The following is a 72,089-nucleotide window of genomic DNA, read 5'->3' as shown; positions in this document are numbered from 1 at the left end:
TTGTCCAGGCAGAGATTTTGCCCAAGACTCATTTCCTGGAGGTATTTTCCCCTCCAATGACTCAAGATAAGAGGAAGGAGATATTTCAATTTTCATTTTATATTTATTGTCAATGAGAGCCCTTCCTGGCTTCTTTGAATCAAACCTTTATTCAGAACTTAGAGATTCAGAGAGCTAGGATCCATGTCTCAGAGGGAGTGACTCCTCTGACTGAAGAAGACTGTGATTCAGTCATGATGCTATGCCAATTTTTTTTTCCTTTGGTCTCCCAGCCAGAATTTTTTCTAGAAATTCATTAAGTCATCTTTGGTATTTAAGAAAAAGCAAAGGGGCCTTTACCCTCATGGAAAGATACAACCTAGGAAGGCAAATATCACAGGACAAACTTTACTTAATGCAAAGGAAAGCAAATACAACCCAGAGGACAGAAGTGATTTGTATTATAATCCATAAGTGTTCCTGCCCTCCTCAATGGCCTTCCCCTTCTCCAGGGCCCCATAGACTCTTCACTGTGCTTTCAAACTCAAATGGAAATTGATTCTTGAGAGTCATATGTAGATTTAGAAAAACAAAAAAGTAGCATTTTATACATTAGGCATTTAGAATGTGAGATATGCCTTCTTGAGTCTTGTCATTGCCACCCAGGAGGGTGAAAAGGGAGGTAAAGAGCATTGGGGTTTGGTATATCAGGAGTATTGGAAGAACCTGTCTGCTCAGATTTCATGCTCATCTTCTTGCCTCCAGGTCTGACACTCTATAGAGTGGCACCTGGATGCCTCTATTATTCCGATACTATCCCAAGGTAGGAACTTTGAAGAGCTCAGACCAGGAGGTAAGGGATAGAATTTGGCCTGGATGAGATCACTTCTGAAGCTCTGGTCATTTGTAGTTTTCCATTCTGAGCTGTTCCTGGCTAACACCACACTCAATGACACCCCCCACAGAAAAGCAGCAACTAGATCAACCCAGAACTTCTCCTTATGGGTGGACTTTGGGTGACGCTAATACAAAGTGCGTATTCAGGAAATCACCAGAAAAATGATCAACCAAAACCTGAATCCCACTATAAAGAACTCTTCTGTTTTCAGAATATCTCAAAGCCCAAATGCAGAAGAGAATGACTTTAAAGCATCCAGATAACATGCCTCAGGAGACATAAGCCAGGTTTGGGAACAAGTTCATGTAGAATTCCTGGAAGATATCAGTGAAGGTATTTTTTAATGTTATAATATTTTGTAATAGAAAGGGGAAAACTGGAGAAAAAAGAAAAAGAAGAGCTAAGGAAGACACTATTGGGAATAGAATTATTAGTTTGATATGCAATGGTAGCAGAGGGTAGGAATGGTCACAGTAGTAACCTCAGCAGCAGCAGCAGCAGCAGCAGCAGCAGCAGCAGCAGTAGTAGTAGTAGTAGTAGTAGTAGTAGTAGTAGTAGTAGTAGTAGTAGTAATCATAGTGATAATAGCCATTCTTGCTTTACTTCTGATCTTATATGTAAATGAACATTGTTATCAAACTAGGAAAAGAATCATTTCTCCCTATATTTTCTATGTGAGTGTGCTTTTGAGAAATCAATGTTATATCTTATAAAAAGTTTTTTAGCATCTTTTAGTATAATCATATCATGTTTATGTTCCTGCTATTAACAGAATTCATTATGTCTACAATTTTCCTCATATTGAATCAACCTTGAATGATAGAATAAATCCAGTCCAATCACAGAGTTCAATATTTGGGATATTTTACTGTAGTCTCCTTAATAATTGCTAATTTTTAATTTTCCATACATTAATATTTCAGTTGTACTATATAGTCATCCTTTTATAGGTTGATTAGTATATCACTCAATAACTCAATCACTTCAGGAAGGATCATCATAATATTTGTCATATTGGTTAATATACTGGTAATCAGAAAAAATAACAAAAATCGATATTTGTATTTCACCTATTGCGCCTCAGGCACTATATCCTTAGCACCTGTATATATCTACATTTCTAATATTTATGTGTCTTCTTTGATGCTCACAATAACCTGATATATTTCTTATCTCCATTTAAGAGATGAGAAAACTGAAGGACACAGAGGCCAAGTGACTGCCCAAGGTCTCATTGCTAGTAAACATCAGAGTGCAGATTTGAACTCAAGTCTTCCTGACTCCAGATCTGCCTTCTATATATTGCATCATAATCTTTCTCTTTTTAATATTCTTATTTCCTGACCAATTTGAATTATAGAAGAAAGCCAGCAGATGTTCTCTTTTTCTATATATTTTCTAAATAGTATATTTAATAATAAATTATTTTGATTTTTTATAACAGTGACTTTTCATCAGATTTAATTTCCTTTTAAAGAAATCTCCCATACACAAATACATGTACACATATCCATATCCATCTATGTATATATTTATATGCCTACTCCCAGGATCAATAGAAAGACATTTCAGGGTAAAATTCCTAGCTGGGTGGGTGTCTAAGGGAGGGGTCTTGAAGAAAGAAGGATTGAACAAGCAGAGGGAGCCGGGAGGTTTAGATTAGGAAAGAGTATTCCAGAACTTGGGGGAGTGCAGTGAAGCTATGCTAGCCTCAAGACACCACCTAACAGCTTAATAGTAATAAAGGAGAGGTCTGCAAAGAGATTGAGGACCATCATTATATTTGATTTGGGGAGACTGGAGGGAAAGTTCTGATTAGGTACGGCAAAGAACATTCTTTGGGTTTTTTTAGGTTTTTGCAAGGCAATGGGGTTAAGTGGCTTGCCCAAGGGCACAGTCAAGTAATTATTAAATGTCTGAGATTAGATTTGAACTCAGGTCCTCCTGACTCCAGAGCCATTGCTTTATCCACTGCGCCACCTAGCTGCCCCCTCAATTTTTTTTATAAAGGTTTTATTTGAGTTTTACAATTTCCCCCCAATCTCACTTCCCTCCTCTCACCCCCTCAGTCTTTACGGTGTTTCCAAGAACATTCAATTGTGATCAATGTACAGTGCGGAAACAACATAAAGACTAACAGACTGCCTTCTGTGGGGGGTGAAGGGAGAGAACTGAGGTTGGGGGAAAAATTTGTAAAATTAAAAAAAATGTTTTTAAAATCTTTAAAAGGTGAAGAAATTGAACAAAGAAGCAGTCCCTTGCCCAAGTCTATGCACACCCATATCTGAGTTAGCCTTTGACCTCAAGTTGAGCTTCCTTGACTTTGCAAGCAAAATTCAATTCAAGATCTTTTGGGAGATGATCTGAACATATTTCCTTGTGGTTCAGACTAATTCTCTTTAATGTTAAAAGTTCTGTCTTCTAAGGAACTCTTAATTATGGGACACTGAGGTGGCATAGTAAATTGAGTACTGGATTCAGAGCTTTAAATATTCAGAAGGCAAATGTGTGTCCCTCCGAAAGTCATTTAACTTTTTCTCAGACTATTTCCTCATGTATAAAATAACTACAACAACAGCATCTACTTCCAGAAGTTTCTGAGAAGATCAAATGAGATAATGTGTAATATTTCCAAGATCTTAAAGCATTTTATAAATTTTATATTATTATTTTTTGAGGAAGTGTGGAAAAGAGCAGAATCAGAAGTTGCTGAGATAGGTGTGCTAGAAATGATGGGAGTAGGCATTGTGTCCTTTTTTATGCCAGTTGGTGATGATTCTCTTTCCCTCTTTAGTGATGGTTTTACAAAAAAAAGTTGAAGCAAAAAACATTTACAATCAATCTACGAAGGTATTAAGAAAAATCATATTGTGACATCCAGGACTGACATGTCATATTCTTGTTTAACTAAAATTGAGGAGGTCCCTGAACTAAACCCATTTTATCTCTTCAACCAAATGGTTGTATTTGATCATTTTTTGCCTTAAATCTTTGCATGCAGACTTGTCAGAATGTCTGAATGAGACCTTTCAGTGTTTTGTAAGAGTGGGGAGTGGGGAGGCCAGAATCCCATGCCCAACTCATTTGGGCAGGAAAATGGAGTAGAGGAGCCAAACATATAAAGGATTTCTAGATACTGGCGTCTCGATGTCAATTAGACAGAGATCCGAACTCACTTCAGAAAGGTATCCTTTTTATAGCAGGGAATTGTGGTGAAAGTAAATTACCAAGGGAAAGAGAAGTCTTGTTAAAGTGAAGGTATGTGGAAGGCACCTTGTTTTGGCATCAGCCATGGGAGACAAAGCAGGAGATGTTATTTTGGTCAAGACTATGGTGAGTGTTTGATAGTCTTAAAGATGCCAACATTCTTCAAGTGATGACACAGTCTCGAGGTTGTTACAGGCAGCCCTAGTCAAAGAGGACCGAGCGATTTCTCTGTGTCATTGTATCTGAGCGCATCTCCTCTCTGCAGGGTAGGAAAGAACAGGTTGGAAGAAAAGGGAAAAAGCTGACTGGTCACTCCAGTCCGCACTGCTACCCTTAGCAATCTCCATGAGCTCTTGTAGGGAATTCCTATTAACTTGAGAGACTGTGATAGAGTGGGGCAAGTATGGGACTTGGAGCCTGTGGTCCTGAATTTGAAGCCATTCTCTTCTGCCAAAGAGTTGCATGACTTCGGTCAAGTCATTTAACAAGAATGTGCATTCCTCAAGAGCAGAATGAGAATCAGCGACTTCAAAAGGTTCTTATGGGGGGGGGGGGGGCGCAGCCCTGCCCGGTCCCGCGAGGGACAGCGCAGAGAGGGGCCGGGGGAGGGTGGGGGCGACTCGGGACAGGACGAGACCGAACCCACCCGAGGAGCCAAAAAGCAGCGGAAAGCAGCGCGCCCGGGCGGCCCGGCCACGCGAGACCCCGAGCCGCGGGCGGGGGCCAGGGCCGGGGGGCCGCCGCCGCGCCTCCCACGTCCGAGGAGGGAAGAAGCATGCCCCGACTCTCTCACACGGCCCCCAGTGTCTCCCCTGGCAGCTCGGGGGATGCCGCCGCCAGCGCAGCTGACCAAGTCCAAGGCCCCCTGTGCATACGGACGTGGGGGGACACGCGCGCCGCAGCGGTCCGGCTGCCCTCACCAAGCATGCGGACTCCGGGATGAGTCGCCTATTCAGAGGCGCAGGGCCCATCGCTACGGGCTGCAAGACCTTTGTTTCGTTGATCGGGCTGGGGAGATGTTCGGATGTGGCCTCGGCTTCCTTCCACGTCAAGACTCCGGCTGCCGGATGACTTCGAGGAGCTCGGCCTCCTGCTGCAGAGGCGCGTTACCACCGACTGCGGCCGATGCTAAGGGAGCCGGGGCGCTGGAAGCGGGAACAAGAGCAGCGGCGCCGTGGCCAGGCCTGTGGACGCCTTGCGGCTCGGGGCACGCCTGACCCCGGCGAGCCCATCGCCCTCCGTGGGGACGAGGCACTTATCGGGGGGCCTTCCCGGGGAGCCGCGGCGTCAGGAGCCACTCTGGCAATGCTGCCTGGAACCGGGGCCCACACTCGGCGTCCGCTTCCCGCCGCGCGGCTATTGCCGCCTCCGTTCCGTCCAGGTCCTCCCAAGACTGTTTCAGAAGGGCTTTGGCGTGGCTGCCAGCTGCGGGGAGGGGTGCGTTCCTCTCAGTTCAGTGACTGTATGCTGTGTCGGCAGGACGGACGGCTTCAGCAGGCTCCCACCACGATTCGGACAAAGCAGGCGCCCCTGGACTAGGCCCTCCGTGGCCACCTTGGTGCTGAGTCCCCCCATGGGATGCACCGAAAGGTCGGAGAACAGTGTTAGCAACTTGGCCGTGGAGCCCTTGGCCAGCGAAATGGTGGTCATCCCCTCAGTCCTCACTGTAAGGCCCCGGAGCATGCCTGGCACATGGACAAGAGGTTCTGCAGGAATGCGATCCAATGCCGTTTCTTCAGAGCATGGGCGACGTTGGACGTGACCAGCACTGAGCCAGTGCTCTGCGGTGTTCGATTGGGCTTTGGTGACAAGGTCAGTGTGGAAGGAGCCCAGCTGACAGCCTTTCCGAATCCCCATCCCCCTCCTGACCCATGCGGAAAGGTCTGGGAGGGGCTGAGGCCAGTGTGACACTCATCCGAGGCATCTGTCTCTCCGCACATGCTTTGCATCTCCATGCGTGTGTCTGATGGCTGTGATTGTTCATGCTAGTAAATGGCTTATTTTTCCACAATATTTCAAATGAAAGTGGCTTCTCTGCCGAGGGTGGAGAAACAGACAATGACCAATGCATATTCAGCTGGTGCTCAATACTTTAAAAAAAAGGAAACTATCCGTGTGACTAATTGTGGCCCGTTTTCAAAAGTCAGATCCACCTTGGGAGTGGCCCCAAAAGCAAGGCCAAAATATGGAAGCTTTCATATTAGCAAAGCAAACCAAGGAAGATGCCAATCCTGTCTTCTCCCCATTATACTTGTTGAATGTGTGGGCATCTCAGGTCCTGGTGCCCCTGCAGGGGCGAGAAGGGGGTGGGTGTATATGTATGTAGGGGGGGCTGGAGTCAGCACACACTCTGTCTTGAGCTTTAGTCAAAAGAACCACCCTTTATGCTCTAGCACTGTGGGGCAGGACATATCTTTGTTTCTTTTTTTCTCTTAATTTAAATGTATTTTTGAAATACTGATGGCATCCGTGCCCTGCTGCTATGTATCTGTCTCTTTAGGGAAGGTCTCTCCCCACCCCTTTCACTTGGCCCCTACAATGTTTCTTTAATGAAAACAGTTATCATCTCTTATGACTTGAGCAGCCGCTGCTTCTGTAACTCAGGAGACAGCACTCTGTTTGCCGGTGCCAGCCTATAAACAGCGTTCTGCCAAATCCTGCTCATTGCCGTGTGGCATGATTGGGGGCCTCAGTCACTAATGCGTGTGCTAATCACAATTTAGTTTCTCCCACATTAATTTCTAGAATCCCGTTGTCGACACTGAATTTTAATAAAACTCTTCTTAGACGAGCGTGGTCATTAAGGAGAGGGACTGAGCTCTTCTGGTGGTCCCGGACCCCTCAGGCCAGACGATGAACTTGACAGAAACAACGCAGACCTAGAATGGAAACAAACGAGCCCCTCGAGGGCCTGTTCCTTCCCTTGTGCAAACAGGTGCTGAGCCAGCCGTGGCTGCTGCTTTGGGGGCTGTAAAGCCAAGCTGCTCCTTCTTTGATTTTACATAGTGTGCTACTTTATACTCTCACAGATGGAAACAAGCTTCCCCATCCTTCCATAGCTGAACCGATGGCGCACCACTCACCTTCCTCTGTAAGATACCTGTAGAGTTGTATATTATGCATTTAATATTGCAAAGATCCTAATGTATATTGTCGTGGATTCCTTACACAATACTTCATGCCATAAACATTTCTCTAACAGACTGAAATGCAGTCCTGAGCATTAACCCTTGTCTCCCATGTTCCGTCCCAGACATCAGTGTAGGTTGAATTTTCTTGAGATTTCTTTGGTTTAACCAGAGAAATAATTGGCTTCGTCCATCGGCTGGGTGGGGGTGGTGGGTATTGTGTTCTTGGTGTTATTTCATAGACCTGAGTATTGAGGTACACTTCAGTCTACTCCCTTCATTCCAGTCACCCCCTCCCATCTTGTGGTAACTGAGGTGCTGCATTCTAGTCTTGCTCCAAAAAGGAAATTCTGGGAAGCTGTAAAGGTTCACTATATCTCAACAGTACTTCATTTGGAAAAGGCAAATGGAAACCCAGGCTGAAAACAATAGGCAGAAAACTTTTTCCACAGTGTTTAATTTTTTTAAAGTAAGTTTAAAATATTTGGGATTTGCTTTTTCTCTACTTCTTTCAGTTGGTGTTGACAGTATTCTTTTGGCCCTACAGAGCAGCTATTTAGAGCTCTGTGTGTGAAGGCTCATCACAAAGCCTCGAGGGCTCAGTTAGGTTAGTCAGAGCACACACATTGTGCATATGGTTTGGCCCATATCACCCCAACATTAGCTGCAAACAGCCCTAACACAGAGGAAGATGTAGGGAAGCAATTACTCCATTAGAAGTGCATTTTTTTCTAAGGAAAAATGTTTAAACTAGGATATGGTCATTTAAGCTAGCAGTTCTGGTCACTGATGTGAATGCTTTTGTAGTTTTTTTATTTTTAAGAGGGTTTTTTTTTTTTGTTTTTTAAATCTCCATTTTCCCCTATCCCTCCTATCTCTTTCCTGTTCTAACAGCCACGCCCACCAGAGCTAATTTCCATGTTTATAATAGTTGTGCTCAGTGATAGCAACATAGATTGAATGAGGAGCCTTGCTCCCTGCCTATTAACACAAAACAGTCAACACCTCCGGGAAAGGACAGTGTAGACCAGAGTGCTATTCTAAAGAGCCCACAATAATTCAAATTCTTCAGAAAAAAAAAAATTTTCTTAACAAAATTGTTTGGCTTTTCTTTTTACTCAACAACAAAAAAACTCTGGTTTGCCTATCTCCCATTTCTTGACTCCAGTGTCTGAAGGAGAAGGAGGGAATAGAGAACATTAGGCCCATGTTTACTGGATGGAGTGCTGTAGATAAGGCGGCACTGTGTGTCTTCCTTGACTTTTCAGGCACCCAACTTTGTTGGTGGTTTTGTGAGACCATATCTGGCTTAGAGAAAGACTGAAGCCCAGCAGAACTTCAACTGCTAAAGATTTAAGGGTTGTTATTATGCTGTGGTTATTGTCTTAATATTTTTGATCTGAAAATATATTTCTGACCAGTGGGTAAAATAAGAAAATGTGACACAAAATCATAATTGAGAACAGATAACTGTATGTCACTGAATGTGTTTTATTTCTTTATAAAAGTAAGTACAAACATGGAAATACATTTTCACATAAATTGGGGAACTTCTGAATAATGTACAGAAATTGTCAAAAAACAATTCTAATAAACATAAGGTCTTTGTAAACAATAAAAAAAAGTTCTTATAGTTCTAAATTGAAGTGTACTGGGATCAAAGAGATATTTTATCACCTACTCAAACCCAGACTCTGATCAGCCCAGAAAACTGTAGAACCCCAACCTGCATGAACATTTCCTAGCACAGAAAAAAGACACTGGAAATTATTTAAAGGTACCTCTTATTAGGGAAAGATGGAGAGTAGTTGAAGGAGTCTCTGAATTGAGGGCATTTATCTATCCAGAGCAGAATTTTAGTGAGATAGCACATCATAGAGACTCCAGAACTTCTGCCAGTAGGTCATGGGCAAGCATCGCCACAGGATCTATGAGTTTTGACTCACTTGCAACATCTAGTTCTGCCTCAATCCCAAAATGCTCTTTGGAAAAAACACCCTGAGGGAGTCCATTCATATACTCTGCCTGAGGCTGCCCACAAAAAAATAAATGATAAGGTGGGCACTGCTGTTCATCCATGGCAATAGGATGAAGATCTCTGAGTGATAATAGGAAGAGAGATTCTGTAAAATTTTCTGGTTCAAAACAAATGGTTTTATGCTATGGGACAAGCCACAAAGGAAAACCACAAAAAACAGAAACCAGTATGATGATCTGAAGCTTCAGTGACTGACCTCTCTGAGAACACCACAGAGTAACAAAGTCTAACTGTACCCCAACACCACAAACAGGAAAACCAAAGTGACAGAAATATCTAAGTTTGCAAAGGAAACTCCATTTGATGGAAAACAGCTATTAAATATTTTTTATAAATAAGTTTCAGAAACCCAACTTAAGAACTCTCTGCTTTAGATGAGTAGTGTGGAAACTGTTTTTTTCCCTCATACTCTTCAGGGACTTGAGATCCTGGGGACCAAACACTCCTGGGAAAAAAGTCAGATGAGGAAGAGGCTCAGAGAGAGCAAGAGGGAAAAACTGAACACGGAAAAATGAAGGGTCCTACTACCCTTCTCAGGTGCCCATAGAATTTCCCTGAAGAACTATCTGCTGATTGGGGAGAGTCAAGGAAAGAGCCTGCAAAGAAAATGGGGGACGTGGGGTTAGTGTGAGGCCAGAGATTCTTTGAGAAGCCAGATATGGATCCCCAGAGTTTATGATCTGAGAAGCAGCTCCTGTTCTCTCATCCCTGGGACTATCTACATCTCTGAGCAGTGTTGAAGTGTAGGCAAGTTAGATTCAAAGGACATGATCTCCTACATGGGAGTCTGGGAAAATTAGATCCAGAAGGCATGGTCTCCTATGTGGGAATCACAGGTCAATCCTATCACACTTTCTCCAGTGAAATGCTGCCTCCAATTGGGGGGCCATCTCTGTATCTAACCCTGGCTACTCATATCCCTCTCCCTGTCATGTCAAAGGACTTCTCAGGCCAGTGGTCTTTCTTGACCTGCATTTTCTGATCCTTCTTTCTTTCCCCCCAACACTGATGATAATTTCTTCTCAAGCATCTACTCCCATCTTATCCCCATTCTACAGGGAACCAGGTGCCAAGTCAGGGAAGTCTTCCCTTAATTGACATCTTTCCTTCTGTCATCTTCCCTGACTCCCACATGCCCTATTTCCTCCTTTGCAACCTACATACTCATTTTCCATTAACTCCTCAGCAGCTCCATTGTTTTTCTCTTCTCTATACAGACTATGAGGTCTAAAACCTTTAGATCAAAGAACCAAGGAAATGTTTTAATAAACCAAAAAAAGAGAGTTAACTGACAAACATGATTAGTGAGTGAAGCAGTAGACCAGGGGGACAACATAACCTGCAAGAAGTGAATCCTCCATCCCCCTTGTCCACAATGAAGGGGAGGTGTATCAATTTTAAGAAATGGAGAGTTACCTCACTACTTCTGTATCCTTTGATGGAGAAACTCTATTTCATGGACTGCTAGGGATAGAAGATGATGGGGGGAAATGGGGGGAAGGGGATTAGATTAGGAGAATGAGAACAGCCATTCCCTATTTGAGGGACTTCCCCTCAAATTCTAATTCTTGGCTACTATGAAAAGAGTTCCTCATAATATTTTTGTACATGTGGAGGCTTAACCATTTTTTTGTGATTTCTTTGGAATACCTACCTAGCAGTGGTATTACTGGATCAACAGGTACGAACAGTTTTACTGTACTTTGGATACAGTTCCAAATTTCTCTCCAGGTGGGTTGGACCAATTCACAGCTCCATCAATAATGGATTGGTGTTCTAGTTTTCCCATATTCCCTTCACCATTGATCATTTTCCTTTTCTGCCATATTAACCGATCTGATAGGCGTGAAGAAGTACTTCATATATGTTTTAATTTTCATCTCTTTAGTCAGGAATGATTTAGAACATTTTTTCTTATGACTATCAGTGGATTTAATTTCTTCATCTGAGAATTCCTTTGATGTTTATCGGTTGGGGAATTCATGTATTTTTATAAATTTGAATCAGATCTCTGTATATTTTAGAAATGAGAAAGACTAGGTATGAAAAGTAGTTCCCAACTTAGTGCATCCCTTTTAATCTTGGTTGCATTGGTTGTATTTGTGTAAAAACTTTTGAAGTTTTCAATTTGATCCCTTTTGAAGTGATCAAATTATTCACTTTGCATTATATAATTTTCTCAATTTCTTCAATGATCACAAACCTCTCCTCTTCATAGATCTTACAAATATATTATTGCTTGTTCTTCTAACTGGCTTATGGTATCACCTTTTATGGCTAAATCTTTTGCTCATTTTGACCTTATCTTGGCATAGTTTGTGATATGTTGGTCTATGCCTAATTTCTGCCATACTATCTTTCAGTTTTGCCAGTAGTTTTTTTTTATCAAATAAGCTAGTCTTAGGGTTCATTAAATTAGAGATTACTACAATAAATTCTTACAGTTTCTTTTGTACCTGAGTTATTCCCCTGATGCACCACAGTTTTGATGACTGCTACTTTATAATAATAGTTAAAAATAAAAATTCTTCAAGTTTCTTTTTTTCTTAATTCCCATGATATTCTTGAACTTTTGTTTCTCTATATGAATTTCTTACTAGTTTTTTTAGTTCAAAGAAATATTTTTTAGTAGTTTGATGGGTATGCCACTGACATAAATATGTAATTTAATTTGTTTTTATTATAATAGCATGATCTAGATATGAGCAATTAACATTTGTCTAATTACTTAAATCTCATTTTATTTGTGTGAAAAGTGTTTTATAACTATTTTTGTATAGTTCCTGAGTTTGTCTTCACAAGTGGACTCCCAAAGACTTAATGTTGCCTATAGTTGCTTTAAATGGAATTTCTCTTTCTCTCTCTTGCTGCTGGACTTTGATAGAGAATTTAAAATAGCGACTTTAAAATAGAGAATTAATGATGATTATGTGGGCTTATTGTATGGCTTGCAACTTTGCTAGTTACTCATTGTTTAAAATAGTTTTTAGGTGAATTTACTGGGATTCTCTAAGTATACCATCATATCATCTGCAAAGAGTGAGAGTTTTGTTTCTTCATTGCCTATTCAGATACTTTTGATTTATTTTTCTTCTTTTATTACTAAAGCTAATATTTTAATGCAATATTGAATAATAGGGTGCAAACAGACTTTTAGGAAATGCTTCTAGACCCATTATATATAATAATTGATGATAGTTTTAGATATAAACTGCTAATTGTTTTAATTTTGAATTTGGAATGGGTTTTGAATTGGAATGAATTCTATATATTGTCAAAAACTTTTTTCACCGTTGAGATAATCACATTATTTGTATTCATTTTGCTATTGACATGGTCTATTATTTTGATTGCTTTACTAATATTGAAGCGACCCTGCACTCTTTGTAAACATCCTACTTGATCATGGTATCTACCTAGTGATACAACCTAGTGATAGGTTGCAATTGCTTTCCTAGTATGTTATTTAAAATTTATGTACCCATACTAATTAGGGAAATTTTTCTACAATTTTCTTTCTCTTTTTTGACTCTTCCATATTGAGGTATCAATAACATATTGGTGTCACAGAAAGAATTTAGGAGAATTTCTTCACCTGTTACTTCAAACTACTTATACGGAATTTTATATATATATATATATATATAATTATACATATGTATATGTATATATATATACATATACATATGCATAAAATTGTTCTTTTGATGTTTGGTAGATTTCATTTGTAAATTCAACTGAACCTGGAGATTTTTTCTTAGGGAGTCCACTGATGGCTCACTCAATTTTTTTTCCCAAAATGAAGTTATTTACATTTTATTTCCTCTTCTGTTCATATGGGCAATTTTTATTTTTGTAAATATTCCTTCATTTCACATAAATTGCCAAATTTATTGACATACTGTTAGACAAAATGCTTCTTAATTATAACTTTAATTTGCTTCTTCTTGGTTGTGAATTCACCCTTTTCATTTTTTAAAGCTTTTTAATTAATTTATTTTTTAATTTTACAATTTTTCCCCTAATCTTGCTTCCCTCCCCCCACCCCCCACCGAAGGCAGTCTGGTAATCTTTACATTGTTTCCATGCTATACCTTGATCTAAGTTGAATGTGGTGAGAGAGAAATCACATCCTTAAGGGGAAAAAAAAGATAAAATATGAGATAGTAAAATTACATAATCAGATAATTTTTTTTTGAATTAAAGGTAATAGTCTTTGGTCTTTATTCAGACTCCACAGTTCTTTCTCTGGATACATATGGTATTCTCCAATTGCAGAGAGTCCCATATTGTCCCTGATTGTTGCCCTGATGGAATGAGGGAGTCCATCAAGGTTGATCATCAACCTCATGTTGCTGTTATGATGTAAAATGTACTTCTGGTTCTGCTCCTCTCATTCAGCATCAGTTCATACAAATCCTTCCAGGCTTCTCTGAATTCACATCCCGCCTGCTTTCTAATAGAACAATAGTGCTCCATAATGTACATATTCCGCAATTTATTCAGCCACATTCCTCAATTGACAGACATTCATTCAATTTCTAATTCTTTGCCACCAGGAAGAGAGTTGCTATGAATATTTTTGTACAAGTGATATTTTTACCCTTTTTCATGATCTCTTCCAGGCATAGACACAGTAGTGATATTGCTGGGTCAAAGGATATGCAGATTTTATTGCCCTTTGGGCATAATTCAAAATTGCTCTCCAGAAAGGTTGGATGAGTTCACAGCTCCACCAACAATGTATTAGTGTCCCAGATTTCTTACATCCCTTCCAAAATTGATCATTGTCCTTTCTGCTTATATTCACCCAGTCTGAGAGGTATGAGGTGGTTCCTCAGAGATGCTTTATTTGCATTTCTCTAATAAGTAGTGATTTAGAGCAATTTTTCATATGACTATGGATCACTTTGATTTCCTCATCTGTAAATTGCCTTTGCATATCTTTTGACCATTTGTCAATTGGGTAATGGCCTGGTTTTTTTTTTTTTTTTTATAAATTTGACTCATTTCTCTATATATTTTAAAAATGAGTCCTTTGTCACAAGTACTAGTTGTAAAACTTGTTTCCCAATTTACTATTTCTTTTGATCTTAGTTACAGTGGTTTTGTCTGTGCAAAAGCTTTTTAATTTACTGTAATCAAAATTATCTAGTTTGTGTTTAATGATGTTTTCCATCTCTTCCTTTGTCACAAACTGCTTCCTTTTCCATAGATCTGACAGGTAAACTATTTCTTTATCTCCTAATTTGCTTATAATATTGTCTTTTATGTCAGTCTTTTCATTTTTGATACTTATGAATTGATTTCCTCATTTATTAGATCAGATTAATCAAAAGTTTGTATATTTTATTTTACTTTTCAAAAAACTAATTCATAGGTTGATTAAAAAGTTCAACAGGGCTGGCTCCTGGCCACAGAAGCAGTTTCCTGACCTGCCAACCCAGGGGATACCAAGAACAACTTGGAAGATCAGCAGCAATACCTCTGCCAGAGCAAGCATGGAGCCCAGACCAGCTTGGCCCTCAATACAGCTGTGTTCCTCAGCACAGCCCAGATCCCAGGAAATGGAAGCAAGCCCACAGAGCTGCCCAACAAGGAATTGCCCAGCAACTGCTCCCAGAGCATCCAGCCCAAATGTAAAGGTGTGGGGGAAACTATCAAGTAATCTCCTCTGTCCCTGAGATAGGACTCTGGTGCTTTGTCCATATTCAGACCTTGGTCACAGTCTGGGCCCCTATACTGCCACAGCAGAGCAGGGTCCCTCCTCACAGCTCCAGGATAGAGGGGTGTGCTTGTGGTCATACACAGACCAGAGCACAGGCCAGGAGAGCAGTCAGAGCTCATAAGACCTTGTAGGAACTGAGATCCTTGTGGGGGTGTCCCAATAACACTCAAAAGCTTGGGAAACATCCCCAAACCAAGGCATATGTTGGGGAAATGAGTAAATAGAAAAAAAAGGAACCTAGAAAAAGGCCATAGACAATTACTATGGTCCTGTGGAAGATCAAAACACGCACTCAGAAGATAACAAAGTCCAAGCTTCTGCATCTAAAGCCTCTGTGAAAAATAGGAATTGGGCTCAGACTATGGCAGAGCTTAAAATTTTTTTGAAAATCAACTAAGGGAGGTAAAGGAAAAATGAGGAAGAGAAATGAGATGCAGGAAATACATGAAAACCAAGTCAGCAACTTAGTCAAGGAGATCAAAAAAATTGCTGAAGAAAGCAACATGTTAAAAATTGGTTTAAGTCAAATGGAAAAAGCAATCCAAAGAGTTAATGAGAATACCTTAAAAAGTAGAATTGGTTGGTAGGAAAAGGAGATAAGAAAGATCTCTGAAGAAAACAACTGCTTCAAATGTAGAATGGAGCTAAAGGAAGCTGGTGACTTTGCAAGAATTCAAGAAACGATAAACCAATACCAAAAACCGTAAAACTAGAAGAAAATGTGGAATAATTCATTGAAAAAAATCACTAACCAGGAAAACAGATCCAGAAGAGACAATTTAAAAATTATTGGGCTCCCTGAAAATCATGATCAGAAAAAGAGATTTGACTTCATTTAAAAAAAAATTTCTATAGGAAAATTGCCCTGATATCCTAGAAGCATAGGGAAAAACAGAAATTCAGAGAGTCCACTGATCTCCTCTGGAAAGAGATCTGAAATATAAATACCCCCCAGGAATATTATCACCAAATTCCAGAACTCCCAAGTCAAAGAGAAAATATTACAAGCAGCCAGAATGAAACAGTTAAAATATCATGGAGCTACAGTCAGGATTACACAGGATTTAGCAGCATCCACATTAAGGGCTCATAAGGCTTGGGATATAATATTCCAGAAGGCAAAAGCTTAAAATGCAACCGAGAATCAACTACCCAGCAACACTGAGCATCCTCTTCTAGGGGAAAAGATGGACATTTAATAAAATGGAGGAATTTCATATGTTCCTGTTGAAATAGCCAGAGTTGAACAGAAAGTTTGATCTTCAAGTACAGGACTCAGGTGAAGCATAGAGAGAGTGGATGAGAAGGGTAAAAAATGAGGCATTTAATGATGATAAACTGTGTGTATTCCTGCATGGGAAGATGATTGATAATACTCATATGAACCTTAGACTTATCAGCTTTAGCAATGAAGAACTGAAGGATCTGGAATACCATATTTCAGAAATAATAGACAATAAAACTCTAATAATGAGGAACCTCAGCCTTCCTCTCTAAGAACTAGATAAATCTAAAGACAAATTAAACAAGAAGAAAGTTAAGAAGGTGAATAAAAATCTTAGAAAACCTAGATATGATAAACCTCTGGAGAAAACTTGATAGGGATAGAAAAGAATATACATTTTTCTCTGCAGTACATGGCATCTATACCAAAATTGACCTTGTCATATGGCATAAAACCTAATAATTAAATGCAGAAAGGCAGAAACAATAACTCCATTCATTTCAGAGCATGATGTCATAAAAATTATATTTAATAAAGGGTCATGGAAAGATAAAGCTAAAGTTATTTGGAAACATATGGGGCAACTAGATGGTATAGTGGATAAAGCACTGGTCTTAGAATCAGAAGGATGGGAGTTCAAATCCAGCCTAAGACACTTGCCCTTTAACTAGTTGTGTGACCTTGGGCAAGTGATCTAACCCTGATTGCCTCACACCCAAGACCATCTCCAGTCCTGCTGATTCAAATTGAGCCACTGGACCCAGAAGACTCTGAAAAGAGAAAAGCTCCCCCTCACTCAAATAAAATTCATGTGCTTGTCAAGCTTTACTTCCCTGATGTCATGGTTTTCTTCCAGAATGAAAAACATAGTATCATCATTTGGAATCTAAATAACTTTATTTTAAAGAATGAATGTTTCAAACAACAAATAGTAGAAATGATCATTTCATCCAAGAAAACGATAGCATTGAGATATCATATCAAATGTATGGAATGCAGTCAAAACAATTTTTAGGGGAAATTTTCTATCTCTAAATGCTCATATGAATAAAATAGAGAAAGAGGAGATCAATGAATTGGGTATGCAACTAAAAAAACCTAGAAATAGAACAAATGAAAGATCCCCACTTAAACCAAATTAGAAATTCTGACAATCAAGATACTGTAGATTAGAGATCTCAGAAATTCATACATGTCACTCATGCACCCCACAACACTCCTCAGTATGCCTGATCAAGATTAAAATGTAATTGGGAACCACTTAACAAAAAATAATAAAAATAAAATAAGACAGATAATAGTACATTTTAAAAACTATGTCCTTCTGTGACCCACAGGAATCTTTTTGTATGGATCAGCAGCCTTGTTTTTCTTGGAGTCTGACATCCCTATTGTAGATGATGACCCATCTAAACCTTCCTGAGCCATTCTTGTCCACGTTCTTTCATAAGGATTTTCCTAATGTACTGATGGCCGTTCTTTCACTAGACATTCACTAGACTAGGTCATAGAGACCAGGGCAGCATTTGGATTGTTTATTTTTTTTGTTAGGTTTTTGCAAGGCAAATAGGGTTAAGTGGCTTGCCCAAGTCCACACAGCTAGATAATTATTAAGTGTCTGAGACCAGATTTGGACCCAGATACTCTTGACTCCAAGGCCGGTGTTTTATCCACTACACCACTTAGCCACCCAGATTGTTTATCTTTTAATCCTCTTTTTTTGCCACCCTAGAGTAAATGTTGGCTCATTGACTCAACTGGGCAAACAAATAAAGAAATTATTTTTTCCTTCATGCTTCTGTCGGACTAATAATATAACTAACCTTCTTGTGCATTCTTTTGTGTGAAACTGAACCAGTATGTAACCAACATCTGAGTCTGTTTTTAGGTTGCTATTTTTTTATAGCAAGTATGCTAGTACATGGCTAAATCAATCAAAAGAAATGAATGATCTGCATTCTAAGGACCCCATTCTGCTTACACTCATTTCTATGCTGCAGATATTAGACTGACTTTTTTTGGTGGCTCAGTCCTCTGCTTCTAAGCTTGAGGACCTAAAATCACAAGGCACAGCATGGAAGAGATTCAGAAAAGTTCTTCCCAAGTTTCTTAATGATGGAGATTAGATCCTAAACATGATTTTTTTCCTTTTTTAGCATTTGAGCAATACTGAGACATTTTTGCACATTCTAATTAAAACAGCAAAAGTCGTGTTTCTGGCTTTTGCCATTTGATTTCTTGAACAAAGTAATCCAACTCCAAAAAAAATTCCAGGTTAAAGAAATCTTCTGATTTTATTGCAGTTTTTATTAATTTATTTTTCAATGCAGGATCTCATGTAGATGAGGCGAAATAGCTTTTAAATACTATGCGCAAATTAATGAGTAATCTCTAACTGTACAACAACTTGGAGCCAGGTACTTACATTGGAATGAAAAGACCCTAGGGAGAGAGTCAATCAGAATGTTCATCATCAAAGGAAAGGAAATGAGTATTTTAAGTTTTAATGTTGCTTAAAGTATACATATCTTTTAACTAGAACATTAGTTGTTTTGAGGCTCTCACTGATAGTTTAAGCTAATTTACTATCCATGTAATTTTACATGAAGAAGGGAAAATTATTACTGTCAAGCCTCTACAGCTTTTCTAACCTGTCCTCATTTTGTTTGGTATCTCAGTACAGTCATAAAAGAAAATATTTGTTTGCCCATGAAAATAGAAGACATGGAACAATTTTAATCTTCTTAGAGATCAGCTTTATTTATAAATTCTTGAAAATTTGCAGGCCTGTTTCAATTGTGTGTTGCAGACCAAAATGTTTCCAGATAGTGTGTGAAAGTGAATTTTTCCTTAGTGGTCTATGTTCACCAGTGGCATTTACCACAAAATAAAGAAGCCTCCAACAGGGAAAAAACAAAGAAAGAAAGAAAGAAAGAAATAGATAGATAGATAGATAGATAGATAGATAGATAGATAGATAGATAGATAAGTAAATAAAGGGGGAAAATTAAATTCAACTAAATTACTCACCATTTAAGTGGTACAATAGAGAGAGTGGTGACCTGGAAAAAAGGAAGCCTCATCTTCCTGAGTTCAAAACTGTGATTCTGGTTAAGTTACTGTTATAAATGAAAAAAAAACCTGCTAGAGTGAGACTAGTTTCTTCTGATCTTGGGTTTATCATTTTTGGAATGGGATTAGGAAAACTCTCCCAGTTTTGTGATTGACTGGGGCCATTCCCCCTTGGTAATGGATTCCCTAGGGCCACCACCCCACACCCTGTGAAGACCAACAATGCCCTACATTCCTCACAACTTCCCCCCTTTTCTTCTTAATAACCACTTGGTCTTCACACTTCAACAGCTATGTCTTCTTCAAATTAATTCCCAATCCTCATCCTTGATAGGACTACTGACTTTTTCTATCAGTGTTTTTATCTCTTCATTATTAGAGCTACCTGTCTTAATTTACTGATAGAATTTTGTACTATTTGGGTTATTAACTGGATCATACATGGGAGACACGCAGGTAATAGGATTATCCCACTTAGGGCCAATAGTGAAATTCCCAGCATGGGAATTTCCATGTTTCCACAGAAACTGTTTCCACCACAAACCAGTAAACCAATTCATCTAAGAGGTACTAAATGGGCTTGTCCAGATTTGGACTGGAACATGTGCCAACTTTCTGATAGCCCTGGCTATTTCTTTTACCACTTGTCCATTGTCATCTATCTTTAATCAGTAGTTTGATAAATTCAGTTTACCACAGACTCCTTCTTTAGCCAACAAGTAGTCTAATACTAATCTATGATGAATAATCGCCTCTCTTGTTAGCATGGCTTGATCAGCCAGCGAGTCCAAGGCCCTAGCTCTTTGACTGGCAATTATTTCAACAACAGCTTGGAGCCTTATTAGTCTATTCAGGGTATAAATTGGGGTTTTATAGTCCCAACTCCCATCTTGTGCCCGGGTAACAGGTTCATAATTCTGGGTAATTATTTCTGGGGGCTATGTATCTCCCCACCCATTGGCATCCCAAGTCTTAGTTAATGAGGTATCCACACTCCTTTTCTCTCAACTTAAATCATCATATCACCTTATCCCTAACTGGCCTTCTCCTTCTCCAGGCAGAAAGAAAAGTATTGACCTTACCAACACTTTATAGCAACTCCCTGATCAGTTTTTGGACAACTGGGTGTAGGCAGTAGTTCCACAGATCCAATAATGTCCCTTTAGTGCTGGTTGGTCTTCCAGAAATACAGCTTCCTGTTTTCCAACAAATGCATACTACTGTTTATCCTTACTTCCAAGGGCCCCCCCTAAATAGGCCTTATAACTTTCATGATAATAAGTACACTTCCAAAGTTGCTGAACCCCTTTTGACTGGCAAGTTTTTATACCAATGTCCTTAGAAAGATCCTCTTAGCTCCAAAATTGATAAAAAGAAATCCCTAATTTTGTGCCATTGGACCAACCCCAAGAGTAGCTAATATACCTAGTGATGTTTCTTAAATTATTTTTCTTGCAAATGGCCATTTCTGCACTATCCTTGCAAGTTCACAGTAACTCATAATCACAATTTCCCTTAACAAATGCCCCAGGTTGTGCATCTTTACAAGGGATCCAGGTATCATCATTACATTTCACAGGAGTCTCAGTCACCTATCTCTTTAAGTTGTACAGTCTAGAATATATGTACCCTGCTTCTGGATATATCCAGACATTTGGTACTCCCCAGGAAAATATTCTGACTAGACTGGTATAAGCAATAGTCACCTGGCTGACTTAGTCATAGGTCACTGGTATTTCCTCTGGATCAGAATCCTGTGCACCTCTGACCAGGGACTGAGAATCTAGTCCTGGGGGCAGCTAGGTGGCACAGTGGATAGAGCACGGGCCCTGGAGTCAGGAGGACCTAAGTTCAAATCCTCAGACACTTAATAATTACTTGACATCTTTAGCCCATTGGCTTCCTTGGCTCCAAGAACATGACATTTGCCCAGTAGCATTTTCTTTTTGTTGACCATCCTGGTATCAGACATAAGAGAAAATCAATTGAAAGTCCCATGATCTAAACTTGTTGCTTTACTTAATTAGAACTTCCAGTGAATACAATTCACTAAATTCCAATTATAGTCTTAATAGAATCTCACTTAATGAAACCCCTACCTAAAGCTCTTAAGTGACCTTGGGCAAGTCACTTAACCCCATTGATTTGCAAAAAATGAGAGAGAGAGAGAGAGAGAGAGAGAGAGAGAGAGAGAGAGAGAGTGAATCTAGTCCTGACCCAGGGGTACAGCTACCCAAGCCAGTTCTCAGACTGCTGTGAACTACTGCAAGTCCAACAGTTAGCCACACCACAAGACTGGGCATTGACTTCTGTCAGCTAGATTCTCCTTCCACCATTACTCATACTACATTGTCTAAATCAGAGATAGGACTTTCCCTAGATAGGATATACAGACTCATGTAGGAAATAATCATGTCACGCCTCTTTCCAGAATCAAGGGGAAGTTACAGGTAGAACCCCCCTGAGCAAACAATGTACACATGGGCAAGAGATGGTGGAGATGAACTGGTCCAGTGGCTCTCCTCTAAGAATACCATCATATCACCTTCAAAGAGTGAAGTTTTTGTTTCCTTTGTCTATTTTAATTCTTTCAATTTCTTTTTCTTCTCTCAATACTAAAGTTAACATTCCTGATACACTATTGAATAATAATGATGATAAAGGACACTTTTTTTCTCCCCTGATCTTATTGGGAATGCTTCTACCTTATTCATATCATGTATCATTTTTGCTTGTTCTTTTAAGGAAAACTCCATTTATGTCTGTGTTCTCTTATGTTTATAATAGCAATGGCTGTTGTAGTCTGTCAAAAGCTTTCTCAACTTTTATAGAGATAATCATATAATTTCCATTAGCTTTATTGCTGATGTAGTCAATTATGCTGATTGTTTTTCTAATATTCAACCATCCTTGAATTCGTATAAAAATCCTACCTGGACATACATAGAGCATTGTTCTAGTGATAACTTGATATATTAGCTTTGTTAAGGTGTTATTTAAAATTTTTGCATCAATATTTATTAGCAAAATTGACCAATATTTTATTTTCTATTTTGTCTCTTCCTAGTTTAGTTATCAGTCCCTTAAAAGGAACTTAATAGCACTCTTTAGGAGGGAAAAGTGGAAAGAAAAGGGAGGGGGGTTGATTGAAGGGAGGGCAGATTGGTGAGAAGGGCTAGGGTGCCAGGAGAGAGAAAAGTATAAATGGCGGGGGACTTCTTCTTGTCCTTCATTATCAAAGAAGACTAAAATAATATCACTATGTTTTAGGCAAATTATAGTGTCTCCAACTGTGAGTTATCAGACCAATATGGGCTCAGAATGCTGTGTCACAGGTTGGGCTCAAAGAGTTTATGTAAATATCTGGGGTGTTTACTTCCAAACTATCAAATCTCACATTTCCTTTGAGCTATCTCAATTTTGCCTTGTTCATGATAAGATCATGTCATTCTGGGCAGTCTTGTGCCAGTGTCTCCCATGCTAGACAATCAATTCTAAAATTAAGAGAGACCTTCAAGGGTCCCTATGTCCTGATCCTCTTGGGAGCAATTTCCCCGTGTGAGTTCTCAATAAAATAGTTTTTTGGCAAATGTATATTTGGCATCCTAATAGTGTGGCCATTCCATCATAATAGGATAGTAGTGTAAGGATCTTCTGCTGGGAACCTTAGGAAGGAGTATGGATCTGCTGCTGGGATCCTTACTCTGCTGCTGGAGCAGCAGCTTCAAAGTTGTGCCCTGTAGTAGCATTTGAACGTTTTAGCTTGAGAAAGAATCTCAGTGTCTGGAATCTTATCCACCTGGTGATCTTCAAAATCTTACTAAGAAAATTCAAATGAAAGTGATGCATGTCTTGGCATGGCCCTGGTAGGTCATCCAGTTTTCACAGACACAGCAAAAAGTCAGCACAATGGTGAGGTAAACCTTCAGATTGATAGTCTAATAACCTCATAAAATTTCTGACTATAATAACCCCATGTCCATTTGCTTCCAACTCACAAAATTTGATGACTGATCTGATGGCATTAATTGTAATAAGAAATGTCCTAACTTCAGAATCATCAAAATAATGAAAAAGACTCATTAGTATTTCTTTCTTTTCCATTTGCCTTGACTGAGCCTTGAGGAATTTGGGTGAAAATTGACATCATGGTACTTGGGTCCTTGCTGGGCACTGCTGACTTTCACCTATGGAGTGCTGGGGTGTTGGTCAAGAATATCCCCATGTCATTATCCAGCTCAAGTCACAATGAATTTAATGACACATGAAAAGGAAAGTTTAGAGATGTGACCCAAGTAATGGGAAAGAAGTGCTTGTTTAGTGGGAAGACTTGTGGAGGGCCAGCTTAAGTAGTTAGAATACAGGTGACCCTGGGACGAAGATTACCAGACACCAAGCATGTATTCTTGCTCATTAAACAGAATGGTTGGCTCACCAATGAACCTTGACCTAAATCCGCTGAACTCAATGTGTATGGAAAAAATTCTGATTAAGGAAGTCTACAGATTTCAAAACATAAATATTGTAAATATAACCAGGGAAGCCATGCAGCTGGATTTTGTCTGACTTGTCGTGTCTGAGATAAGCTTTGTTATAAGAGTATTAATATTCAGCAATAAAATGAAGAGAAAGTTACTCAGAGCATTAAGTTGTTTGTGGTTTTTTCTTCAACCCGGCTCTCATCAATACCCAGGTGCAGGCTGGACCTGCTGGCAGTGAACAGCACCTGAAACATGAGACAACCTGGAGGAGAATTAGTCTTAAAAGGAAAGACATTGCCTGGGTATTCTAGGGTCACAGAGCCTGCTACAAGATGCAGGTAAGAGGATATATATATATGTATATATATACATGTATATATATATATATATATATATATACATATATATACATATATATATATATGTATATATTCACTGGATTTAAAAACAGCATTAATATGGGAAAGGGACGATCTAAGGATAGAGGACATTATTTGAGAGTGTTAGAGCAGATAGTCAAAGAAAGAAGCTTGTTAATAACAATAAAACTATTGGAAGAATGTATTGAATGTGTCCAAAAGTGTTGTCCATGCTTTTCAGAAGAAGGAGTGCTAAATGCTGAAAAATGGGAGACTGTAAGGAAAACAGATGAGTGAATGTTTTAGACAGGAAGGTCAGGAGGCATTTCCTATAGGAGTCTTTTCATTATGTTTCAAAAATCTGTATGATTCCCCCTGGAGATATTCTTTTGGCTCAGAGGATATTAAACATTGGTGTAGATGTTCAAACTATTCAGCAGGAAAATAGGAGTAAAAAGGAAAATGAGAAAGAAGAATGGTGGCGTTTGCCTCCAAAGCCACCACCTCCTATCTCTAGCAACCCACCTTCTGCTCCTTTATGGTCTAAGGAAGAAAACACTAACCAACACAAGGGGCCTATGAATGTGGTTCCAAAGGTAGCTCAAAAAGCAGTGGATAAAGGAGAGGAGATTCAATGGGACATGAAAGAGGTATTGTTCTCCTTTCCTGTATTTGAGAGATCTGATCCAAAGAACCCAGGAAATATTTTTGAGAGAGTATGATCATCTAGATTTTAAAATATTTCAGGAATTCAAATCAGCAACAAGCACACGTGACTATACTTGTCCATATGTTTTAACTATGATAGAAACATTGGCCAGACAAATATTAGCCCTGGAAGACTGGACTAGGATAGCAAAAAACCACTCTACACCAGGAGATGACTTAATATGGAAAACTGATGTTCTTGAGAATTGCACTAGTCAAGCTAAAAGAAAAGGAGCGTTTCTTTTTCCAGAATCAAGAAGGAAGGGATCTGATTTAAAACATGCCACAAGAGGGAGCTCTGGGTTAAAATTAATTTTGCCTGCGGCCTATAGCTTTCATGATAAGATCTTCCACAAAGTCAACATTATTAGAGAAAAAGAGGAGCATAATATTAATTGTTATAGTTGCACTATTCGAGCATGTACAGACAAAGAAGTGATGAGTGACGCTGTTGTTTTTATAATAAGATAACCAAAATTTACTACAATACCCACTAAGGTAGATAGGTGTTTAAATAAGGTTGGGGGTAAATTAGCCACTTTTGCGATGTCTGACAGTGAATTGATTGGAGAGTAATCAACCCCATAACATGAAAAGTTTGATATGAAAGAAATTGCCAGGTAAATGTTCATTTTTTTTGTTATTGTTGCTTCAATTAGATAATTCTCTAATGGGCTAATCTTTTGTACAAAGTAATTTGAAAATACATATAACAATTAAGAAATTTGTAAAAATGTGCAATTTTGATTATGATATGGCCATGTCCTTAAATATTCTAAAATTGAGAAACGTTGATCAGTAAAGACAAAAGTGCCTTTAAATTAGAGCATGGAGAAGTTAGAATTGCACTGATAAAGATAAGAACTTGCAAACTTTTAGGTTTTGAACGTAAATAATTTAAAGTAATTTGGGATATGAATTTTGAAATTCATAAGATTATTAAGAGAAGTATAAAGAAAATCTTTTTATCATATAAAGGGATACCAAAATCCATAAAAACAGATAATGGCCCTGGATATACTTCTATGGCATTAAAACAGTTCTACCTATATTACAATATAAAACATATTACAGACATTCCCTATGACCCCATTGGTCAAACTTTAGTAGAAAAGAAACATAAAGATCTTAAGAGATTTCTGGAAGTACAAAAGAATGAGGAATATAAAGGGACAAAAGGGAAACAAAAGAGAAGAATAAATCTTGCCTTATGTACCATGAATTTTTTTTAACATTAAATGCTAAACAATTAACACCTACAGATTTTTTAATAAGGATATGCAACATGAAGAGAAGGGCATGGCCATGTGGAAGGACCCTAAGGATGGATAATGGAAAGGACCTGATCAATTATTAACATAGGGATGAGGGTATGCTTCTTTTTTGTCCACAGATGGAGAAGCTATATGGATACTAGATGATGACCATGCAGACCAGATATATCAAGTAAAACAGAAAATAAATAACTTACACGTAAGCAATCGAAAAAGAAAAGACAAAAGGAGACAGAAGAGATCACAAAAAAGGAGAGCACAACTTGGACTAATAATAGGAAAATTTGTGATACATTAATCATGGACAATTTGGGGACTGCAAAAGGAACTGAATATTGGACTTATGTTTAAAACCCTTCATGGGGTAACTATTATACAATGGGGAGAAAGAATGGCCGAAGTTGTAATGATAGGGGAAGCTACAAAACATTTGGGATACAACAAATTTACTATTGGAAATATCAAAGAAGAGATGCTGAAAAGAGAAGTTAAGTAAAATTTTTCTGGTTTAAATATTATGATACCGATATGTTTTTATTAAAAATTGCACTGTTGAACCATGCATTAAGTAAAGTTAATCATACAACTCATTCAAATATGTATAACATGGGATCATTTAAGACCTTAGAAATGTTAGGAATTCCATTTGTAGAGAGTTCTGAAGGTATAAAAAGATTTCCTACAGAACCTCCCTGTTTACATTTACATGGTTGGGATTATGCTCATGAACATTTTCCACCTTGGGTTGCATTCCTCCATACAGAGGAATTTATAATCATTCTATTTTTTTACAAGTATGGAATTTTCCTAATACTGCTATTCCATCAGATATTCCAGGCTATATAGGTCAATTGTATACCCGGAAATGGAATAACTAATTTGGAGATATGGAAGGCTATGGTAGCAATAGATGAGATAAGATTTATACATTGGAATATAATTCAAAGCAAAAAATCTTATGTAGAAGAAAACTTGTTAATGATTGCATGCCCAGGACCAAATATCGTTTTCATGATAGCATCTTCCAAAAATATCAATATTATTAGAGCAAAAGAGGAGTACAATATTAGCTGTTATAATTACACTATTTGAGTATGTGTAGATAAAGAAGTAATGAATGATGATGATGTTGTTTTTATAATAAGACAACCAACATTTGCTACAATACCCACTAAGGTGGAAGGATGGTCTACAGTATTAAAAAGAATTAGGCCAAAGAGGTGTGCGAAGTACATTGTGTTTGGAATATTAAGTATTATAGCAGCTACTGTAGCTTCTAAGTCCACAACTATGTCCATACAAGTGATAAATAAGGAAAAGAGAGAAATAAAATATATTCAAAACTTGTCAGAAAATGTTACTAGAGCATTAAAAGCTCAGGATAGAGTTAATGAAGATCTTTATCATTTCATTAATGCATTACAAACCTCTGTACTCAACATAGGGTATCATCTGGATGCAATAGAGATGAGATTACAATTACAAAGTGATTATAGATTCTCTGCTATTTGTGTTACTCCTTTGAAATATAATGCTTCACTTATTCCTTGGGATAATATAAAAATTATTTGAATTGAATAAGGTATAATGATTCCATAACTATGGATATGAGTCAATTGCATAAAATAGTTAATAATCTTGCCTTGACACCTACAATGGAAATGGACTCAGATCTTGATAATTTGTTTAATTATGTTAATAGTTTTGATCCTTTTCATTTTATGAACTTATTAGTGAGCATGTTCCTGGTATTTTGTGTTATTATTGATAGTATGCTTTATTCCCATTTGTCTCAAATGTCCTTTTTCTCTGGGACAACATAGGGGCACCCAAAAAGACATTTTAAGGTTTCACCACAAGAAGGGGGAATTGTAGAGGGCCATCTTCTGTGGAGTTGGAATGCAGGTGACCCTGGAACGACGGTTACCAGAAATCAAGCATGCATTCTTGCTCATTAAATGGAATGATTGGTTCAGCAATGAACCTTGACCTAAACATCCCAAAGTGTATGGGAAAAATTCTGATTAAGGAAGTCGACAGATTTCAAAACATTAATATCATAAATCTAAACAGGAAAGTCATTCAGCTAGATTACATCTTACTTGTTATTTCTGAGATATGTTTTGTTAACAGTTTGGATATTAAACAATAAAGTTAAGAGAAAGTTATTCACAACATTAAGTTGTTTGTGGCTTTTTCTTCAACCCGGCTCTTGTCAATACCCAGGTGCAGGCTGGACCTGCTGGCGGCAGACTTTGATGGTCCAATCCCATTTAATGCTCTCCCCTCAGAACAAAGTTTACAAATTGTCATGTCGCATGTCCTGATAAATATATTGGTAGGGAGATCCTTAGGCATAGGTGACTGAATCAACCTTGCAGGGAGATTTTATAGAGAGTACAGGGGAGACAGAAAACTAAGAGCAAACTGAGAACTACATCCCCACCCCACCCCCAAGAGAAGTGATCTTTTCCACACTGGAGGCAATGTTTGGGAAAGTTTGCTTGATGTCTTGGATATGATAGTCTACTCACTTTTTCCATTATTGGGAATGGCTAACTTTGTGACTGGGAGCAAGTTGGCTGCTTATCAGTCTAATGAAAGAGTGGAATACCCAAATCAGACAGTACCTGAGTGTTTAGGGGATCTGGTTTTTATAGTGTTTGGGGGGGAAATACTGATAGCAGGCAGGATACAGAAGCAAAGGTGGTCTTATCATATGTAAATATGCACTTCCATATAGACAGAAAGGGTCTTTGAACATATTTCTTGAGATGGGGGGGGAGTCACATATTCATGAGCTTCCAGAAGAATTTATTAAGTTATTGTTCCAGCCACACCTGGGGAAGGGGGTGGCAGTCCTGGAATTTAACAGATACAGCAAGATAATTAGGCTGATGAGGGTGCTCTGTGATTCTACAAACAATTTTTATGGTATATCCTGGATCCCCTGGTCAAGTGCTTGAGTCTTATTATTATTTTCAGACCCAAAGGCACCTGGCCAAATTTGTATTTCTAAGGAATTCCTCAAGGCCCAGAGGATGCCCGGGACCCCTTTCTACACAGGAATTTCACAATCTTTGATATTGTACTTCAGTAGCAATACTATAATAGTGGGGGACTTTAATCTTCCCTTCTCAAAACTTGTTAAATCTAAGTAAAAATAAATAAGGAAGAAGTTAAGGATTTAGATTTGAATGGAATTTTACATAAGAAAAGTGTGATAGCTACCTGGAGAGAACTGAATAGGAATAGAAAAAGATGCACCTTTTTTTCCCCTAAGCAGTTTACAAAGATTGTCAGTATATTAGGATATAAATTTTATAGTTAAAAGTAGAAATATTAATAGTCTCTTTTAAGATTGAAATACAATAAGATTATATTTAATAAGGGACCCTAGAAACATAGAATAAAAATTAGTTGAAGATTAAATAACCTGTTTGGTTCTTGTCCTTCATTACTGAAGAACACCAAAATGACTTCACTATGTTTGAGACAAATTACAGTGTGTTCAACTGTGGCAGATCAGACCAATACAAGCTCAGAATGCTCTTTCACAGGATGAGTTCAACTAGTCCTAATCTTAAAGAACATACCAATAATGAAAGAGGATACTATACCTATTGAATACAATCAAAACAAAAATCAGGAAAATTTCTGTCTCCAAGCACTTACATTCTAGAATGGGTGTTCATCCTTTGTAATGGCAGAGTACCATGTTGAAATATATGTGATGACGTGACCTGCACATTTATGTTTATTATAGCAAGAGGACAGTTACGCAAATATATCCTTCTCACTTGTCTTTGTCAGAGCCATTTCACCCCTTGACCTGATCAAGAAGAAACAGGAGCTCTAGTGATAATCTGGATGCTGTGGGAGTCCTGGGCCTTTACATTCCTTTCTTCTCCTGTATCAGTGTGGCACCTTGGGTCTCTAGTAGCCCTGGCCAAAGCATCAGTACATGATTTCCTAGCAACAAATTGGCAACAAATCGTACCATCAAAATCTGTCTCTCAATGGGTTGATCAGCAGCATCCTGGTTTTGATGAATTACTGAACAATACGGTATGATTCACAACAGTTTTAAACAGTAGGATGTCAACTTGCTCATAGGGCTACGCTGCTCAGCAATAATAGAACATCCCCAGAACTTGAGCTCATCAGACACCCTAGAACTGTAACATTTTCCTGGGCAAACATTACAGCACCCGTCTCTGTCTGAGCCACTCAAATTTGGAAAAGTGAACCTGACTCCCTTAAGATTGGCAAAGAACAACGAAAGCCATCATCCATCCCTTTGGAATAGTGAAACATCTCTCTCTCAGGACCAACTGATCATATATCAAAAGAATAGACAAGGAAGATCAATGGACATAAAATTAAAAAGAAAAAACTATATTAAAGCACAAACTAAAGTACTCAAATAAACACTAAATTATAAATCCTAAAAATTAAAGATAAGACTAATAATTGTTAAAAATCCCATTGAATTAATAAATAAACCTGGGACTTGGGTTCAAGAAAGAAAACAGCTTAAAAAAATAAATGATTGGTTAATTTGATTTAAAAAAGAAAAACTAAATCACCAATAATAACTAAAAATGAAAAATTTGAATCTACTACTAATAAAGATGAAATCAAATCAATTATAAGGAGTTATTTTGTTCAATTGTATACCAACAAATTAAGCTATTTAGGTGAAATAGAATAATATTTATTGCCAAAATGAACAGAAGATGAAATAGAATATATAAATATAATTACATTAGAAAAAGAAGTTGGAGAGGTCATAAATGAACTTTCTAAGGGAAAAAAAAGAACTGAGGCAAAATATATTTATAAGTAAATTTTATTAAACATTTAAATATCACCTAATTCCAATATTAGATAAATTATTTGAAATAATAGCTAAAGAAGGAATCCTGCCAAACAATTTTTTGTGAAGCAATTATGATACTGACTCTTAAACCATGAAAGCAAAACAAAGACAGAGGAATAAAATTATATAACAACTTCATTAATAAACATGGAAGCAAAAATCTTAAATAAAATGCAGTTAAAAGATTATAATATATCACAAATATTATACATTAGGAATGCAGGGATGTCTTAACATAGAGTAAATGATTTACATAATCGGCTATATAAATAACAAAAAGCAAAAAAAATTATATAATTAAACCCCTCTGTGCCAGGCGATGACCTTAGTGATTTCACAGTTGGGATATTCCCTAGGAGATTGTTGTTCAATTTATGTGGTTTGTGACATGTTCCCTTCCCTTGCTTTTGTCTCCTTTAAGTGTGACTTCTCCCATAAGATCCTTATCAGGAACTGGGTCATGCAGAGTAAAAGAGAGATTAGAACAGAGTCACAGGAACATAGAGACCAGAGACTCTGGAAAACTGAGATCTGCACAAACAGGAAACTAGAGAGGATGTTGAGTTCCAAAACATGATCTTTAAAGGAAGAGAAAGAGTTGATTCAACCCTATGATGGGAGTGAGAGGGGAGAAGGGAAAGGAGAACCAGCAGAGAATGGAGGGTTGGGAATAGTAGAGCTGGAATCAACTCAGGGGAATGTCCCTTGTGGATCCAGCCTGAAAGAGGAAGGAAAAATGGGGGAGCATGGTCCATGGAACCTTGAGAAATCTTACCCTTGACTGCCTTCATTCCCAGAGATTGCTAAGGAGAAAACATGTAACACCCTAACAGCAACATGGGGGTGATGATTAACCTTGATGGACTTGCTCATTCCATCAGGGCAATAACCAGGTACAATTTGGGCCTGTCTGCAATAGAGAATACCATCTGCATACAGAGAAAGAACTGTGGAGTTTGAACAAAGACCAAGGACCTTTAATTTAGAAAAGAAACTGATAGCTTATTGTCTGATCTTGTTATCTCTTATACTTTCTGTTTCTTCCTTAAGGATCTGATTTCTCTCTCATCACACTCAATTTGGATCAATGTATATCAGGGAAACAATGCAAAGACTGACAAATTGCTTTCTGTGGAGGGATGGGGGGAGGGAAGTAAGATTGGGGGAAAAATTGTAAAACTCAAAATAAATAAAATCTTTAATTAAAAAAAAGGAAAGAACATGTAGACATGGGATCTTAGAGGGTGTATTTCCACTTCGACTGCTCTGCAAGTCAACAATAGTGGCCACATGTTGGAGCTGAACCCCTCTGGGCTGGTGACACATGAGGCCTTGGACCTTATTCTCCAGATTAAGGAGCCTCCAATAAGTGAGGGGACTCCAATGACCATAGAGCATTGGCTCTGGAGTCAGAAATATCTGAGTTCAAATCCAAGCTCAAACACTTACTTGTTTTGGGACCTTAGGGAAAGTCCTACCTATTTGCCTACCTATATTACCAAGTATAAAATAGAGGGCCTGAGAGCACCTCACTCTCAAGGATACCACGAGGATTAAATGAGAAGGTTGTGAAGTACTTAGTCAAGTGCCTGACCTTGTCTTGCTGTTGTCATGTGACTCTGTGAGCCCATCTGAAGTTTTCTTGGTAAAGATACTGGATTGGTTTTCATATTGCCATTTCAATTTACAAGTGAGGAAATAGCTTTCACTATTTCACTTTTTTTTTTTTGCAAGGCAAATGGGGTTAAGTGGCTTGCCCAAGGCCATACAGCTAAGTAATTATTAAGTGTCTGAGGCTGTATTTGAACCCAGGTACTCCTGACTCCAGGGCTGGTGCTTTATCCACTGTGCCACCTAGCTGCCCCCACTATTTCATTTTTTAAAGTTTTTTTTTTGCAAGGCAATGGGGTTCAGTGGCTTGCCCAAGGCCACAGAGCTAGGTAATTATTAAATGTTTGAGGTCAGATTTGAACTCAGGGACTCCTGACTCCAGAGCCGGTGCTCTATCCACTGCACCACCTAGCTGCCCCTTCGCTATTTCATTTTACAAGTGAGGAAACTGAGACAGACATTTAAGTCTCTTGGCCAGGGTCATAGAGCTAGTAAGTGTCTCAGGTCTTATTTCAACTCAAGTATTCTCATTCCAAGTCCTGGAACACTTTCCTCTACAACACTCATGTGTCTAACTTATAGGAAGCCCTGAATAAAAAAAAAAAAACATTTTGGCCACGTAAGAGTTCAAATCTCAGCTCAAACCAGCAGAAGGGCTGGAAGGGGTGGAGCCCTGGTTTCTCTCCCAAGTAAGTGGGAAGAGTGCTGCAGCTGGGCTCATCTCAAGTGCTTCCAAGTCAGAGCATCTTGTTCTTAGCCTCAAGATGAGATATCCAGGGTATTGGTGTGTGAGGGGGTGTCTCCTGTCTCACCTTCCAAGTGCTGTTCCTCTTCCAGGGCCCTCTGGAGGACCAGTCTAAGGGACTCCCTCCATCTTCTATGCCTTTGGATGCCCAGGAAAAAGTAAATGAAGGGGTTGGCACTGCTGTTCACACAGGCCAGGAGCCGAGGAAGCCAACGATGTTTGGAAACGTCTTTGTAGAACATTAGGAAACTAATCATCCCCAGGGGTACTCCACAGATCAGGAAGACGAGGACTGTGAGCAGCACCAGCAGGTAAAGCCTAGGGGGCTGCCGGCGCCGGGAGCTGCACTGGACCCCCAGCAGGAGGGCCAGGCTGGACACGGCCAGGGTGCAAGTGAGGAGGAGGAACCACACAAAAATGATGACAGCAATGTCATAACAGATATTGTCAGTAAACTTTGAAACACAAAGGACAAATAATACTAGCCAGACGAAGCCAGTCAGAATCCAGAGGACAGCGCAGATCGTGGCAGACGTGTGCTTGGGCCGGTGGCATCGGTACCAGATGGGGAAGAGCACAGATAGACAGCGCTTGGTGCTGACAGCAACCAGGAGGCTCAGGCCCACAGAGTAGGACAAGTATGTGATATAATTCACTATATTATGGATGAAAGAAGAATCCAAATAGCAAACCATCTTATTTATGGAGATCAGAAAAGAGCCACAAAGGTAGAGAGCATCAGCCCCGGCCAGGTTGAGTATGTAGACAGAGAAGGAATTCCTTGGAATGCGGAAGCCCAGGAGCCACAGCACGATGCTGTTCCCCACAAATCCAACCAGGGTAATGATCAGAATGGGAATCTGAACCCGGTTATCTAATTCAAATTTTCCGAGTGCCACTGGAACTAAACAATTATTTCCACTTCTCTCTGTTTCATTGTCATGAGCGTATTCCAACTGGTCAGGTGTGGAGGCTATAGCCATGGTGCGTGGTTCCAGTCCCAGGAAGCCTTGCTCCTCTCAGATGTCCTGGGGACATGAAGACATAGAAGGGCATCAGGAATTTTTCCAGATATTTACTCCCATCTCTACCTTTAAGGGTTAGAGCCCCCTCCCCCCCCTCCAGGGTACAACAAGATGGCACCACAGTGCATTAAGTTATGGACCAAGACCATGAAATTACTTAAAATATCAGAAAATTACTAGTGAGAGAAATGATTAGTTGGTTCATATTAATTATTTTCCAATTTTCCTATTAGGATTGAGGGTTCCCTTCCTTATTTCTCATTCAAAAACTAGCCCCATGTAGGTTACTCAGGCATTCTCTGAACGATATTGCTAATAAGATGGGCCAAATTATTCAAGTACAAGATTTTTTTTCATGGATGGAAGATTTTGCAATTGACTTGGTAGAGATAGATGACTCTGTTCCAATATCAGGAAGCAACTGAACCACATTATATCCTCAGCAGTTGGAGTTGAAGACTTTTAGCCTATTCTCTTCATTTATTGCTAACCAGAGTAGATTTCCACCCTAAGGCACATTCCCTTTGTCAAAGACTTTTTTAAGCATTGTATGCTTTTGGAGATTCATCGTTGCCTTCCAGGAGGACCTCTGACCTCAACCTATCATTTACTAGTCTTAGTTAATAAATGTATTATTATTATTATTATTATTATTACTATTATGTCTCTCAATCATTTCAATTATTACATGAACTGTGTGACTCTGAACAAGTCATTTAACATCTGTCTCCCTCAACTGAAAAAATAAGACAAATGATGGCACCAACTTCATAGAGTTCTTAAGAGAATCAAATGAGATAAGGTTTATTAAGTGTTAAAACTGTGCCCTAAAAAAAAAGACTAGCTTAATTTGACTTTTCCCTTGTCGGTGAGATATAGAAATGAGTCTTCTCGAGAAGACTGGGGATACACTCGTCTAGCCTCTCTTCTCTGCCCTCATTTCAACTTAACCTTCTTTTCCCTTTCTCTTCTGCTCTTTCTTTAGTATATGAGGATTTGGCTTCCTTCTATAACTTATGGGGAGAGGCCTAAAAATGGATTGAATCTCTTAATGCAATGTAACAGATTAGTGTTTACTCATTTAATATATGCATGCAGGCATTCATTTGTTCATTTCCTCCCTTATGAATCAAAAATGATTCCTATGTTTATTTATATTTTAAAATGTCTATCCAGAAGTTTGCCTTTTATACAAGTTCTATTTTTCTACATACTCTCACTCACTATTACTATCTCTCCTGCAGTCAAGCAGAGATAATGATGTTCTGTCAGTCATAACCAACAGCAAAAACAGACACTGGTTCTCTCACTCTCTTTAGGGTTTCCTTTCTTTACAATATCATCTCTAGAAAGTGAACCCCAGTGATAGAACAATGAGGTGACTGTTCCCCTGTCCTAACACTCTAGATTTCAAAAATATGCTTACAAGATGCATCATGATATAGTTTGATCATGGAAGAGATTTGTCTTCTAATTCTGCTCCGCCTCTGCATTTCTGAATGACTATGAGTGAATCACTTTTCCAGTTTTAAATTTAATTTATAATCTTCAGTAAATGGAGATACATCATTTGATAAGGTGCTTGGCAGTTACTTTTTGTTAAGCACCTATTAAGATCTATGAACTCTGTAAGTTCATATTTAGAGACAAAACCTAAAACTCTCAAAGAATTTCTTTTAGAGTTGGGAGATGGTGTGGACTGGTACAAAACTATGCTTAGAACAATGCATAACTAAGTTATAAATATGTATGACTGCATACATATAGACATGGTTCACAGGTGGCATAGATTGATATGAACTGAGGATAAGTCCACATCTGAAGAGAGCAAGTGAGGGGCCATCTTGTATAGCAGTTAAGTCATTTGTCCAAACAAAAGCCCATAGAGAGCAGAGATCTATAGATGAGGACATACCAAAGAATGACTGAACTCTTTGATTCAGTTAGAGATTAGATCTCAGATCAATTCAGGAGGCAGACTTCTCTCCCCAAAAGAAGTTCAATCTCAGCAGTTTCTAGGGCTATAAGCTTTGGAATTCAAAGGACATGGTGGTCTAGGCATTGAAATAAGTTTACATATGGGGTGTCTAGGTGTCACAGTAGATAAAGCACCAGCCTTGGAGTCAGGAGTACCTGGGTTCAAATCCAGGCTCAGACATTTAATAATTACCTAGCTGTGTGGCCTTGGGCAAGCCACTTAACCCCATTTGCATTGCAAAAACGTAAAAAAAGAGTCATAAACAAATCACTTAAAAAAAAGAAATAAGTTTACAGTTTGAAGGGTCTGAGTGTGCCCCTAAATTTCTTTCTATAACAACCCTCCTGACCTGTTTCCACTAAATTCCTTTGAATTCCTTATATTTGATATGAAGCACTAACATCAGCATTCTTTTATCAACTGAAAACCAGGACTCTTTTTCAATCTAGTGAGCACAGTACACAACAGAAGCCAATTTTCTGGGTTACCACTTAATGGGGTCTCTCAGTTTGAAGTTTCTAGGGATTGGAGGATGGTCCGTGCATTCAAGATTTGCTTGAAAGACATGAAGGATTCTGAGGGAATGAACTGGAAAGAGAAGGTAATCCAGTCATTGGGGAGATTAACCATAAATCAACAGATGAAAGAGAGTACTAGATTTGAGGAGAATCAATTCTGACTGCGCTACTATGAGTGTAGAGAGGAGAGAAGCCTTGAAAACAAATCCCAGCTTGTTTAGGAATGACTGTTGATTCCAAATGGGCAAGTTCATATTGGATCCTGGTCATGAGAGGGGGAAAGATCAGAGTGCATTGAAATTAGAGAGTAATATGTGCAGATTTGTCTTGTAGAAAAACACATTTGGGTGCTGAGTGCCTGACCTATGACTATCCTTGGTGGAGAAGAGAGATGGGAAGTAAAATAGTCATGGAGGCTGAAGCAACAAGACTTAGAAACAGTTTCAGTATATGGGGTGAGAATGAAGAGTCCAAGATGACACCAGTGTTTTTTCTCTGGTCATTCCCACTTCAGGTCCAACATCACTTGCTTCATTTCTCCCTAATCTTTGGCTATATCTTGATTTCCTGCCTCCACTCATTTTCTTGGTCCATTCTTTTGCAGTTTTTTTTTTAGTTTTACAGAAATTTTATTTTATTTTTCAAATTACATATGAAAGTAGTAAGTAATTACTCATCCATTAGTAAGCTTATGAGTTCTACATTTTTCTACCACCCTCACTTTCCTCCTCCCTCCCCGTGGCAGTGAACAATGTGATAAAAGTTGTACATATACAATTAGGTTTAACAAAATTCTATATGTTGTGAGACTGTATTTAGAATGAAGGGGAAAGATAAAAACTTGAGAAAGAAAGGAAAAATATAAAAGACATTTTAAAAAAGTGAACTTAGTATGCTCAGAGATTTTTTCTCTGAATATGAATGGCATTGATCATAGCAAATTTCTCAGGATTGTTCTTGATCTCTGAATTGTTAAGAGTAGTTGCATTCCTCATAATTAATCATCTCACATTGTTGTTAATTTGAACAACATTCTCTTGATTCTGCTCATTTCATTCAGTGTCAGTCATACAAGTCTTTCCATTCTTCTTTGTAGTCCAACTGTTCATGATATCTTACAGAACCATAGTACTCTATAACATTCAGCCATTCTCCAGTTGATAGACATTCCCTCAATTTACAATCCTTTGTCACTACAAAAGGAACTACTATAAATATTTTTGAACATGTGAGACTTTACCTATTTATGATTTCTTTAGGATATAGACTTAGTAGTGGTACTGTTGGATCAATGTGTCTGCAAACTTTTATTACCTTTTGAGCATAGTTCCAAGTGGCTCTCCAGAATCGATGGATCAGTTGCCAACTCTGCCAAGTAGGTATTAATATCCCAATTTCTCCCCCATATTCTGCAACATGGATCATTTTCCTTTTTTGCCATCTTATTCAATATGATAGGTGTCAGATCATTCCTCAGAGTTGTTTTAATTTATATTTCTCTAACCAATAATAATTTGGAGCATTTTTTCATCTGATTATGAAAAACATTAATTTCTTCATTTGAAAACTGCCTGTTTATATGCCTTTTCATATTTTTAACTATTTAGCAAATGAAGAAATTCATGCAATCCTAAAAATCTGATTGAGGTCTCAATATAATTTAGAAATGAATTCTTTATAAGAAAGTATATCTGTGAAGATTATTTCCCAGTTTTACGCATTTCTTCTAATCTTGAATCCATTGGTTTTATTTGTGCAAAAAAGGTTTTATTAAAATTTAATATATTCAAAACCATCCATTTTGCAATTTATAATTTTCTTTATACCTTGTTTAGTCATAAACTTCTCCCCTTTCCATAAATTTAACAGATAGAATATGGCTTGTTCTCTTAATTGATCTATGGTATCACCCTTTACATGTAAATCCTCTACCAATTTTGACCTTATTTGTAAGATATAAATCTATGTGTAGCTTTTGCCATTCTGTTTTACAGTTTTACCTGCAGTTTTTGTCAGTGTGGTCAAATAATTCTCATCCCAGAAGCTAGTGTATTTGTGGTTTTCAAACATTAAATTATTGTAGGTTTTTATTATTGCTTCTTTTGTACCTAATCTAATCTAGTGATCTATCACTCTGTTTCTTAGTACCAGAGAGTTTCAATGACTGACTCTTTATAGTAGAATTTTGATGTGGTATAACTAGATTACCTTCCTTAGCATTTTTTCATCAGTTCCCTTGATATTCTTGATACTTTCTTGTTCCAGATGAATTTTGTTTATTTTTTTTAGTTCTATAAAATAGGTTTTTTTTTAAAATAGGTTGATCAGTATGTCACTGAATAAGTAATTTAATTTGAATATAATTGTCATTTTTGTTATAATAACTCTGCCTAACCATGAGCAACTGATATTTTTCCAGATGTTTAAATGTGACTTTATCTGTGTGAAAAGTATTTTGTAATTGTATTCAGATAGCTTTTACAGCATCTATTGAGATAATTATGATTTCTGTAAATTTTATTATTGATATTGTCAGTTATGTTGACTATTTTCCTAATATTGAACTATCCTTGATTACCTGTTCTAAATCCTACCTGATCAAGTTGTATTATCCTAGTAATAACTTGTTCTAATCTATTTGTTAAAATATCATTTAAAATTTTTAGCAGCAATATTCTTTAGGGAGATTGCTCTATAATTTTCTTTGTTTCTTATGGCTCTTCCTGGTTTAGGAACTACACTGGTGTGATAGAAGAATTTGTCAGAACTTCTCCTATTTTTAAAATAGTTTATATGGAATTTGAATTAATTGTCCCTTAAATGTTTTATAGAATTTACTTGTAAATCCATCTAAACTTACAGATAATTTTCTAAGGAAGTTTCTTGATGGTTTCTTCAATTTCTTTGAAATTTTTTTCAAATTTTTATTTCAAATAATAGCTTTTTTAAGTATTTTATTTTCTCTTCTGCTAATCTGAATAGATTAAATTTTTATAAATATGCATTATTTCACTTAGTTTGAAAAATTTGTTCACATACAGTTGGGAAAAATGGATCAAGTTGTTAATTTAATTTCTTTCTTGATGATGAGTTCACTTTTTTATTTTTGATAATGGTTGTTGGATTTTCTTTATTTTTTAAAATCATTAACATATAATTTATTTCTTTATTTTTATTGTTTTTAATAAAATCATGTTTTAGATTTATTTATTAGTTCAATGGTTTTCTTACTTCCAATTTTATTAATTTCTCCTTTGATTTTGCATAATTTCTAATTTTATATTTAATTGGGGACTTTAATTTGATCTTTTCCTTGCCCTTTTTAACTACCTGTCCAAAAATGCTATTTTTCTAATATAAGCATCCAGAGATAGAACATATACTATAATAACTGTATCGGCTGCATTCCACAAGTTTTGGTACAATATCATTGTCATTGTCTTGAATGAAATTGTTGATTATTTCTGTGATAACTTCTTTCATCAACTCATTCTTAAGTTATTGTGTTTCCAATTGATTTTTAGTTTATTTTTCCATGTCCCTTTGTTAAATATAATTTTATTGCATTGCGATCTGCAAATAATATATTCAATATTTCTGCTTTTCTGCATTTGACTGTAAGGTTTTTATGGACTAGCATATATATATATATATATTGTCAACTATTGCACAGGTGCCATTTATTGCAGAGAAGAAGGTATATTCCTTTCCATTACTCTTTAATTTTTTTCCTAGGGGTTTATCATATCTAAGATTCCTAAAATTATGTTCTCCTTTTTTATTTTATGGTTGGATTTATCTAATTCTAAGAAAGGAAGACTGAGATCCCCCACTATTATAGTTTTACTTTCTATGTCTCCCTGTAATTTGTTTAGCTTATGTTCTAAGAATATGGATGCTGTACCTCACTTGGTGCATATATATTTAATAATAATATTACTTCATTGTCTATGGTACTCTTAGAAAGACGTAATTTCCTACCTTATTCATTTTCATGAGATGTATTTTTGCTTTTGATCTATCTTAGATAAGGATTGCTACCCCTGCTTTTTCCACTTAAGGTGAAGAATATATTCAGTTCTAGACTTTTACCATTATTCTATGCTTCTGTCTCTGCTTCAAATATTCTTTTTTAAAGAACATACTGTAGTATTCTGGTTTTTAATCCACTCTGCTATGCACATATGTTTTGGGGAGAGGTCATACTATTTACATTCAAACTTATTCATATGATTGCTAACTCTTTATTGTCCCTCATGCTATAATCCCCCATTTATCCTTTTCTCTTTCCTTTCCCCTTATCCTTCTTGTTCAATGCGATGCTTCTGATTGCTGACTCTTGGTCAGTCCTTTCCCCTCTACTTCTTCCTTCCCCTTTAACTTTTCTCTTTAATTTTTTGTTTAATTCCCCTGGCCACCAGGACTCATTCAGCTCAGGAGAGAAAAGAAACATGGGTACACTCGGGTGGGGGGTGCTAGCTGGACAACTAGCAGAGCCATTTATTCAAAGTATCCAACAGTTCTTCTAGCAGAAAACCACAAAATTAGCATACAGGATAAAAACAATAATGTAACTCTAATTTGGCCAGGATGTATCCTGACAGGATGTAACTCAAGTCAAGAAGTTTGGGAACAGGGCTATCAACAAGTGAGGCCACAGATGACACAGTTGTGTTATCAAATCAGAATTCCATGGAAAGCTTTCAGCTTCAGGGTCACCAGAGATTAGGGTTTCAGTCATAACTGACCTTCTAACCCAAACTCACCTGAGCAGCCATCAACACTTCCCCCTTTTCTGTTTACACAACAAGCTCACAATTGCCCAACCTGATGCACAACCTAGGTTACATGATACTGAATTCTATTGATAGCATATATAGTAGCTTTGGTTACAGAAAAAATACTTTGATTAAACTTGGGAAACAGAAATGTCAAGAGAATCAGTGTAAGGCAATTGTATAATACTCTGGTTCCAATCCCTGAAGAGGGTAGGATGTTTAAACCATTTAGTTATCTTATCAGCTGTCTTTTCAGGAATCAAGTCTCACTGGGAGGCTTCTTGGATGTCTTTGGCCAACTTATTCAAATCATCAATACCAAAAGATATAATAGAATTCCCAAACAATCCATTAAGATGATTCCTAACCTTTTTCCATTCCCATTGAGTATCATTGTACTTCAGACTCGTCACATAAATTCACATGTAGCCACATTCACAACTAAGTATCTGTGTAAACTCTACCATATCCAATTCATCTCCTATAGAAACTATTGTCTTCTTCAAGCCCTCTAACATTAGTAAAAATTGTTTATTAATATCTTGACTGTTTTTGGAAACCCAAACTTTCAATTTGTACATTAGATACAGACATAGCAAGTGATACAGAGGAAGCTGTGAAATATATAAGCATGATAACTCCAAATAAATTTCCTTTTGGTTTATCCAAATTTTTTATGAAATAATTCTCTCTCTCTCTCTGGCTAGTCCTATTTCTAAAAATATTATTTCTGCTAAACTTCAAGGTTGAAAGATAAGAGCCAGAATTGTAACATAGACAAACCATGGAGAGGGAGAAGGAGGGGGGTAAATATTCTGGCAGAATCACAGTGAAGAGGTGGGGAGGAGAAAAATTCAACAGCATTTTATCATATTAATATTCACGTATCTGTCCACACTCTGTTCTCCCATCATGTAAATTCAAAGTACCTTCCAAGCCCAATTCTCCTTCCCTTAGGAACCATGGACAACATCAAAAACAGTCTGTAAAGACTTATCTATTTGTTTTTTGATAATTTCTAGGTCCTTCTCTTCAGCTAGTTTCTTCAAAATATTTATGTCCTGTTCTGGCTTCTTTATTTCTATGAATAGTTCCTTCCCTATTACACCCTCTGTACTTGCTTGAAAAATAAAAGTTAAAAGCTGACACTGCTTATCAACTATCATCAGACCTTCCCCTCCTAATCATCCCAGGATTACATGGCCTAACCAGGGGGTTTTCTTCTCCTGAAAGACTGTATGTTGAGTTCCCCTGTCCACCATGGGACTCATTTAGCTCAGGAGAGAAAAGAAACATGTGTACACTTGGGTGGGGGTGCTAGCAGGACAACTAGCAGAACCATTTATTCAAAGTATCAAAAAGTTCTTATAGCAGAAAACCAGCATACAGGATAAAAAACATTGATGTAACTCTAATTTGGGAAGGATGTATCCTGGCAGGATGAAACTCAGGTCAAAAAGTTCAGGAACAGGGCTATCAACAACTGAGGCTATGGATGACACAGTTGTGTTGTCAAATCAGAGTTCCATGGAAAGCTTTCAGTTTGAGGGTCACTAGAGCTTAGGTTTTTAGTCATAACTGACCGTCTAACCTAAACTCACCTGAGCAGCCATCAACAAATTTTAACTTTACCCTCCCTTTTATCAGTCAACATTTCCCCTTTCTTTCCCCTTCCCCCTCCCACTTCCTTGTAGAGTAGGACAAATTTTGGAACCCTATTGGGAATGTATGATATCCCCTCTTCGGGTCAAATCTGTTGTGAACAAGATTTACTCAGTGCTCACACCTTCGTTCCTTTCCCTCCTCTATAATAGGTTTTTGTACCTCTTCATGTTGTGTTTTTGATCCTTTAATACCACACCTTCTCCTAGTATGATCCATCTTTTCATGTTCTGATTATTTTAACCCTTTCTTGTCACTACAACCTCTGTCAAAATATAGTCCTTTTGTTTGTCCTGATCAAAGAATAATTATCAAGGATTGATTGATTCATCGATTTATAAGCAACATTATCTCATGGTCACTTCATACCCATGGCCTCTGTCCAAGAACTCTCCCCACATCTGTCCCATTAGAAATACACTTCTTGGGTGTGGAGCCAAGATGGAGTAATGGCAAGGACGCATCCTAGCTCTCCTCCAAAACACTCGAAAGTCCCTTAAATAAGGACAATGAATTCTAGAGTGGCATAATCCAAACAAAATACTAGGTGAAGCGATTTTTCAGCCTAAGACAATTGGAAGATCCAGGGGAAGGACCTGTGACACCAAGGCTTGAGGAGCTGTGTAGTGCAGTCACACCAGAGAAAACTGATCACAGCAACCCAGGAACAGACTATGGAGTGACTGTGTCAGTGGCAGCAGTGGAGGATTCCAGACCTCTCAGCCCAGAGTTTGCCAAGGACAACTTGCCAAGATCAGTAGGAAAAATCTATCACACTAGAGCACACTTCAGCTCAGGTCTCAAAGAGAAAAACAGGCCCCAATGGATTGGGAGTGGTCCTGAATCAATAGAGTCAGTTGCTTCTGGACCTCTACATACACAGATGTTTAAGGGGGTCAGAATGAGATTTCTGGGGTCTCTTTGCTGTCACTGAGGCAGGACTGTTGCTTTGCCCCTTCCCAGGAAGAGGAATAGAGGCACAACAAAGCTTACAGCATCAGTGGAGTAGAGGACCCTTCTCACTGTTCCAGGGCACAAAGGAGTGCTTTTGGTTGTCTTTAAATCAGAGCATACATCAGGAGGGTGTCAAAATCTCTTGTTAGGTCATAAGATTGTAGAAGAGTAGAAAATTTTCAGATCCCTAGAAGTATCTCTGCAAACATCTACAAAAAACTCTAATAGGTAGGTACAGTGCACCCTCAACCCTGCAATCAGAGCCCCAACTTAATAAAGAGCAAGTCAATTCATAGACTAGGGAAATGAACAAACAGAAGAAAAACATCATACCATACACAATTACTGTGGTGATAAGAAAGATCAAAAAACCCTTTCAGAAGAAGATAGCAGATGGCAGAGAGAAGTCAGGAACTAGTTTAAACTCTCCTGGATTTCCCTCAGAACTGACATGAATCAAACATCTTTTTTATGCAAGGCAATGGGGTTAAGTGACTTGTCCAAAATCACACAGCTAGGTAATTATTGTCTCAGGTCAGATTTGAACTCAGGTCTTCCTCACTCTATGGCCAGTGCTATATCCCCTGCACCACCTAGTTGTCCCCAGTGAATCAGGCATTTTAATAGACTTTAGAGTGATGGAAGAACAGAGGGGAACATCTCCCAGCAAGATCTGTTATAGGGGGAGTGTGCGGATGTCCAGGGCAGAGAGCAGGGATCTAATATGGGGAGTGGGGTGAGACCAGGGGAATGAACTGAGAAATGTGGTGCAAGCCATTACAAAATGTCTGGTGGGCTGCCCATGGGAATGCCCAGACACCCTTCCAGCCATCTCTGATGTTCTGGAAGGACAGCTCCATGAGCTCCCATATTTCCAGTGGAGGAGTGCTGGTGTCTCCAGCTGGAGTCCCCCATTGTTCCTATTTCTCCAGCACAAACACAGAAACAGCCCCAGGTGTTCATACTTTTCTCCAAGATCCCAGTGTGGGTGTCAGATCTTCACTAGAGCTGATTACTGGGAGAAGGTCACTGGTAGAGATCTAGCCTCAGGTCCAGGGAGTGGGCCACTGACATGACCAACACAGAAAATTCAGAAAAAGCTTATGCTTCCTTACCTAAGGGTTCACAGAATAACCCCCAGGATTTCCTAACTTCAGTGAGCTAGTCCTCTACAGATCTTAACATCAAAGGTCTGTGAACTAGTCCCTACCTGAACACAAGAACATAGGGAAAGCTAACATCCCAAATTGAAGAAAGGCCAGTGGAAAACAGGGTCTATTGAATGTTACCTGGGAGACAAGGATCCTAGCTCAGAAAATGAGAGCAGAAGGGATAAATCTTCAGAGGAGAATATGAATTTATCTCCAGCTCAGAAAGATTTCTTCTTTTGTTTGTTTGTTTTGCAAAGCAAAAAACACAGCTGGTAATTATTAAGTGTCTGAGATCAGATGTGAACTCAAGTCCTCCTGACACCAAGGCCAGTGCTCTATCCACTGCTTCACCTAGATGCCTCACAGAAAGATTTTTTAGGAGACATCAGAAAGGCATTTAAAAAACAAATGGAGGGGGTGGAGCCAAGATGGCGAGAAGAGCAGATCCTGTCTTAGGCGCTCTCTCATAAATCTTTGAAACTAAGGACTTTAACTAAATTTTCAAGAGACAGAACCCACAGAGGGACCCAGTGAGGCAGTTCTCCTACTCAAGGTAACCTGGAAAAGAGCAGAAAAGCTCTGCTCCCTGGGGTCAGAGGGGCGGCCTGCCAGAGGGGTGGCCAGCCAGAGCAAAAGAACTTCAGCCTCCTGGATGCAGCCCCAGGGCACTGGGAGCCACGGCTCACAAACGTTTCCTGAGCTACACCCTGGGGAGCATTGAGCACAAATTGGGGGAACAGCGGGGGGACCTCTGCCAGAGGGAGCACATGAAGCCCAGCCCTCAGGGCACACAGCAAGCACCATGGCCACTGCTTTCCAGATCCAGGAAACATAAGCAGGTGGAGCCAGTAAGCAGGAGCCCCCAGGGCATGAGCCCATTGAGCTGAGGGAGGGTAGTGAGGAGAGAGAAACTGCTGAGCTCTATCCTCTGCCTCTGGAACAGGACACTAGGGTTCTGACCACATTCAGATCCTGATCGCAGTCTAGGCCTCCCCATAGAACAGCAGGGCACCCCCCACCTCAGCCCCATGGCAGAGGGGGATGCATGTGGTCATTCACAGACCAGGAGGGAGGACAGAGCCCCACACACTGAGACCCTTGTAGGAGTGTCCCAAAAGCTCAGGAAGCACCCCTAAAACAGGCTTAGGCTGGGAAAATGAGCAAGCAGAGAAAAAAAAATAACACCATTGAGAAATACATTATCTATGATCCCAAGAATGTTCAATATACTCAGTCTGAAGATGAGGAAAAACAAGCTCCTGCATCTAAAGACTCCAAGAAAAACAGAAATTGGGATCAGGCTATGATAGAGCTCAAAAAAAAACTTTGAAAATCAATTGAGGGAGTTAGAAGAAAAACTGGGAAAAGAAAGGAAAGAGATGCAGGAAAAACATGAAAATTGAAGTCAGCAGCCTAGTCAAGGAAATCCAAAAAAATGCTGAAGAAAATAATATGCTAAAAGCCAGTTTAGGTCAAATGGATAAAACAGTTCAAAAAGTTATTGAGGAGAAGAATGCTTAAAAAGCAAAATTGGCCAGATGGAAAAAGAGTTAAGAAAACTCTCTGAGGAAAACAAATCCTTCAGACAAAGAAGTGAACTCAGGGAGATTTATGAATTTACGAGAAATCAGGACTCATTACTTCAAAACCAAAAAAAAATGACAAATTAGAAGAAAATGTGAAACATCTCATTGAAAAAACAACTGATATGGAAAACAGATTTAGGAAAGATAATTTAAAATTTATTGGAATACCTGAAAGTCATGATCAGGAAAAGAACCTTGACATCATTTTCAAAGAATTATTACAGGAAAATTGCCCTGATATCCTAGAAGCAAAGGGCAAAATAGAAATGGAGAGAATCCACTGATCCCCCTGAGAAAGAGACCCAAAAAAACCAACCCCTAGGAATATTATAGCCAAGTTCCAGAACTCCCAAGTCAAAGAGAAAATATTACAAGCAGCCAGAAGGACACAATTCAAATATCAAGGAGCTGCAGTCAGGATCACACAGGATTTAGCAGCAACTACATTAAAAGCTGATAAGGCTTGGAATATAATATACCGGAAGGCAAAAGAGTTTGGAATGCAACCGAGAATCAACTACCCAGCAAAAATGCATGTCCTCTTCCAGGGAAAAAGATGGACTTTCAATGAACCAGGGGAATTTCAAATGTTCCTGATGGAATGGCCAGAGCTGAACAGAAGGTTTGATCTTCAAATACAGGACTCAGGTGAAGCATAGATATTGGAGGAGAAGGGGAAAATATGAGGGACTTGATAATGAATTACATGTATTCCTGCACAGAAAAAATGACACTGATAATACTCATATGAACCTTCTCAGTTAATAGAGCAGGTAGAAGGAGCTTTTATAGTTGAAGCACAGGAGAAAGCTGAATTTGAAGATAAAATATCGTGTAAAAATGGAGTCGATAGAAAAAAGGGAAATGTAATGGGAGAAAGAAAAAGGAGAGGGGGAATAGGCCAAGATATTTCATATAATAAGATTTTTCTTTATTACAATGAGCTATTGCAATGATATGGAAGGGGGGAAGACAAGGGGGAATGAGGGAATCTTTGCCCTCATCAGAGGTGGTTAGGAGAGGAAACAGCATATATACTCAATGGGGTATAGACATCTGGAGTAAGAAGGGGGGGGGTGGACAGGGGGGGATGTGAGTGATGGAGGAGAGGATAGACCATAGGGGCGAGAGTGGTTAGATATAACACATATTCTTTTTTTACTTCTTGCAAGGGGCTGGGATTGGATGACTTATCTGGGACCATAGGGCCAGGTGGATGCTGGGCCTAAGGGGTGGTAGGGGGGCTCAGGGCCTCTTGGCCCCAGGACCAGGGTTCTGTACGCTGTGCCACTCAGCTACCCTACAGCAGAGTCAGAGTGAAAGGAGAGAGAAAATATAGTACATGGTAGTAGAGAACTATGAAAGGAGGGAGTTATGATCAGCAACAGTGGAAAAATATGGAAGTAACTTTTGCAATGGACTTATCATAAAGAATGTGATCCACCTGCAACAGAGTTGTTGGTGGTGGAACAAAGTCTGAAGCACATTTTTTATTATTATTATTATTTTGGGGGGGGTGCAGGGCAAATGGGGCTGGGTGGCCTGCCTGCCTGGGGCCACATAGTAGGGTGATCGTTGGGTATCTGAGGCCAGATTTGGACCCGGGTGCTCCTGGCTCAAGGGCCAATGCTCTGTCCGCCACCCAGCCACCCCTACTATTATTGCTATTTTATTTTATTTTGGGTCTTTTTTTCTTTTCTTCTTTTTTTGGTTTTGGCAGGGCAGTGGGGTTGGGGGTGGCTTCCATGTCACATGGTTGGGTGGTTGTTGGGTGTATGGGGCTGGATATAGGCTCGGGTGCTCCTGGCTCCAGGGCTGGTGCTCCATCCATTGCACCACCTGGCCATACCTACAATTATTACTATTATTATTTTTTTAATTTTAATTTTTTTTCTCTCCCCTTTATCGCTTGAGTCTATATTTTGGGGAGTAGGGGGTATTTTGTTTACTCTTAAACAAGAATATTTTATTAATGTATAAAAAACATTATTTGTACAAAATGAGAATAAATAAATATTAAATATTACAAAAATAAATAAAATGTAAAAAAACAAATGTAAACTAGAAAAAGAAATACAAGAGAAAATTAATACTATACAAGAGAAAATTAACATAACAAAAAAATGACAGAAGAAAACAAATCCTTTAAAAATACAATTGGACAAATGCAAAAAGAAAATGATTCTCTTAAAAATACATTTGGGCAAATGGAAAAGCATAGCAACTCCTTCAAAAGGAGGATTCACCAATTGGGAAAGGAGATACAAAAGGTAAATGAAGAAAATTCTCCTCTAAAAAGTGATTAGATTCTGTGGAAACTGACTTCATGAGTGATCATTTCTTTCTTTTTTTATATATATTCACAAATATTTAATGGTTGAATCAAGTTTTGGGGGTGACCACGGATGCACTAAGGGTACATCTCCATACAACTGAATCCTCCAAGTGCATTAAGTTTTAAATATGGCTACAGATGTAGTACTAATGGTACATCCCTAAACTGGACTCTCCAAGTGGATATACCACTGCTATTCACATACTAAGAACATGTCTGTAATCTTTCAATTCAACAGGTCTTCAAAACAGGTACTTAGCAAGTCAGGAGATCCTATCTCCAACTGAACTCCAGCAGGAATGGGATGACCTTTACTCAAGTCCTTAGACAATACACTGAAATGCCTTTCAACAAATGAAAGGCAGTATTTAACGAAATCATTGTAATTGAAGTTACTTATGCACAAAGTTAGGGAACTTAAGATGGATTCAATAGGACTGACCTTTGGACAGGCTGGGGCATAACCCCCACCAGAACAATTCCCCTACCCCCCCAAAACCCATAACAGGTATTAAAACTTTTCTAAGACGTGGGGCACGGGCACATAGCCCTTGCTTTAAAAAAAAAAGTTGCCTAAATCTTTTAAAATAAACATTCAAGTGTGACAGCTTGGTTGTGACAGAAACAGAGAGAAGGGAGATTTCTTATCTAACCCCAAGCCTACCTAATCTGCATAATTTCTCTATTCGAACAGCCATTCATGATGGAAATGCTCAGGGCCATGAGACCAATTAAATAGGGCCGTTAGGGTACAAGTACAAAAAGGAAAGGAGTCTCCTGGGCTGCTTCGGACAATAAATAAGGCGGCGGCGCGGCTACTCGTTGGTGGCCTTCCTCAGGTAGGCTATCATGTCTGCCCGCTCGCCCTTCTTCTTGATGCCCGCGAAGATCATCTTGGTGCCCGGGATGTACTTCTTGGGGTTCTCCAGGTACTCCATCAAGGTGTCCTCCGCCCAGGTGATGCCTTTGTTCCTGTTGGCGTCGGTGTAGGAGCAGCCGGCGGCCTGGCCCGTCTTGCGGCCGAACAGCCCGTGCAGGTTGGGGCCGGTCTTATGCTTGCCACCCTTCTCCGCCGTGTGGCACCGGGCACACTTCTGCACGAAGATCTTCTTGCCCTTCTCCATGTCCCCCATGGCAGCCTGGGGACGGAGCGGCTGAGTCACCCCGGGGGTCGGGGGGCCCCGAGATCACCGCCCCCGCCAGGGCCTGGCTGTGTGACCTTGCTGGGTCACCCCCGCCCGGCCCGGCCTCGGTCCCCCCAGGATCGCGGGGCCCTGCCCGTGACCTTGGGGGCACCGGCTCCGCCAGGCCAGAAGCGGGGCCCCACCGGCCGCGAGGGGGCCCGGGGCAGCGGGCAGCCGGGGTGCCCCCACACCCCCGCCCCGCCGCGGGGCCCTCCGGGGCCAGGGGCGCCGGCCGCCTCCTGCCCCCCACCTGCCCCGACCCCCGACTCACCCTCTGAGTGATCATTTCTTCTGTTAAAGAAAATTTTTTTTAAAAATGCCAAAAAGAAGAAAATGTAAAATATCTCACTGGTAAAACAGCTGAACTAGAAAATAGATCCAGGAGAGAAAATTTAAGAATCATAAAATTACCTGAAAACCATGAACCAAAAGAAAAGTTGGGACTCCGTACTTCAGGATAAAGGTAATAAAAACTACACTGATATCCTGGAACCAACAGGCAAAATAGCTTCAATGGCTACATAATACATAATACACAAAAATACATAAATCCTCTCATGAAAGGGGTCCCAAAATGAAAACACCATGGAGTATACTGGCAAACTCCAGAATTATCAGATCAAGGAGAAAATCCTGCAAATGGCCAAAAGGAAACAATTCAAATACCAAGGTGTCAGTCAGGATTACACAGGACTTGACTGCAACAGCATTAAGGGAACAAAGGATCTGGAATATGATATTCTAGAGAGCAAGGGAATTGAATTGCAACCAAGAATTTATCATTCAGCAACACTGAGCCTTCTCTTTCAGGGGAAAAGATGGACATTTAATGAAATAGGTGATTTGCAATCTTTCCTGATGAAAAGAACAGAGTTAAACAGAAAATTTGATCTCCAAACAGGAGAATCAAGAGATACATGAAAAGGTAAACAGGGGAAAAAGAAAAAAACTATCTACCGATATTACACTGGCTACATCCCACCTGGGAGGAAGAGTCTCATAACTTTTGAGAATTGTTACTCTAATAGAGGGAATAAACTTAGACCAAAGTATGGACATTCATGGTATGTTCATGAGTTTAATGGAATGATTTAATATATATTATATTTATATAGATATAGATATATCTATCTATATATAATTAAAAAGGGGTACAGTAAAGAAATGGAAGGAAGGGGGGGGCTTGAATAAGGTAAATTACATCATATGAAGAGGAGCAAAGTACTTATCAAAAGAGGGAAAGAAGGGAGGAGGTGAAAACCACCTGTTCAGAATTGACTTAAAAAGGGATTAACACACACTCTCAGTTGAGTTTAGAAAATTATTTTAGCCTTCAAATATAAGGAGGGGAAAAGGGCAGAGGGAAGGAGGGACTGCTAGAAGGGAAACAAGGAAGAAGGGGGAAAGGTAAAGCAGAAAGAAAAGGAAAGGGGTGGATAGGAGGGGTAAACACATTGAAGGAGTTGGTATTCAGAAACAAAATTTTGGGGAGGAGGGTTAAAGTGAAAGAAACAGAAAAATTCAAATGGAGGAGAGATAGCAAGAAGGACAATAAAGAGTTAATAATTACAACTTTGAATATGAATTGGATAGAGTCTCCCATAAAATAGAAGCAGAAATCAGAGTCAATTAAAAATCAGAAGACCACAATGTGCTGCTTACAAGAAACACATTTGAAGTGCAGTTACATACAGAGTAAAGGTAAAAGGCTACAGCAGAATATAAAAGAGAATATAAAAGAGACAAAACCGTATCTTCTTAAATAGACAATGAAGTCATCTCAGTGTTCATTATATATATGCACCAAGTGGTATGGCATTCAAATTAATAGAGGAGAAGCTGAATGAATCAGAGGAAGACATAGATATCAAAGCTCTGCATGTGGGGGATCTCAACTGTCCTTTCTCAGAAGGAAATTAAGGAGGTGAATAGATTGGTAAAAAAATACTTATATATAATAGCCCTCTGGAGAAAATTGAATGGGGGGGTAGAAAGGAATATATGTTTTTTATTTTCCTGTGTCACATGGCACCTACACAAAAAAATACCATGTATTAGGACATCAAAAACATCATAGTCAAATTCAGAAAAGCAAAAATATTGAATGTGTATCCTTTCAGATTATGATGAAATAAAAATCAGATGCAAAAAAGACTCATGGAGAAATAGACTTAAAACTAATTAGAAACTAAATAACCTAATTTTAATAAATGACAATAAGACAACATACCAAAACTTATGGGATACAAGCAGTTATTTGGGGATATATTATATCTTTATATGCTTATGTGAATAAAATAAAGAGGACATTAATAAACTGGGCATGTAAAAAAATAGAGAAAGAACAAATTAAAAATTCCCCAATTAAATACCAAATTAGAAATTCTGAAAATTAAAGGAGAAATTAAAAAATTGAAAACAAAGAAATCATTAAGCTAATAAAGTCATGAGTTGGTTTTTGAAAAAAACCCAATAATATAGATTAAAAACTTTCTAATTTGATTTTAAAAAGAAAGAAGAAAACCAAATTAAAATGAATAAGGTTTATTCACCACCAATGAGGAGGAAATTAAAGTGATAATTCTGCACTATTTTGCCAAATTGTACACCATTAAATTTGATAATCTAAGTGAAATAGTGAAATGGATGAAAACTTACCACACACACACACACACACACACACACACACACATATATATATATATATATATATATGAAACCTAGGTTAAAAGAAGAGGAAAATAAATACTTAAACAACCTGTCTTAGAAAAAGAAATTCAACAAGCCATCAGTGAACTTCCTAAGAAAAAATTTCCATGACCAGATGGATTCACAAGTGCATTCTATCAGACATTCAAGAAACAATTGTTTCCAATTCTATATAAACTATTTTGAAATAGATGAAGAGGGAACTCTACCAAAATCCTACTTTGACATCAATATGGAGCTGATACCTAAACCAGGAAGAGTCAAAACAAAGAAGGAAAATTATAGACCAATTTCCCTAATAAATATAGATGCAAAAAATTTAAATAAAATATTAACAAAGAAATTAAAACAAATAATCACTAGAATAATACACTATGATCAAGGAGGAATGCAAGGGTGGTTCAAACTAGGAAAACATAAACAGTATAATTGGCCACATCATTAACAAACCTAACAAAAATTATATAATTTTCTCAATAGATATTTAAAAAGCTTTTGATAAAATACAGTACCTCCTACCAAAAACACTGGCAAGCATAGTGATAAATGGATTGTTCCTTAAAAAGGATGCAAGATTTTTTTTGTATCTGAAACCATCAATGTTTTATTTGTAATGGGGATAAGCTAGGAGCATTTCCAATAAGATCAGGAGTGAAACAAGGATGCTGGTTATCACCACTATTATTCAATATTTTATTAGAAATATTAATTTTAACAATAAGAGACGAAAGAGAAATTGAAGAAATTAGAATCAGAAATGAAGAACTAAAACTCTCACTCTTTGCAGATGATATGATGGTATGCCTAGATAACCTAGAAAATCATTCAATAAAACTACTAGAAATAATTAGCAACTTTAGCAAAGTCACAGGATAGAAAATAAACTCACATAAATCCTCTGCATTTTTATATATTTCCAAAAAGATACAGCAGTAAGGGATAGAAAGAGAAATTCCATTTAAAATAACTTCAGACATTATAAAAGACTTGTGAATCTATCTGCCAAGGCAGATTCAGAAACTCTATGAAAACCATAATAAAACACTCTTCACACAAATAAAATGAGATCTAAATAACTGGACAAATATCATTTGCTCATTGGTAGGCTGAGCTAATGTAACAAAAATGATGATTCTATTTCAATTCAATTACTTATTTAGTGTGATACCAATCAAACTTTCAAAAATTACTTTATTGAATTAGAAAAAATAGCAACTAAATTCATATGGAGGAACAAGAGAGCAAGAATATCAAAGGAATTAATGAAAAATGCAAAGAAATATGACCTAGTCATACCAGATCCAAAATTATATTATAAAGCATCAGTCGTCAAAACTATCTGGTACTGGCTAAGAAATACAGTGATGGATGAGTGGAATAGATTAGGGGCAAAAGAGACAACAGTAATTGATTATAGTAAATTACTTTTTGATAAACCCAAAGATTCAGGGAGAGCTCACTCTTTGATTTAAAAAAAAAAACTCTTGGGAACACTAGAAGATAGTATGACCAAAACTCAGAATAGACCACTATGTCACACCCTTGGTAAAGATAGGGTCAAAATGGGATTTAGACATGTAAGATAATATTATAAGTCAATTAGGAGAAGTAGGAATAGTTTACTTGTCAGATGTATGGAAAGGGGATCAATTTATGACCAAAGAAGAGATAGAGAACATTATTAAAAACACATTGGGTAATTTTGATTACATTAAATTAAAAAGGTTTTGCACAAAGTCACTGCAACCAAGATTAAAAGGAATGTAGTAAATTGGGAAACAATTACTAGTGTTTCTGACAAAGGTCTCATTTCTAAAATATATACAGAACTGAGTCAATTTTAAAGAAAAAAATTTTTCCCCAATTGATAAATGGTCAAAGAATATGAGAAGGCAATTCTCAAAGAAATCAAAGCAATCTGGAGTCATATGAAAACTTACTCTAATTCATTATTGACTAGAGAAATACATATTAAAGCATCTCTGAGGTATCACTTCATACTTCTTAGATTGGTCAATATGACTAGAAAGGAAAATGATCAATTTTGAAGAATATGTGGGAAAAATGGGACATTGATACATTGTTGGTAGAGTTGTGAAATGATCAAACCTTTCTAGAGAGCAATTTGGAATTATACCTAAAGGACAATAAAAATGAGCATATCATTTGATTCAACAATACCATTACTGGGTCTGGATCCTAAAGAGATCTTGGAAAGGGATAAAAATCCCACATGTACAAAAATATTCAAAGTAATTCTTTTTGTAGTGGCAGAGGATTGGAAATTGAGGGGATGCCCATCACTTGGGGAATGGGAAGTGATCAGTGGAGTCTTTCAAGGACTATTTTCTATTTTTCTTTTATGATATCAGGCAGTTTTCAATGATAATTTCCTATATGATACTTTCTAGATTCTTTTCTGATTGAGACTTTCAGGTGAATCAATAATACATAAATTCTCTCTCCTGGATCTATTTTCTAGGTTGCTCATTTTTCCCCAAGAGGTATTATTCATTTTTTTACTTTGCTTTAAGGGATCATATTGTCTCATTGAGTCATTAGTTTCCATTTGTCCAATTCATTTTTTATGGTTTCATTTTCTTCAATTAGTTTTTGTGTTTATTTTTCTTGGATAATTTTTTTCTTTTAAATTTATTTCTTATTCTCATTTTGTACAAATGTTTTTTACATTAATAAAATATTCTTGTTTACAAGTAAACAAAATACCCCTCCTCCCCCATGAATACAAATAGACTTGTTTGGGCGAAAAAAGTAAAGGGGAGAGAAAAAAATTAAAATAAAAAATAATAATAGTAATAATTGTAGGTATGGCTAGGTGGCGCAATGGATGAAGCAACAGCCCTGGAGCCACGAGCACCCGAGTCCACATCCAGCCTCGTAAACCCAGTGTGACATGCAAGCCACCGGATCCCCCCTGCCCTACAAAAACCAAAAAAAAAAAAAAGAAAGAAGGAAAAAAAAGAACCAAAATAAAATAAAATAGTAATAATAGTAGGGGTGGCTGGGTGGCGGACAGAGCATTGGCCCTTGAGCCAGGAGCACCTGGGTCCAAATCCGGCCCCAGACACCCAAAGATCACCCCACTATGTGGCCCCAGGCAGGCCATCCAGCCCCACTTGCCCTGCACCCTCCCCAAAATAATCATAACAAAAAATGTGCTTCAGTCTTTGTTCCAACACCAACAACTCTGTCATGGGTAGATCTCATTCTTTATGATAAGTCCATCAGAAAAGTTATTTCCATATTTTTCCAACGTTGCCATTGCTGATTGCAACTCCCTCCTTTCTTATTTCTCCACTACCATGTACTCTATTTTCTCTCTCCTTTCACTCTGTCTCTGCTGTAGGGTCGCTGAGTGGCACAGCAGACAGATCCCTGGTCCTGAGCCCCCATACCACCCCTTAGGCCCAGAATCCACCTGGCCCTGTGGTCCTGGGCTGGCCTTCCATTCCCAGCCCCTTGCAAGAAGTAAGAAAGAAAATGTGTTATATCTGGCCACTCTCCCCCCATGGTCCATCCTCTCCTCCTTTATTCATATCCCTACCCCTTCCCCCTGCTCCCCCCTCCTTCTTAGTCCAGAGGTCTATACCCTATTGAGTATATTTGCTGTTTCCTCTCCTAGCCATCTCTGATGAGAGCAAAGTTTCCCTCATTCCCCCTTGCCTCCCCCCTTCCATACCATTGCAATAGCTCATTGTAATAAAAAAAATCTTATGTGAAATATCTTGGACTATTCCCCCTCTCCTTTTTCTTTCTTCCATTCCATTTCCCTTTTTTTCTATTGACTCCATTTTTATACCATATTTTATCTTCGAATTCAGCTTTCTCCTTCAACTAAAAAAGCTCTCTCTACCTGCTCTATTAACTGAGAAGGTTCATATGAGTATTATCAGTGTCATTTTTCTATGCAGGAATACATGCAGTTCATCCTCATTAAGTCCCTCATATTTCCCCCCTCTCCTCCAATCTCCATGCTTCACCTGAGTCCTGTATCTGAAGATCAAACCTTCTATTCAGCTCTGGCCATTCCAAAAGGAACATTTGAAATTCCCCTGGTTCATTGAAAGTCCATCTTTTTCCCTGGAAGAGGACATTCAGCTTTGCTAGGTAGTTCATTCTTGGCTGCATTCTAAGCTCTCTTGCCTTCTGGTATATTGTATTTCAAGCCCTACAAGCTTCCAATGTAGCTGCTGCTAAGTCCTGTGTGATCCTGACTGCAGCTCCACGATATTTGAAGTGTGTCCTTCTGGCTGCTTATAATATTTTCTCTTTGACTTGGGAGTTCTGGAACTTGGCTATAATATTCCTAGGGGTTGGTTTTTTGGGATCTCTTTCTCTGGGGGTTTGGTGGATTCTCTCCATTTCTATTTTGCCCTCTGCTTCTAGAATTTCAGGGCAATTTTCCTGTAGTAATTCTTTGAAAATGATGTCAAGGCTCTTTTCCTGATCATGACTTTCAGGTATTCCAATAATTTTTAAATTATCTTTCCTAAGTCTGTTTTCCATATCAGTTCTTTTTTCAATGAAATATTTCACATTTTCTTCTAATTTTTCATTTTTTTTTTGTTTTGAAGTATTGATTCCTGATTTCTGTTAAATTCATCAATCTCCCTGAATTCTATTCTTTGTCTGAAGGATTTGTTCTCCTCAGAGAGTTTTCTTATCTCTTTTTCCATTTGGCCAATTTTGCTTTTTAAAGCATTCTTCTCCTCAATAACTTTTTGAACTGTTTTATCCATTTGACCTAAGCTGGTTTTTAGCATGCTATTTTCTTCAGCATTTTTCTGGATTTCCTTGACTAAGCTGCTGACTTCATTTTCATGTTTTTTCCTGCATCTCTCTCCTTTCTTTTCCCAGTTTTTCTTCCAACACCTTCATTTGATTTTCAAAGTCTTTTTTTAGCTCTATCATAGCCTGAGCCCAATTTCTGTTTTTCTTGGAGTCTTTAGATGCAGGAGCTTGTGCTTCCTCATCTTCAGACTGAGTATTTTGGTCCTTCTTGGGCTCATTTGCAAAATATTTCTCAATAGTCTTCTTTTTGTTTCTCTGCTTGCTCATTTGCCCAGCCTGGGCCTGGTTTGGGGTGTTTCTTGAGCTTTTGGGACACTCCCACAAGGGTCTCAGTGTGTGTGGCTCTGTCCTCCCTCCTGGTCTGTGAATGACCATAAGTGCCCCCCTCTGCCAAGGGGGCTGAGGTGGGGGAGGCTGCTGTTCTATGGGGGGAGCCTAGACTGAGATCAGGATATGAATGTGGTCAGAGCCCCAGAGTCCTGTTTCAGGGGCAGAGGACTGAGCTCACAGTCTCTCTTCACTCCCCTCCCTCAGCTCAATGGGCTCATGCCCTGGGGGCTCCTGCTTACTGGCTCTGCCTGCTTCTGTTTCCTGCATCAGGGCTGGGGAAAGAGGATGCTGCTTGCTGTGTGCCCTGAGGGCTGGGCTCCACATGCTCGCTCTGGCAGAGGTCCCCCGCTGTTCCCCCACTTTGTGCCTGGTGCTCCTCGGGGTGCAGCTCAGGAGACTCCCCCGCTGCTGTGAGCTGAGATTCCCAGCGCCCTGGGGCTGCCTCTGGGAGGCTGAGGTTCTTTGGCTCTGGCGGGCCACCCCTCTGGCGGCCGCCTCTCCAATCCCGGGGAGCAGAGCCTTTCTGCTCTTTTCCTGGTTACCTTGAATAGGAGAACTGCCTCACTGGGTCCCTTTGTGGGTTCTGTCTCTCAAAAGTTTAGTTAGAGTCCTTAGCTGATGAATTTTATCAGAGAGCTCCTAAGACTTGATCCCTTCTTGTCGCCATCTTGGCTTTGTTTCCCTTTTCTAGTTGGTCAACTTTATGTTTTAATGGGTTACATTCTTTTTCCAGTCAATCATTTTTACTTTTAAAGCAGTTGATTTCTTCAGTGATTTTTTTTTCACAATTCTCCTGCATGGCTCTCATTTCTTTTCACATTTCTCTTCTTCCTCTCTTTTTTGATTTTTTATTTATATATTTATTTTTAGATTTTTCAAGGCAATGGGGTTAAGTGTCTTGCCCAAGGCCACATGGCTAGTTAATTACTAAGTGTCTGAGGTCGGATTTGAATCCAGGTACTCCTGATTCCAAGGCCAGTGCTCTATCCACTGTGCCACCTAGCTGCCCCTCTTCTTTGATTTTTAAAATCCTTTTTGATCTCTTCCAAAGCTCATTTCAGATTTGAGACTAATTCATAAACTCCTTTGACACTTTACATGTAGGCATTTTTTTCTGTTTTCCTCTTCTGAGATGTCATTTTTATTGTCTCTATCAGAGTTGTGGTTATCTATATTAGCACTCTGTATTTTTTGCTCATTTTTATAATTGTACCCTTCTCCTGGGGTACAGGGAAAATAGTACATCTTTTTCTCCTAGGGCTTGGATTTGAATCTGATATCGCTTTCCAAGGTGTTTACTATGCAGAGATTTGTTCCCTTTTTATGCCATTGTGCTGTCTCTGAAAAAGTTTTGTTCCCAATCCAGTCCCATCTTTTGTACTAGCATTGCTAGGGTTCTGACTTTTTCCTCTGAGTTGGGGTTAGCACTCCCACTGCTCACCTGCTACCACACTGACTTGTTGAACCCTCACCTTTACTGTGACTCAAAGCTTCCTGCTGACATTCCTGTTCTCCCACCTATTCTGGGCTACACTTCTCTGTTACCTAGAAGAGACAGACATTTACTGATGTTCTGAGGTGAGTGAGGTGAGATGTGAACTTGTTTCAATCTCTTTTGATGGGATCTGTAGCCTTAAGGTCTGTGTAGAAGTTTCATTTAAAGTTGCTTCAGGAAAAAACTCTGTGAGCTTCCTAGCTTCCAGTTGCCATTTTGGCTACACACCAGAAGTGTTTCCTGTCTCCATTTCTTTCTGCAGAGATGGAATACATAGAATGAACAATTTCCTAGAACTTATTCTCCTCAAAATTGAAGGAATTTATTGTATTGGGGGAGATCTTCTTCTCTTTCCACTCAGAAGTGACTCATTATATCTTTCTATGGAGAACAAAGACATTTAACTTTGTTTTCTATGGACAAGAGGACTACTTCAGAGACATTGACATTGAATCAGTCACGTACACTCCTGATATGGCATTCCATATGATATTCCATAGGTGGAAACTATGGGTACAGTATTGGGTCTGGATCCTGAAAGACCAGCCTGAGTTCATATCTAGTCACAGACCTGTCCTGACTTACCTCGTATGAGTCACATGTCATCTATCTCCGTTTCCTCAACTGTCAAATGGGGATGATAATCTCATTTATTTTCCAGGATTGTTGTAAAGAGCAAAAGAAATAAAATTTATTAAGCAATTAACCCCCAAATATGAACTCAATGGAAATACATGAACAAATTAATAAGAAGAACCAAGGGAACATTGTATACAGCAATAGTAATATTGTTTTAAGAAAGCCTTAGAATAATTGTTATTTTGATTATAATAAATACCCAAATAACCTTTAAATGACATATGAAGGAAGGTATTCTCTTCATTCAGAGAAAGAAGTGATAGAAGTAAGAATGTTTGAATATATAAATACATATGTGTATCCATATGTACATATATATGTGTGTATTTATGTGTAGTGTCACTAGGGTGGGGGAGAAATAGAGAAGAAAAAAATAGAAAAAAATTATATGATTTTGTTTTATATTTGCACATAGTAGATTTCAGTCTCTTGTACAAAGATCTTTTTTATTGAACTGTATTATGAAAATATTTGTTTTATTACACAAATAAAAACAAAACAATAAAATGCCTTGTCTGGGCAGAGATTTTTCTCAAGATGATTATCCTGGAGATGATTTCCCTATAAATGACTTTAGACAACAGAAAAAAAAAGATTTTTAAACTCTAAGTGTCCATTAAGTGCCAATGTGAGCTATCTCTAGCTTCACTGAAACAAGCCCTTATTCACCACATAGAGGTACAAAGAAGATAAGCTACTTCACAGAATGAATGACAATTTTGACTGTAGAAGAAGTCAATTCAATCTTGATGATTCGACAAAATTTTTGTCTGAGTTCCCAGCCAGTATTTCCTCTAGAAAACTCTTGACCTAGGTCATCTTTGGTATTTAAAAAGCATTATTATGGTAGAGGGAAGGAGGGAAGGGTATGAATATCTTACTCACAACAAATTGGACCAAGAGAGGGAATAACATGCATTCCCAATAGGATTTCAAAATCTATCTACCTCCCAAGACAAACTTAGAAACTATATGAACACAATTACAAAATATTTTACACTCAAATAAAGATATATCTAAACATCTGGAAAATTGTCAATTTCTCATGGTTAGGTTGAGCTAATATAATAAAAATGACAATTCTATGAAAAATAAATTATGTATTCCATGCCATTCTAATCAAACTACCAAAAAACTAGATAAAATAGTAAAAATTAATAAATGATCAAAGGATAGGAACAGTTTTTGATAAAGATTAAAACTTCATATTCATAAAATATATATACAAATATATTTACATATACATATATAAATTCATAATAAATAATCATATAAAAATGTTCCAAGTCACTATTGTTAAAAGAAATGCAAATTAAAACAACTTTGAGCTACCACATGACAATTACCAGTTTGGTTAAGGTGATTAAAAAAAGGAAGATGATCAGTGTTAGAGAGGATATGGGAAAACTGGTACACTAATGATCTGCTTGTGGAGTGGTGAACTGATCCAAACATTCTGGAGAGTCATTTGGAACTATGCCCAAAGGGCAATAATGCTGTGCAGATTCTGTGATCCAGCAATATCATTGCTGGGTCTATATCCCAAAGAGATCATTAAAAATTCGGAAAAGTCTCTAATGTTAAAAATAACAACTCTTTTTTGTAGTGGTACAGAGCTTCCCCTCAAAAGAGCAGATAGCTCAACACTAACATCAAATCCAAAGTCAGAAAATTCTCTGAAAGTTGCTAAACAAGGGGCAGCTAGGTGGTGCAGTGAATAGAGCACCAACCTTGAAATCAGGAGAACCTGATTTCAAACCCAGTCTCTGACAATTAATAATTGCCTACCTATGTGACCTTGGCAAGTCATTTAACCCCATTGTCTAGCAAAAAAAGATTTATCAAACAAAAACTGAAATTCACTCTAAGGAGAAAGGGGACACAGTGAGGGAAGAGGGGGTGTTGGTGATAGAAGAGAAGGAAGATCGTGGGAGAGGATGAGGATGGTCAGATACAAAGTACTTTTGAGGAGGGACAAAGTGAAAGGAAAGAGAGAGAGAGAGAGAGAGAGAGAGAGAGAATAGAATAAATGGGATTGAGGAGGAAATACAGTTAACAATAACAACCATTGGATAAAATATTGCAGCAATTTTTCTCTGGTGGACTTTAGATAAATAATGCAACCCATTCCAGGGACAGAGTCAATGATATCTTAACACAGACTGAAGTACACATTCTTTCCTCTCAATATATTTATCTAGAGGTTTCTCTGTCTTTGGGGGGGGGGGAATTTATGTTTACTTTCACAACAAGATTATTGTAGTAATGTGAAAATAAATAAATAAATCATTAAAAGGAATCTACTGGTTAGCTCCTGAAAGAAACTCCCCATGAAAATTTGCAGAAACATTACAAGACAAAGTAAGAGATAGCTACTAAACATCAGAAAATATTCAAATACCAAAGTCCGGATCAAACCTGAATTAATAGTCATTATGAAGTTGGAGCAGAAAAATTTAAATTTCATATTTCAAAAAAGAATAAAGACTTAGAGCCAAGAATCACTCACCAAAACTAACCTTCCTGGGGTGATTGACCTGGAGATGAATGTCTGTCTTATGACTGGTTTTGTGCTCAAGACACTGATGAGTCTTGAGAACAAAACAAGCCTTATCAAAACTTTACAAAATTCTTTGTTTTCTTAGGCAATAGAACTGACCAATCAGCCATCAGGGATTCTTAAATTCTATTATGTCAGTCTATTATCTCATTATCTCTGTTGATTAGTTATCTCTCCCTCTTGTCCTGATGCCCTGTGATCTGCCTCACCCCAAACTTTATGATCATTCAGACTAATATACTCTGTTTCTAGACAACATTTTACCAGTAACTTCTTTCACATAACAGGTACTACTAAAGAACTAGGAATTTTTTCCTCTTTTTATATTTTTTCACTTTTAAAAGTAGTTTATTTTTTCTAATTACATGTAAAGATAACTTTTAACACTCATTTCTATAAAATTTTGAGTTCCAAATTTTTCTCCCTCCCTTCTCTTCTATCCCTCATCTCCAAGGTAGAAAGCAATCTAATGTAGATTATACATATACTGTCATTTAAATTTCCATAGTCAGAGAGTGAAAGAACAAAAGGGAAAAAACTGAAGAAAGAAATAAAGAAAAAGTGAGAATTGTATGCTTTCATCAGTATTCAGATTCTACAGTTTGTTATCTGAATCTGTATGCGATTTTCCATCACACATCTTTTAGAATTGTCTTTAAGCACTAAATTATTGAGAAGAGCTAAGCCTATGTGAGTTGGTCATTATACAGAGTTTCTGTCACTGAGTAAAATGTTCTGTTCACTTTGCTCAGTATCAGTTAGTGTAAGTCTTTCAAGGTTTTTCTGAAAGGCTACTTACTCATCATTGCTTATAAAAAATAATATTCCATGGCATTCTCATACCATATTTCAGCCATGTTCCAATAGATGAACATCCCCTCAATTTGAAGTTCCATATCACCATAAAAAGAGCTACTGTAAATATTTTTTGCATATGCAGGTCCTTTCATTTTTAATAATCCCCACAGGCACAGGGATGGCAGAGAAGACAGGAGGAAAGATTTCAATTAAGTGAAGTCTGCCCTGACATGGCACCAGTTTCCTATCACCTACAAAAATGTCTTTCCCATTCTAAAAAGCAAATAAAAATTAAAATTAAAACAAGACAAACAGGAAGAACATAGACCACTTATTTAATTGTAATTATCATCATATATTTCTTCTGCCCTTTCCTCTCATTCTCTTCTTAATCCCTTACAGTTGTGCTTCTGACCTTATCCTTCCATTGAAACTTCTTTCTCCAGAATGACCGATGTTCTCTTCCTGTCCAATCCAATAGCCTTTTCTTAATCTTCATTCTCTTTGACTTCTTTGCAGCTTTGGGCATGGTTGACCGTGTTGCCCTCTTTGAGGTTGTCTTCTCCCCAGATTCTTGGGGCCCACTTTCCTAGTTCTCCTACTTAATTGGCTGCTCCTTCTCTGTGTGATTTGCTAGATTCTCATCCAGATGACTTCCTCTAAACTTAATTAATTCTCAGGATTTCTTTTGGTCCCCAGAGTTTTACACAGCATTTAGAACATGGAAAATGCTTAATGAATAATTATGACATTACTGACAGGCTTAAAAGGATTGTAGATATAAAAGTCATCTGTATGATCATGGCTGAAACCATTATGAGAAATTGTACTGGGAGCCCAAAAAACCACATTCTGGCTTCAGAAATACACTTGAGTCTCAAAGGAGACAATGCAATGGAAAACTCTTTGTAATGCAATTCCATAGTACTTAAAGTGAAATAGAAATGCCATTTTAATAATAATATATTATTTTCAATGTTTATAATAATAATAGAAATGATAGCATTATTCTTATTCATCCACTTGGTCTCCTTCACTTTTTTTATATTCTCCTTCTTGGAAAGAGACCAGACTTGTGTTGTTGTGATTTGTGGTTTACATACATTTATTAGCATAATAATTATTACAGTTTTCTCCAACTCAAAATCGTTCCCACTCTATGTCTTAGAAAGTGGGTATAGCTCTGCATTTGTCCTTCTATCAGATCTCAAGATGGGGGTGATATATTCAGTGGTTGTCTAATTCATACCTAAAGATAACCAAGCCATAGAGGTTGGTGATAGACTCACTGGGTTACTCAGGAGAAAGACGGATAAGGATACATGAGGATGATTAAATGACACTGCATCAGGAGGTGTAGAAAGTTATCTTGCTTGTGATGCTTGCAAAATATTAGTAATGAATATATTTCAATCACTGACTTCTTAAGCAGTTAATAGTGTAGTGAAATTGTATATTCTCTCTACCTTCACAGAGTGAATAAAAAGTAAAACAAAAATAATCTAAAATCAATACTATTCAGATATCAGGATATTTGAAAGGAAACAAATAACAAATGAGAGAATACAATATATGTTGAAGCAGTTGTGGTTCTTTCTAAGAAGACACTGATTTCCCAAGAGTTCATTAGTGGATCTGTAAGACTGACCTGCCCAAAGGTAATTTTTTTTTTTAGTTTTCAGCATTTATTTATTGCAAGGTTTTGCATTCCATATTTTTCTCCCTTCCTCTATTTCTTCCTCCCACTCCTTGACAGGAAGCAATTTGTTATATGTTATATGTGTATAACTATGTTCAACATATTTCTATATTAGTCATATTAAGAAAGGAAAGAAAAATCAGATTAAAATGAAAAAGAAAAAAACATGAGAAGAGAAAAAGCATAAAGCATAAAGCAAATTCCAAAAATTGAAATACTTTGATCTGTATTCTGACTGCTCAGTTTTTTCTCTGAATGTGGATGCCATTCTCCATCACAAGTCCCTTAGAATTGACTCTGATCATTATACCACTAAGAATAATAAGTCCATCAGAGTTGATCATAGCACAATCCTTTCATCAATGTATACAACAGTCTTCTAGTTCTGTTCACCTCTTTTTTTGTATCCCCATGGAATTGCTTGAGTTTATGGCTAATGACTCGATATCATACCAAACAAACTACCAAAAATATGTTTTACAAAACTAGAAAAAATAGTCACAAGGTTCAAGAATAACAAGAGAAGTGGTGAAAAAGATGCAAAGCCCTAGTTATACTAGATCTAAAACTCCATTTTAATACAGCAGTTATCAAAACTGTCTGATAGTGGTTAAGAAATAAACTAAAGAACCAGTGGATTAAAATAGGTACAAAAGAAACAGTAGCAAATGGCCAAAGTAATCCACTGTTTGATAAACCAAAAGACACTAGGATCAGAACTCAGGTGATATAAAAGACCTATAAATGGATCTAAGGAGAAGGAAAAAGTTTGTGACCAAATAAGAAATTGAGAACATTATAAATTGCAAAATGAATGATTTTGACTATTGAAAATTAAATTTAAAAGTTTTGTATAAATAAAACCAATGTTGTCAAGATTAGAAGGAATGAAGAAAATTGGAAAACAATTTTCACTAGTGTTTCTGAAAAAAAGGACTCATTTCTAAAATATTATAGAAAGAAAGCTAAGTCAAATTTCAAAGATTATAAGTCATTCTCCAATTGACAAATGGTCAAAGGATATAAACAGGAAGTTTCCAGATGAAATAAAATCTATTTTTAATTATATGAAAAAATGCTCCAAATTATTATTGATAAGAGAAATGCAAATTAAACAACTTAGAGGTACCACTTGACACTTATCAGATTAACTATGACAAAATAGGAAGATGATCAATGTAGGAGAGGACATGGAAAACTGGGACACTAATGCACTGTTGGCATAGTTGTGAACTGATCCAGTCCTTCTGGAGAACAATTTGGAACTTTACCTAAAAGGCAATTGCACTAAGCAAACCAAAAATGGGGGAAATCTCACATGATCAAAAATATTAATATCACCTCTTTTGTAGTCACAAAGAATTACAAATTGAGGGGATGCATTTCAATTGGGTAATGGCTGAACAAGTTATGGCATATTAATGTAATGGAATATTATTTTTCGGTAAGAAATCTTAAGTGGCTAGTCTTTAGAGAATCATGGAAAAAGTTGCATGAACTGATGCTGAGTGAAGTGAGCAAAATCAAGAGAACATTGCACACATTTACCACTGTACTGTAGGATGATCAACTATGATGGATGAAGCTCATCTCAGCAGTTCAGATATCAAGGACAATCCTGAGAAACCTGTTAAAGAAAATGCCATCCAGATCCAAAGAAAAATAATGGATTTTGAATGCAGAGCAAAGCATACTATATTAACTTTTTTAAAAACTTCTTTCATTTTTCTTTTTTTCTCATTTTTATCCTTAATTCTAATTTCTACTTCACAATATGACTAATATAGAAAAAGGTTAAACACAATCATACATGTACAACTTTTACTGAATAACTGTTCAAGGCCATGGAGTAGGGGAAAGAAGGGAAGATGGTAGAAAACGGTAGAACTCAAAAACTTGCAAATGGATGATAGTTGAAAATTGCCTTTGTATATAACTGAGAAAGTTAAACAAAATTTCAATTACAAAAATAAATGATACAGGAAAAACTTATGGGAAAATGAGAAGACTATCACACCCAAGGCATCATGCAGTATCTTTTTCCACAAACATACCCTCCTGTGTAGAAGAGTCTCCTTTGAGAGGAAGTTCTCAATCTGCTCCCATTCTCTCTCCCCCTGAACCTCTTTAGAAACACCCTGAGAGATTGATTCTGTCACTGATGCCTAAGGGTTCCATTATCCATTCCTCCTTGTGACATGAAGCATTTGTGAACCTTGGTCTGAGGGTAGAGCAATGATGAGGACTGGACTGAAGAAGTCTTCCCACTATAAAGGCATTTCTTTCCCATCCCTTCAGTCAAATCTCTAAACTTTTTTTTTCATTTGTAATTGGGTTCACTCTAGCCTGAGGTGAGGAATGGAATGGGCATATTCTTGACACCTCAGTCTTCTTTGCTGTTTTATCCACAAGTATGTCAAAGCCAGCAATGCATAGAGGAGGTTTCTCCAGCATGGCCTCAATCACCGTGTTGCAAATTTCAATCCAAATGCCTCAAGACTCAACTGATGAATTCAAGACAGAGAAATACCAGTGATTCTCTCTTACTCATTTTGGATGATTGTGAAGCTGGGACATTTGGGCATTTGTTGCAACTTCTAACCCCATCATATTTGCTATCCGTTGTTGTGGGTTGGTGATGAATGGACTGGTCTTCAAGATCTGGGGTTTTGCATCAAGAGCCTTCCCTTCTCTGCCTACATCCCCAACCAGACTGGGACTGAATTCTTCTACCTGGGTTGCCAGATTCTAAGCTCCATCTCATTTATTTGTTCTGACTTTTTGGACAGAGTAAAAAGATTTGTTATGAGTCTCAAATTTTTCTTTTATACCTTGCGTTTGAGCCTCCTGGCTGTGATCCACAGTAAGAGCTCTCAGTGCACTTCCCAATCTAGTCCTATTGCCAATACCCCAAGCACAACTCTGCCACTGTGTGCTTAGTCTTCTACCCTCTCTACCTCCTGAGGAATCTACTAGATAGCGATGCCTGGGCTTTATTTGATTTTCTCCCTACAGTGTAATGTCACTTGTGGCATATAACTTCTCTTTTGTGACCTTGGTCCTCTTCCTAGTTTGTCTCATGTCTGTGTCCAGCATGATTATAGTCCTTAAAGTCTATTGCCACTCCCAGAAGAGGTGACCCTCCAAACTCTACTTTCCCATTCTGTGCAAAATCCTTATGTTCTTGCTCTGTGACCTGCCTGTGGGAATCTACTGGTTTCTCTTCTATAGGCTGATTAATATACTATGCATCATTTTTTGACTTTCAGTTGTACCCTGTGGGAACAGCAGCAGAAACATCCTTATTTGTTTCATCCTTGGTAGTTTCAGGCAGAAGAGAAGGGCGTCCCAGAGAGTGATCCTTTAGAGGATCCTGAAAGATGAGGCTGAGATGGAACAGAGAAAGATCTCTCCCTAAGAAATTCTGGAGAGATAAGCCTGAGGACACCCGAGAGAGTTAGTGTAGAATCCTTTTAGGACTCTAGGTTTGCCAATTGAGTCCAATCACAGCTGTGCTCACTTTCTCCTCTCTTCTTCTGCACATATTTTGCTTGCTTTGGAAGATAGATGATTTTTTTATATGTTCTACTTGGAGGGAATGTCATTCTTAAAGCTGAGGGTCCCTACATTTGATAAGGGGGTTGGCATCTGTGGGCTCCTAAAGGGAAAATAAAAACAAAAACAAAAACAAAAACAACAAAACCATGCCATTCCACAGATGGAGCAAAAAGAGTCTTTGGGTTAACTCTGTTTACAAGGTGGACAAGAATGCAATCTATGCCACTTCCCTGGTTTGGAATTCTAACCCACTCTTAGCCCTGATCATTTCCATACTCAAAAAATGTTTCCCTTTTGAGATATACTAGATGGATTTCCTGGTATGAGCTAGATGAGAAGGGGGGATGAGTCATTCTTATCTAGTGCAAGTACCCTCCCTCATGCTAAGTACTGAGGGAGCACTTATCACATGGACCCTCCTCACTGACCTGCCCAGTCCTACAAGTGACAGAGAGGGTAAGTCAAAAGTACATCATGTGGAAGAATGAGCAGAGTGTGAAAAAAGTCAACCATTTTTCTAAGTTGGACAAGAGTTCCTTCCCTGCCCCCCCACTTTCCTTTTACACTCCTCAGGACTCCCACCTAACTCAAGCCTTAGGAACAGGGATCCAGCCACTCACTATGTCTATTGAATTGACGTGACCCTCTTTCCTGGTCTTGGGGAATGGAGGGGGGAATGAATGTACTCCCCTCCCTGGCCTCAGCTCATATTAAGTGGGACCTAAAGGAACCCTTGGACTCTTCACTTAGCACCTTTACTTCTCTTCTCTTCAGATTTCTAAATGAAAGATGTCCAATGAATGGTCTGCCTTCTAATGAGAAGTCTGAAGATGTGGGATCTTTATTCATGCAGAATAAAATGCACCAACCAGCATTTTGTCACCTCAGAGGGTCACCCTACCTTAAGAACTTGTTCATCTATCCTAACACCTACTTTAGGAGGACTAGTCCAGTAGACCTACCTCCATGGTACCTCTGCCTAGACTTTCAGGGCCTTGATTTATGAGGAACTATTTTTGAACTTAAGTGTAAAAAAATTTCATATATTTTTAGAAGTTTGTTCTTAAGGCCCCATACAGTGTTTATGGAAACTGAGTCAAAGTCCCACTTATTATTTCTGTGAATATACTCAAAACTTGATCCTACCAGTCCATCTTTGCCTTTACTCCTCTTGGTGATGAGAGTTGATTTCAGTGATTTCCCAGGAAAGGCAATGGTTTAAAGACTTCTCACACCTCTTCTACTGTTAAATTGATCATCTTCTGATCCATTCTGGACTTTTAATTCCCAAGAGAAGCTGGCCCTGATTTCTCCCTGACTTTTCCAGTATAATTTGTTTCTAATCCCTGGGACATTCCCTGGGGTGGTACCATCCTCAGATGCCAGAGTTTTCGCATTTTTTGTGCCATGACCTTTGTCAGTCATTCCAGTGAAGTCATTTGATCCCTTCTTAAAATGATGCTTTAAAATAGAATTACTAAGGGAAAATGTATTTTTAATGCAGTTGTTAAATTATTCATTAAAAAGCAAATAACAAACTCAAGACCCCAAAATCAGAACCCTTAGTTAAAGGCTTCTTTGCTCCCTAGATAATTTTGTTAAGTTCCTCTTGGTAGGTTACAAAGGAGAGGTATGGGTAAAGTCTATGGAATGGCTCAGGGTTGAGTTTGGGAACAGAGCTGCCAGAGATGTGTTTTGAATAACAGAATCACTGGTTTTCCTGATTGGTCCCAGAGTCAACCACAATTTGAAATATCGTTCATTGAAGGCCCTTGTATATTGAGGTTCTCTATGATGAATTTAGGGAAGCAACTGGATCAGCCAAGGAAGAGTGGAGATGTTGTTAGCGCATGTCTTTCCCTAAGCAAAGTCTCTTTTGAATTGATTGAAGTCACCCTGATTTGTATATGGTCCTTGGACCCAGATGACTCTGTAGGATAAAGTGAGGCTGGTGACTTAGCACAGTAAACCAGGCACCCCCTTCCCACCCCAATCCAATTCATGTGCTTGTCATGGCATCATTTCCTCTGATGTCATGGTCTTCTTCAAGAATGAAGGGCAACAAAAAAACATCATCATTCATCATTTCTTTTTGAACTAATATACCCTCAAAATAATCAATATCAATATGTATTTTAATCCTCTTTGTTGAACATTTTTTCTTCAAGGAAAAATTAGTGAGTATATTATATATTCCACAGTTTTAGCCTTGATAAGCACACCTCTGGCACAATGACATAGTTACCTGGATGTAGATGTCATAGGTCTGGTTAGATCTTATGATCTTCTGTGATTTTGTTCCCACTTACCAAGGAAATATGATCTGGATTGTCCTCGAATGCCCTATTCCCTGGGTCATTTTTCTGTAACTGAAATTAAATGGGATCCAAGCCTGTTCCCCATGGATTTTTAATTACAAGTAGGCTCTCCCAAGACTTCTGCTCTCCTGGGACCAATCCCTAATTTTCCTCCAAGACTCTCTCCTCTAGGCCCCCTCAACCAAACCCTATTAGTATCACTTCTTGCTCTATTCCTAGAGAGAAATTGCCAGTGATTACTTTCCCTGTTCTCTTCCATCTAGAGTGGAGTCTTCCAAAGTATCTAGGTTCTACCTCTTCCCCACTGTGATTCTGTGACAATGTCTGCAAGGGGGATTCAAGGGATATACCAATAATTGTAAGGCACAATAATTCAGGGGAGTTACATAGAAAAGTGGAAAGAAAGAATTATGTGAAGTTTGAGTGAAAAATCCATCACTAAGAAAGAGGATCATTGAAGAAGCCTTGGGGAAGCAGTACTCATTTTAAGAACAGGGTAGGGGACTTTTCAGGCATATGACTCAGCCTAAGCAAAGCTATGTTGTTAATAAATATGTGACAGGGACACGCAGAGGCTGGGATATTCAATAGTGAAGGTTCTGTTTGGCTTTCAAAGCCCTTTAGAAGGAGCCATCACACCTCCTAGTCTTAGACCTTCTTCCTAA

At 38.2% G+C, this 72,089-nt stretch overlaps 1 protein-coding gene and 2 pseudogenes across 1 annotated transcript; 1 reads left to right on the top strand and 2 right to left on the bottom strand.

Moving 5' to 3' along the window:
* Positions 1-4,574: 4,574 nt before the first annotated feature.
* On the top strand, positions 4,575-5,623 carry LOC141519383 (BTB/POZ domain-containing protein kctd15-like; annotated as a pseudogene).
* Positions 5,624-33,210: 27,587 nt separating this feature from the next.
* On the bottom strand, positions 33,211-63,062 carry LOC141516596 (mas-related G-protein coupled receptor member D-like). Its single transcript, XM_074227614.1, has 2 exons — positions 63,001-63,062; positions 33,211-34,363 (listed from the first exon to the last, which is right to left on the bottom strand). Exon 2 carries the CDS (start codon positions 34,316-34,318, stop codon positions 33,350-33,352), a length of 969 nt encoding a protein of 322 aa, XP_074083715.1. The 5' UTR covers positions 34,319-34,363; positions 63,001-63,062; the 3' UTR covers positions 33,211-33,349.
* Positions 50,123-50,461, bottom strand: LOC141516595 (cytochrome c, somatic pseudogene; annotated as a pseudogene).
* Positions 63,063-72,089: the final 9,027 nt, after the last annotated feature.

Source organism: Macrotis lagotis, chromosome 3, assembly GCF_037893015.1.
Source record: "Macrotis lagotis isolate mMagLag1 chromosome 3, bilby.v1.9.chrom.fasta, whole genome shotgun sequence".
In the NCBI taxonomy this organism is placed as follows: domain Eukaryota; kingdom Metazoa; phylum Chordata; class Mammalia; order Peramelemorphia; family Peramelidae; genus Macrotis; species Macrotis lagotis.
This window is presented reverse-complemented; position numbering and strand designations above follow the sequence as displayed.

What these genes read in the sequence shown, in the direction of transcription:
- LOC141516596 (XM_074227614.1), bottom strand. Translation starts at nt 34,318, where the DNA reads ATGGCTATAGCCTCCACACCTGACCAGTTGGAATACGCTCATGACAAT.